The sequence below is a fragment of the Macaca mulatta genome, chromosome 19, assembly GCF_049350105.2.
Source record: "Macaca mulatta isolate MMU2019108-1 chromosome 19, T2T-MMU8v2.0, whole genome shotgun sequence".
Taxonomy (NCBI): Eukaryota; Metazoa; Chordata; class Mammalia; order Primates; family Cercopithecidae; genus Macaca; species Macaca mulatta.
This window is the reverse complement of record NC_133424.1, coordinates 53,891,499-53,963,587: the sequence shown is the minus strand read 5'-3', so window position 1 is coordinate 53,963,587 and position 72,089 is coordinate 53,891,499. Positions and strand designations below refer to the sequence as shown.

The window sequence follows — 72,089 nt, the reverse complement described above, 5'->3', positions numbered from 1 at the left end:
TAGCATTAGGAGATACACTTAATGTAAATGATGAGTTAACGGGTGCAGCACACCAATATGTATAAGTCATTATTCTGCCTCATGCAGGTCACTTTCATAAACATTACCCACAACAAAATATGTTTTGCCTTCCTACCATGTCTCACTTTTCTGTCTGCACAAACCACAGTGAAACATACTAGCTCTGCTCTGAAGGGCCAGGATGACCATAGGCCACTCCTTTGACCTCCCTCAGCCTCTTTCCTTATCTGCAGTGTAAGGTTGACTCTTACTGCATCAGAAAATGACAGTGGAAGAAAAAATTAACATGTGTAAGACATTAGTCACAGAGTCTGGTGCCTGAGGAGCCCTGGGTAAACATTCTTTTCAGTCCTTTCCTTTCACCATCCCATTTTTCTTGCCCTCAACCATCTTCTCCTTCAACTCCTTTCTCTTCAGTAACTTACTCAGTCTAACCTGCCAATTAAAGAAGCCACACTACCCATTCTCTCATGATTCTGATGGTGTGTTCTTGCGATAGAGTCTGCTATCTACTCAAGGCAATGGGTATTATTTATACGAAGAAGTCTGTTTGCAACAAGAAATCCTTCTTTTGTTCACACAAAACTGATACATGGTTTCTCTTAACTTACGCATACCAGTTTCAATTCTCCCCTGTTATTTCATACATGCACTTCATTATTTTATTCTTCAGTCTTTCTCCTTACACCTTAAAAATTAGGATAGCACAAAAACAAAAATAATGGCCTGGGCCAGAAGAGGATATTTCTTTAGCAAGATGAATGCTTTAATTTTTCAAGATGAATGCTATCTGCAAGCCAGCCCTTGTCTGGGTTTGGCTTACATCAAAGCCATTCCACTCTAGGACACATTTTTAGATTCCCAGGAGATAATGATTGTCACGGAAACCACACCCACTCTGAGCATTCCTACTGTTGGTTAAAGGAATGTTTACAGAATGTTGTGCATGAGTTACTCCTCCTAAATTCTTCTACTCCTGGGAGTTAAGTTTCCCCACTAACCAGCTTCATGTACAGCTGGCCTGACTAGACCGTGACTGGACAGTACCTCCCCACTCTGAATGGCCAGGGTGGCAGCTTTATCTATTGCCATGTTTATAATAGCTCACACAATGATGCAGCACTCACTATGCAACAGGCACATCCTAAGTGCTTTTCATGTAGCTACAGTCGTGACAAAAAATCCTAAGTGTCACCATCCCCATTTTTACAGATTAAGGAAAAAAGAACTGTGGCAGAGAAGTACGTGCCCACTGTCACCTAACTCCATAATTTAACCTCATCCTCCACCTCATCTGGTAAGAGGACATGCTAAGATTTACAAGGTCTCCTGAATGACATGCACCTTCAAAAATGATTTTTGTCCCATTTCCTTTCAGGATTTCACAGCCAGCATTTTGTTTTCTGTCTCTTCCCTCACTTATGCACCTGTTCCCTAACACTACACTCACAACTGCACAGCCCTGCATAAAAGTTGGCTTTAAGAAACTTCAATCTTTTTTGGAAAAAAGAAAGGCCAGGTTCCAAGTCTCACAAAAGATCATTTTTTATTCTATTGTCAACTATTTGCATGGCCATTCTCTGGACATAAGCAAGTGCACTAGAAACAGAAAGTGTAACGAGAAGAAAGTAGGAGGAGGGTGAGTTTCCAGATAGACACACAGGGAAAAGATTCCAAATCCAGAAAAATTCATAAAAGGTACCCAGGGAGTGTGGCTTTGAGCAATGACAGCCCCACCTGCCACGATCCACGGCTGTTGGCCTCTTACTTCCTTCTCAACCGGCCCTTCCTGGTTTTGCTTTCTTAGACCAGTACAAACAACCTGGGAGCTGGGGTCAGATCAGAGAGTGGTATGGTTGGGAAAGGCAGAAAAGGAAAAAGAGTGTTTGACTTATGAAGACATGACTCACCGAGGTACACATCACCTAGGCAGGCAATAGATTACTGAAGGGTTTTGCAGGACTCATGGTGGCTATCCAGAATGAAAGACTGAGGCAAGATTCTTGACCAATTGAGTTTTATTGAGCAAGAACTTGACGGTGCAACCTGGGAAAACATGAGTTTCAAAAAACCCCTGTGGCTTGTGTTCTCTCTGAAGAGGTTTCAGGAGGCTTAGTATTTATACATTTGATTAAAGGGGAGAAGGCAGGCAGGAAGAGATGGAGTGGGCAGAAAAACAATTGATCTAATCTTGTCTTTCTTCTGTGCCTCAGAAAATAAATATTATCAGAATGAGAGTTAAAATACTTCAGTTTTAGGAGCTAGATTTTGATTGCTCACCTAAAGTTACAATCAGCATGTCTTTCTTTTACAAAGAAATATACATCTTGAGAGGTTTTGAAGCCAAGAAAAAACAATTTGTTCAGGCAATCATCCGGAGATGCCTGAGATCTTTGGCTTTCCTGTTTACCCCATTCTTTTTCTCTTCTTTCTTTCTTTTTTTTTTAAGAGACACAATCTTGCTCTGTCACATAGACTAGAGTATACTCACTTAAGCCTTCAACTCCTGGGCTGAAGTGGTCCTCCCACCTTAGCCTTCCCAGTGTCTGAGACTACAGATATGCGCCACTGCACCTGGCTAATTTGATATATTTTGTTTAGTAAGGACGTAGTCGCCCTGTGTTGCTTAGGCTGGTCTTAAGCTCCTGGTTTCAAGTGATCCATCTGCCTTGGACTCTCAAAGCGCTGGGATTGCAGGCCTGTGCCAGCACACCTGGCCCCACAATTCTTCAAAAGTTCTCACAGAAAGCATTGTAGAAGACTTCTGAGGCTGTATGTTTCATCTGATCCTACATGACTAGGAAGGCTTATTCTTAAGAAGTCATGTCCCGTGGAAAATGGGATGAAGACAAATCAGAAAAGGGCAAAGGAAAGTCACAGCAACAAAGGGACAGTATAATCCTGGAACCTTATTAAAGTCACAAAAATTCTGCTTCAATTAGAACAATTTGTTTGGCAAACATTGCTCTAACACTTTCAGTTGTATGTTGGCTCACTTGTAATGTCTGGAGCAGTCTATAGACTAGGTTTTCTAGAGTTTCTGAAGCATCTCCCAATTGCAATGGCAATCTGACACAATTCTCTGAATTGCAGTCTGAATCCAGTGTTCATGTGTACCTTTTGTGTAGTCTACTCATCCGCAGGCACAAAGGGTGTTTATATATAAGTTGCTACGAATTCTCCAGAAGTTTACATAACTCATCTAGTTTCAGCTTGCAAGGTTTAATCTGCCCATCTGACAAAAGGCTAATATCCAGATTCTACAAGAAACTTAAACAAATTTACAAGAAAAAAAAAAACCGGCCGGGCGCGGTGGCTCAAGCCTGTAATCCCAGCACTTTGGGAGGCCGAGACGGGCGGATCACGAGGTCAGGAGATCGAGACCATCCTGGCTGACACGGTGAAACCCCGTCTCTACTAAAAAATACAAAAAACTAGCCGGGCGAGGTGGCGGGCGCCTGTAATCCCAGCTACTCGGGAGGCTGAGGGAGGAGAATGGCGTGAACCCGGGAGGCGGAGCTTGCAGTGAGCTGAGATCCGGCCACTGCACTCCAGCCTGGGCGGCAGAGCGAGACTCCGTCTCAAAAAAAAAAAAAAAAAAAAAAAAAAAACCATGAAAAAGTGGGTGAAGCACATGAACAGACATCTCTCAAAAGAAGACATTTATGTGACCAACAAACATGAAAAAAAGCTCATTATCACTGGTCATTAGGGACATGCAAATCAAAACCAAAATGTGAATCCATCGCATGGCAGTTAGAATGTTGATCATTAAAGGTGAGGAAAAAACAGTTGCTGGAGAGAATGTGGAGAAATAGCAATGCTTTTACACTGTTGGCAGGAGTGTAAATTAGTTCAACCATTGTGGAAGACAGTGTGGCGATTCCTCAAGGATCTAGAATAAGAAATAACATTTGACCCAGTAATCCCATTACTGGGTATATACCCAAAGGATTATAGATCATTCTACTATAAAGACACATGCACAGATATGTTTATTGTGGCACTATTCACAATAGCAAAGACTTGGAACCAACCCAAATGCCTATCAATGACAGACTACATAAAGAAAATGTGGTACACCTACACCATGGAATTCGATGCAGCCATAATAAAGGATGAGCTCATGTCCTTTTCAGGGACATGGATGAAGCTGTAAACCACCATTCTCAGCAAACTAACACAGGAACAGAAAACCAAACACTGCATGTTCTCACTCATAAGTGGGAGTTGGACAATGAGAACACATGGACACAGGGAGGAGAACATTGTACACTGGAGCCTATAGGGGGGTGGGGACTAGGGGAGGGATAGCATTAGGAGAAACACCTAATGTACATGATGGGTTAATGGGTGCAACAAAACACCATGGCACGTATACACCTATGTAACAAACCTGCAGGTTCTGCACATGTATCCCAGAACTTAAAAGTGTAATTTTAAAAAATGATACAAAATTGAAAAACACAGATTAAATTTATAATATGCCAAAATGGAGGAAAAATGGAAGAAAATTCTGAGAACATTAGTTTTGAAACTTCTGGCCAGGAAAAAATGTACGATTCAGTCCAAATTGTGGGTAAATAACAAAATTTTTTAAAAAATGAACACATCTAAAATTTAATAACTGTTGTTCTGTTGTTTTCCTCTGAAAAATAATTTTCCCCATCCTGTTCCCCATTTTATGAAATAGAAATCATTTGGAACCAATGTAATTCCAAACTAAGTTTTAGTCTTATACCTGGATTGTTTACATAAAGTGCAGCAAGAATGTAGATTCAAGGCCTCTATGAATACATATATATATATATATATATATATATATATATATATATATATATATATATATATGTTCTACCATGTAGAATGGCACTAAAGTATATTAATGGCCACAAATCTGTACAAGTCTGCAGCAGCCTCAATTCTTGTTTCTTCAGAAGAAAGAATTCAACTACGGGTCGTAAGACAGAAGAAGAGACTGAGGCAAGTTTTACAGCAAGATTGAAAGTTTATTTAATGGCTTTAGAGCAGAAATTAAAGAAAGTAAAGTACACTGAAAACACGACCAAACAGGCGATGAGATTTCAAGTGTGTGGTTTGACCTTTGACTTAGGCTTTTGTATGTTGGATAATTCTGGGGTCTGCATCTCTTCTCCCCTGATTCTTCCCTTAAAGTGGGCTGTCTGTATGTGCAGTGGACCACCAGCACTTAAGAAGGGAGACTCCATAGTGTGTTTCCTGGAGTACAGTTGGAAAATGCAGACCGGAATAAAAGTTATGTATGTAAATAAAATTGGTCTAGTTATAAAATCCTGTTATAAATTTCTATCATTTTTGTGTTACCTCGGCATCTATTTTTAATCTTCCCTGAACACACCCAAATTCCTTTTCTTTCTCTCTCTCTCTATCTCTCTCTCTCTGCTTTAAGACATAAATTTACTACCTACTTTCTCTAAAACTCAGCAAGGGCTTCCTCAGATAAATGCTAACTTTTTCTATTTTCAAAAGCACCATTTAAAACCAACTGTTTTTTTTAATAGTGAGTTTTATGGGTTCCATGCAGAAAGTTTTAAAATCAAAAATCTAAAGTATTTCTGTCTCCCTCTATCTTTATGTGCACATGTATATGTTCTGTGTGGTATCACATATATATATATATATATATATATATATGTCCATACCTATGTTTATATATTGTTTATACATGGTACCAAATTAATATAAAAATAAATGAGTACTCATCAATTAAGAAAATAATCTCAAATGCTTTCCAACACATGTGATATTAGTAATCTTCAATAATAGAAGAATGCCTCAAATGAGCATGCATGCCTATCTGCAGCCTCCTTAAAAATATTATCAGCCAAGAATTTTATATTCAGCAAAACTAAAGTTCATAAATAAAGGAATGATAACAGTCTTTTTCAGACAAACAAATGCTGAGAGGATTTGCCACTACCAAGCCAGCACTATAATAACTGCTAAAAGGAGCTCGAAACATTGAAACAAATCCTGGAAACACATCAACACAGAACCTCTTTAAGCACGAATCTCACAGAACCTATAAAACAAAAATACAATCAATAAATGAATGAAACCAAGGTATTCAGGCAGCAAATACCAGGATGAATGGAACAGGACCTCACATTTCAATACTAACATTGAATGTAAGTGGTCTAAATGCACCACTTAAAAGATACAGAATTGCAGAATTGATAAAAATGCACCAGGCAAGTATCTGTTGCCCTCAAGAGACTCCTGTAACCATAAAGTGTCATATAAACTTGAGGTAAAAGGGTAGAAGAAGATATCCCATGCAAATGGCCACAAAAGTGAGCAGGAGTAACTATTCTTCTAACAGAAAAAACTAACTTTAAAGCAACAGCAGTTAAAAAAGACAAAGAGGGACATTATATAACAATAAAAGCACTTTTCCAACAGAAAAATATCACAATCCTAAATACATATGCACCTAACACTGGAGATCCCAAATTTATATAACTATTACTACTAGACCTAAAAAATGAGATAGACAGTAACACAATAATACTGAGGGACTTCAGTACTCCACTGACAGCACTAGACAGGTCGTCAAGACAGAAACAATGGATTTAAACTATGCCCTAGAGCAAATCGACTTAAGAAATATTTACAGAATGTTCAACCCGACAACCCAGAATGTACATTCTATTCATCGGCACATGGAACTTTCTTCAAGATAGACCATATGATAGGCCACAAAACAAGTCTTAATAAATTTAAGAAAATTGAAATTATATGAAGTATTCTCTCAGACAACAATAGAATAAAACTGGAAATCAACTCCAAAAGGAACCTTAAAAACCATGAAAACACACAGAAATTAAATAACTTGCTCCTGAATGATCATTGGGTCAAATAAGAAATCAAGAAGGAAATTTAAAAATTCTGGGGGGGGGCGGAGCAAGATGGCCGAATAGGAACAGCTCCAGTCTCCAACTCCCAGCGCGAGCCACACAGAAGACCGGTGATTTCTGCATTTTCAACTGAGGTACTGGGTTCATCTCACTAGGGAGTGCCGGACAATCGGTGCTGGTCAGCTGCTGCAGCCCGACCAGTGAGAGCTGAAGCAGGGCGAGGCATCGCCTCACCTGGGAAGCGCAAGGGGAAAGGGAATCCCTTTTCCTAGCCAGGGTAACTGAGACACACAACACCTGGAAAATTGGGTAACTCCCACCCCAATACTGCGCTTTAAGCAAACAGGCACACCTGGAGATAATATCCCACACCTGGCCGGGAGGGTCCCACGTCCACGGAGCCTCCCTCATTGCTAGCACAGCAGTCTGCGATCTCGCCACAAGGCAGCAGGGAGGCTGGGGGAGGGGCGCCCACTATTGCTGAGGCTTAAGTAGGTAAACAAAGCCGCTGGGAAGCTCGAACTGGGTGGAGCTCACAGCAGCTCAAGGAAACCTGCCTGTCTCTGTAGACTCTACCTCTGGGGACAGGGCACAGATAACAACAAAAGCAGCAGAAACCTCTGCAGACGCAAACGACTGACAGCTTTGAAGAGAGCAGTGGATCTCCCAACACGGAGGTTGAGATCTGCGAAGGGACAGACTGCCTGCTCAAGTGGGTCCCTGACCCCTGAGTAGCCTAACTGGGAGACATCGCCCACTAGGGGCAGTCTGACACCCCACACCTCACAGGGTGGAGTACACCCCTGAGAGGAAGCCTCCAAAGCAAGAATCAGACAGGTACACTCGCTGTTCAGCAATATTCTATCTTCTGCAGCCTCTGCTGCTGACACCCAGGCAAACAGGGTCTGGAGTGGACCTCAAGCAATCTCCAACAGACCTACAGCTGAGGGTCCTGACTGTTAGAGGGAAAACTATCAAACAGGAAGGACACCCACACCAAAACCCCATCAGTACGTCACCATCATCAAAGACCAGAGGCAGATAAAACCACAAAGATGGGGAAAAAGCAGGGCAGAAAAGCTGGAAATTCAAAAAATAAGAACGCATCTCCCCCGGCAAAGGAGCGCAGCTCATCGCCAGCAACGGATCAAAGCTTGATGGAGAATGACTTTGACGAGATGAGAGAAGAAGGCTTCAGTCCATCAAACTTCTCAGAGCTAAAGGAGGAATTACGTACCCAGCGCAAAGAAACTAAAAATCTTGAAAAAAAAAGTGGAAGAATTGATGGCTAGAGTAATTAATGCAGAGAAGGTCCTAAACGAAATGAAAGAGATGAAAACCATGACACGAGAAATACGTGACAAATGCACAAGATTCAGTAACCGACTCGATCAACTGGAAGAAAGAGTATCAGCGATTGAGGATCAAATGAATGAAATGAAGCGAGAAGAGAAACCAAAAAAAAAAAAAAGAAAAAGAAATGAACAAAGCCTGCAAGAAGTATGGGATTATGTAAAAAACCAAATCTACGTCTGATTGGGGTGCCTGAAAGTGAGGGGGAAAATGGAACCAAGTTGGAAAACACTCTTCAGGATATCATCCAGGAGAACTTCCCCAACCTAGTAGGGCAGGCCAACATTCAAATCCAGGAAACACAGACAACGCCACAAAGATACTCCTCGAGAAGAGCAACTCCAAAACACATAAATGCCAGATTCACCAAAGTTGAAATGAAGGAAAAAATCTTAAGGGCAGCCAGAGAGAAAGGTCGGGTTACACACAAAGGGAAGCCCATCAGACTAACAGCAGATCTCTTGGCAGAAACTCTACAAGCCAGAAGAGAGTGGGGGCCAATATTCAACATTCTTAAAGAAAAGAATTTTAAACCCAGAATTTCATATCCAGCCAAACTAAGTTTCATCAGTGAAGGAGAAATAAAATCCTTTACAGATAAGCAAATGCTTAGAGATTTTGTCACCACTAGGCCTACCTTACAAGAGACCCTGAAGGAAGCACTAAACATGGAAAGGAACAACCGGTACCAGCCATTGCAAAAACATGCCAAAATGTAAAGACCATTTAGGCTAGGAAGAAACTGCATCAACTAAAGAGCAAAATAACCAGTTAATATCATAATGGCAGGATCGAGTTCACACATAACAATCTTAACCTTAAATGTAAATGGACTAAATGCTCCAATTAAAAGACATAGACTGGCAAACTGGATAAAGAGTCAAGACCCATCAGTCTGCTGTATTCAGGAGACCCATCTCACACGCAGAGACATACATAGGCTCAAAATAAAGGGATGGAGGAAGATTTACCAAGCAAATGGAGAACAAAAGAAAGCAGGGGTTGCAATACTAGTCTCTGATAAAATAGACTTTCAACCATCAAAGATCAAAAGAGACAAAGAAGGCCATTACATAATGGTAAAGGGATCAATTCAACAGGAAGAACTAACTATCCTAAATATATATGCACCCAATACAGGAGCACCCAGATTCATAAAGCAAGTCCTTAGAGACTTGCAAAGAGACTTAGACTCCCATACAATAATAATGGGAGATTTCAACACTCCACTGTCAACATTAGACAGATCAACGAGACAGAAAGTTAACAAGGATATCCAGGAATTGAACTCATCTCTGCAGCAAGCAGACCTAATAGACATCTATAGAACTCTCCACCCCAAATCAACAGAATATACATTCTTCTCAGCACCACATCGTACTTACTCCAAAATTGACCACATAATTGGAAGTAAAGCACTCCTCAGCAAATGTACAAGAACAGAAATTAAAACAAACTGTCTCTCAGACCACAGTGTAATCAAACTAGGACTCAGGACTAAGAAACTCAATCAAAACCGCTCAACTACATGGAAACTGAACAACCTGCTCCTGAATGACTACTGGGTACATAACGAAATGAAGGCAGAAATAAAGATGTTCTTTGAAACCAATGAGAACAAAGATACAACATACCAGAATCTCTGGGACACATTTAAAGCAGTGTGTAGAGGGAAATTTATAGCACTAAATGCCCACAAGAGAAAGCAGGAAAGATCTAAAATTGACATTCTAACATCACAGTTAAAAGAACTAGAGAAGCAAGAGCAAACACATTCCAAAGCTAGCAGAAGGCAAGAAATAACTAAGATCAGAGCAGAACTGGAGGAGATAGAGACACAAAAAACCCTCCAAAAAATCAATGAATCCAGGAGTTGGTTTTTTGAAAAGATCAACAAAATTGACAGACTGCTAGCAAGACTAATAAAGAAGAAAAGAGAGAAGAATCAAATAGATGCAATAAAAAATGATAAAGGGGATATCACCACTGACCCCACAGAAATACAAACTACCATCAGAGAATACTATAAACACCTCTACGCAAATAAACTGGAAAATCTAGAAGAAATGGATAATTTCCTGGACACTTACATTCTTCCAAGACTAAACCAGGAAGAAGTTGAATACCTTGATTAGACCAATAGCAGGCTCTGAAATTAAGGCAATAATTAATAGCCTACCAACCAAAAAAAGTCCAGGACCAGATGGATTCACAGCTGAATTCTACCAGAGGTACAAGGAGGAGCTGGTACCATTCCTTCTGAAACTATTCCAATAAATAGAAAAAGAGGGAATCCTCCCTAACTCATTTTATGAGGCCAACATCATCCTGATACCAAAGCCTGGCAGAGACACAACCAAAAAGGACAATTTTAGACCAATATCCCTGATGAACATCGATGCAAAAATCTTCAATAAAATACTGGCAAACCGGATTCAGCAACACATCAAAAAGCTTATCCACCATGATCAAGTGGGCTTCATCCCTGGGATACAAGGGTGGTTCAACATTCACAAATCAATAAACATAATCCAGCATATAAACAGAACCAAAGACAAGAACCACATGATTATCTCAACAGATGCAGAAAAGGCTTTTGACAAAATTCAACAGCCCTTCATGCTAAAAAAGCTCAATAAATTCGGTACTGATGCAACGTACCTCAAAATAATAAGAGCTATTTATGACAAACCCACAGCCAATATCATACTGAATGGGCAAAAACTGGAAAAATTCCCTTTGAAAACTGGCACAAGACAGGGATGCCCTCTCTCACCACTCCTATTCAACATAGTGTTGGAAGTTCTGGTCAGGGCAATCAGGCAAGAGAAAGAAATCAAGGGTATTCAGTTAGGAAAAGAAGAAGTCAAATTGTCCCTGTTTGCAGATGACATGATTGTATATTTAGAAAACCCCGTCATCTCAGTCCAAAATCTCCTTAAGCTGATAAGCAACTTCAGCAAAGTCTCAGGATACAAAATGAATGTGCAAAAATCACAAGCGTTCTTATACACCAGTAACAGACAAACAGAGAGCCAAATCAGGAATGAACTTCCATTCACAATTGCTTCAAAGAGAATAAAATACCTAGGAATACAACTTACAAGGGATGTAAAGGACCTCTTCAAGGAGAACTACAAACCACTGCTCAGTGAAATAAAAGAGGACACAAACAAATGGAAGAACATACCATGCTCATGGATAGGAAGAATCAATATCGTGAAAATGGCCATACTGCCCAAGGTTATTTATAGATTCAATGCCATCCCCATCAAGCTACCAATGAGTTTCTTCACAGAATTGGAAAAAACTGCTTTAAAGTTCATATGGAACCAAAAAAGAGCCCGCATCTCCAAGACAATCCTAAGTCAAAAGAACAAAGCTGGAGGCATCACACTACCTAACTTCAAACTATACTACAAGGCTACAGTAACCAAAACAGCATGGTACTGCTACCAAAACAGAGATATAGACGAATGCAACAGAACAGAGTCTTCAGAAATAATACCACACATGTACAGCCATCTGATCTTTGACAAACCTGAGAGAAACAAGAAATGGGGAAAGGATTCTCTATTTAATAAATGGTGCTGGGAAAACTGTCTAGCCATAAGTAGAAAGCTGAAACTGGATCCTTTCCTTACTCCTTATACGAAAATTAATTCAAGATGGATTAGAGACTTAAATGTTAGACCTAATACCATAAAAACCCTAGAGGAAAACCTAGGTAGTACCATTCAGGACATAGGCTTGGGCAAAGACTTCATGTCTAAAACACCAAAAGCAATGGCAGCAAAAGCCAAAATTGACAAATGGGACCTAATTAAACTAAAAAGCTTCTGCACAGCAAAAGAAACTACCATCAGAGTCAACAGGCAACCTACAGAATGGGAGAACATTTTTGCAATCTACTCATCTGACAAAGGGCTAATATCCAGAACCTACAAAGAACTCAAACAAATTTACAAGAAAAAAACAAACAACCCCATCAAAAAGTGGGCAAAGGATATGAACAGACATTTCTCAAAAGAAGACATTCATACAGCCAACAGACACATGAAAAAATGTTCAGCATCACTGGCCATCAGAGAAATGCAAATCAAAACCACAATGAGATACCATCTCACACCAGTTAGAATGGCAATCATTAAAAGGTCAGGAAACAACAGGTGCTAGAGAGGATGTGGAGAAATAGGAACACTTTTACACTGTTGGTGGGATTGTAAACTAGTTCAACCATTATGGAAAACAGTATGGCGATTCCTCAAGGATCTAGAACTAGATGTACCATATGACCCAGCCATCCCATTACTGGGGATATACCCAAAGGATTATAAATCATGCTGCTATAAAGACACATGCACACGTATGTTTATTGCGGCACTATTCACAATAGCAAAGACTTGGAATCAACCCAAATGTCCATCAGTGACAGACTGGATTAAGAAAATGTGGCACATATACACCATGGAATACTATGCAGCCATAAAAAAGGATGAGTTTGTGTCCTTTGTAGGGACATGGATGCAGCTGGAAACCATCATTCTTAGCAAACTATCACAAGAACAGAAAACCAAACACCGCATGTTCTCACTCATAGGTGGGAACTGAACAATGAGATCACTTGGACTCTGGAAGGGGGACATCACACACCGGGGCCTATTATGGGGAGGGGGGAGGGGGGAGGGATTGCATAGGATTTATACCTGATGTAAATGACGAGTTGATGGGTGCAGCACAGCAACATGGCACAAGTATACATATGTAACAAACGTGCACGTTATGCACATGTACCCTAGAACTTAAAGTATAATAAAAAAAAAATTCTTTGAACTGAACAATAATGATGCATTCTATCAAAACATCTGGAATTATGCAAAGACTGTGCTAAAAGTTCATAGCCTTAAATGCCTACATCAAAATGACTGAAAGAGCACAAATAGACAATCTAAGGTTACATTTCTAGAAATTCAAGAAACAAGAACACACTAAACCCAAACCCAACAGAAGAACGAAATTAACGAAGATCAGAGCAGAATCAAATGAAGTTGAAACAAAATAGTACCAAATATAAATTAAATGTAAAGCAGGCTTTTTTGAAAAATAAATAAAATTGATAGACCATTGGCAAGATTAACCAAGAAAAGAAGAGAGAAGGGCCAAATAAGCTCATTTAGAAATGAAATGGGAGCTATTACCACCAACGCCACAGAAATACAAAAGATCATTCAAAGGTACTGCAAACACATTTATGTGCATAAACTAGAAAACCTAGAGGGGATGAATACATTCCTGGAAATATAACCCCCTCCTAGATTAAATTAGAGAGAGTTAGAAACCCTGAACAGGCCAACAAAAAGCAGCAAGATTGAAAGGATAATTTAAAAATTAACAACAAAACAAAACAAATTCCAGGACTATTCCACATGCTAGAGAAAGATGGGATTCTCCCTAAATCATTCTATGAAGCCAGTATCACCCTAATACCAAACCCAGAAAAGGATATAACAAAGAAAACTACAGATCAATATCCCTGATGCACACAGACGCAGAAATTCTTTACAAAATACTAGCTAACTGAATCCAACAGCACATCAAAAACATAATCCACCATGATCAAGCAGGTTTCATAATAGGGATGCAGGAATGGTTCTACATACACAAGTCAATAAATCTGGTACACCACATAAACAGAATTTTAAAATCACAAGATCCTCTCAATAGACACTGAAAAGGTACTTGACAACATCCAGCATCGTTTATTATTAAAACTCTCAGCAAAATTGGCACACAAACCCACAGCCAACATAATACTGAATGAGAAAAAGTTGAAAGCATCACTCTCAGCAGGAGAACAAGAAGAGGATAGCCGCTCTCAACACTTTTATTCAACAGAGTACTGAAAGTCCTAGCCAAATCAATCAAACAAGGGAAGTAAAAAAAAGGGCATCCAAATTGGTAAAGAGGAGGTAAAACAGTCGTTCTTTGCTGATAATATAATCGTATACCTAGAAGACCCTAAAGATCCCTCCAAGTGACCAAGCAGAGAATCTAATCAATAATTGAACAACTTTTATGACAGCAGTTTTGAAGAATGCACCCCTTGCTCATCGATGAATAGAATCATTGTTGTGAAAATGACCACACTGACAAAAGCAATCTACAAATTCAATGCAATACCCATTAAAATGCCACCATCATCCTTCACAGAACTAGAGAAAACAATTCAAAAACTTGTATGGAACCAAATAAGACCCAGCATACCCAAAGCAAGACTAAGCAAAAGAACAAATCTGGTGGTGTCACATCACCTGACTTCAAACAATACTCTAAGTCCATAGTCACCAAAACAGCATGGTGCTGGTATAAAAATAGGCACATAGACCAACAGAACAGAATACAGATCCCAGAAATAAACCTAAATACTTACAGCCAACTTATCTTTGACAAAGCAAACAAAAATATAAATTGGGTAAAGAACACCTTATTCAACAAATGGTGCTGAAATAATTGGCAAGGGGAATGTAGGAGAATCAAACTAGATCCCCATTTTTCACCTTACACAAAAATCAACTCAAGATGAATCAAGGACTTAAATCTAAGACCTGAAACTATAAAAATTCTAGAAGATGACATTGGAACAATCCTTCTGGACTTTGGCTTATGCAAAATATTCATGACCAAGAGCCCAAAAGCAAATGCAACAAAAGCAAAAATAAATAGGTGAGACTAATTAAACTGAAAAGCTTCTGAACAACAAAGCAACAGTCAGCAGACTAAACATATAACCCACAGAGTGAAAGGAAATCTTCATAATCTATACATCTGAAAGATAACCAACATCCAGAAACTACAAGAAACTCAAAACAAATGGACAAGCAACAACCCCGATAAAAAGTGGGCTAAGTACATGAATAAACAATTCTCAAAACAAGATAAACAAATGGCTAACAAACATATGAAAAAATGCTCAATTTCACTAATGATCAGGGAAATGCAAATCAAAACCACAATGTGATACCATCTTACTCCTGCAAGAATGTTCACGTTCAAAAAATGAAAAAATAATACTTGTTGGCCAGGCACGATGGCTTACACTTGTAATCCCAACACTTTGGGAGGCCAAGATGGGCAAATCACTTAAGGTCAAGGGTGTGAAACCAGCGTGTAAAACATGGTGAAATTCTGTCTCTACTACAAATACAAAAAAATTACCTAGGTGAGGTGGCACATGCCTGTAATCCCAGCTACTCCAGAGGCTGAGGCAGAAGAATGGCTTGAACCTGGGAGGCAGAAGTTACAGTGAGCCAAGTTCATGCCACTGCACTCCAACCTGGGTGAAAGAGCAAGACTCTATCCATCTCAAAAATAAATAAATAAAAATAATAGATGTTGATGTGGAAGCAGTGAAAAGGAAAAACGTCTACCCTGCTGGTGGGAATGTAAACTATAAATGAGTGGATAAAGAAATTGTGGTATATATATGATTGAATACTACTCAGCCATAAAAGGAAGGAATTAATGGCATTCGCAGCAACCTGGAAGAAACTGGAGACTATTATTCTAAGTGAAGTAACCCAGGAATGAAAACAAAACACTGTATGTTCTCATTCATCAGTGGGAGTTAAGCTATGAGGATGCAAAGGCATAACAATGATACAATAGACTTAGGAAAAAGGGTGGGAAAGGGGTGAAGGATAAAAGACTACAAACTGAGTTCAGTGTATACGGCTCGGGTGATGGGTGCACCAAAATCTCACAAATCACCACAGAAGAACTTATGTAATTAAATATCAAATCCCCAAAAACCTATGGAAATAAAAGATTTAAAAATAAATCAAATAAAATGATAAGACTTTAAAAACATAGTTCCTGAAAAATTCTTCTAAAATGTAAAAAAAAATTAAAAAACAAAAGGTCCTGAACGTCATATACCAGAAACTCTATTATGTTGCCTCTTAATGCATATATTTGAACCCACTGGCTCAACTTCTGAGAACTTATCGGGAAGCTGCTGATCACCTTTTTCAGGTGTTTTCTATCTATTGTGAGACTATATCTCCCTGGCACTACCTGCAACCAATTATTTCTTTAGAGAGATATTAACAACCACCTGACTTGACCATGACCTGGTGATGACCACTAGACATTTCTAGTGTGGGGAGGTGTAAGGATCTCTCCTGCCCGGCTCATATCTGACCAGCTACCTACTTTAACACTTTTAGGTTTTCTTTTTTGTTGTTGTTTTTTTAGACAGAGTCTCCCAGGCTGGAGTGTAGTGGCGCGATCTCAGCTCACTGCAACATCCGCCTCCTGAGTTCACACCATTTTCCTGCCTCAGCTTCCAGAGTAGCCGGGACTACAGGGGCCCGCCACCACGCCTGGCTAATTTTTTGTATTTTTCGTAGAGTGGGGGTTTCACCGTGTTATCCCGGATGGTCTAGATCTCCTGATCCAGCCTGCACGGCCTTCCAAAGTGCTGAGATTACAGGCGTGAGCCACTGTGCCAGGCCTCAGATTTCTTATTGTCAGATTTTAGGTAGGACAAACAGCTGATGTTTCTGGCCTTTGATTTTTTTTTTTTTTAACCAAAAGTATCCTCCCAAATGAAACTATTTAGCATTAACCATAATTATGGCTTAGCTAAGCATGTATGAGACATCTCCAAAGAGGTGAAGGAGCAACTCAAAAATCACACAAATATCAAAACAAATAAGGCTGCTTCCCTCATCCGAAATGATATCGAGGATGCAGCAGTAAAAGCATAAAATTTTTAACTATTCAATGACAAGGTAAAGTGGCTTTTATTCTTATTTTCTCAGAGGATCTAAGGCAAGCAGTTTGAGCTTACAAAAAAAGTTTAACTTTGTTTTAGATCAGATTGTTGCTGTGTAATTTAGTCAAAAGAAATTTTAAGGCTAGCCATAACACTATTAGGTGTCTTTCCTTGACATTCAATCCTCTGATCAACCGTTTGGAATAAGAGAGCTCTAAAATATTTTTTAACTTAGAAGTCTCAATTTAAAGAATCCATCTTCTGGCCAAGGACTATTAGAATTTCCAGTGGTGTATTGATTCTAAGTGACTCAATCCAACAGCCTCTTCAGTGAAAAAACAATCCCAGTGATCTTTTCCTCCACCCCAACAAAATAAAATATGTACTCTCAGGAATAGGCTTACGAAAGCAAAAGACTCTTGTTGCCACAGCCCTATTCAAGCAACAAGACTTGGGATGACAAAAGTACATGATGGATGGGACTTCTTATGACAAGTCCTCCTGGGAGCTTCTGACTTGGTAACAAACCAATCCCTCAAGGATATGTGACAAGGTGAGATAAAACTTTGTCCAGTACCTCCCTTTATGAACAACACTGAAGGAAAGAGGTAAAGGAAAAGACTATTTCTGGGAGGAAATGGATTAAGCAATCAAAATATTCATACCCCAGCATCACTTAAAAGTACACCAGAATTACTACACCAAGACTAGACCAACACAAATCTTCTCCCATTAATCAAAATTTGGTGGAGGAAACAGTGATTTTTACCATCCAATTGGAAAGAATGCACAGAGAGAAGCCAGGAAACTTGAGACTAATACATTTTTATCCTTTAGCTGGCTGATTATTTTTCTGCATTTCTGTATGTCCAAAATGATGTTATGGCAGCAAAACAGGTTTTAGTGGTAATACAGGTCATGGGAGAAAGAAAGGAATTTCAGTTAGCAAAGCTGGTCTTGTGTCAGTGAAACCTTGCAGGTAGCAGCCCTCAGAGAAAATCAATGCTAAATTTTTTTACCTTTAAGGTATCAGATTCAGTCCATTTCTCCCAGATCCAGATAAGGGAAGACATGCCTGCATTAATAATGATTCTCTATTATGTAGATCTTTTTCCACAAAAGGCAACTGTGCAGGGCCATTTCTATTTGCTGGCCCTCTGGGAGACACAACAAAATTTGTCAAAGAAATATGTCGTGGGTTAAAAATATTTTTATTTTCTTCAACTAACAGGTGTTTCTAGAGGTGGAATTGGATGTTCTCCAGTTACAGAACTTTAGCCAATTTAAAGGCCTGTTTCACCAAAATGTAGAGCTCCTGATAGATTTGGATTTGACCAAGTGAAAGGGTTTTGGACATTAGACAGGGTGAAGAGTTGGTCAAATCCAAAGAAAGAATGATAAAACCCAAAACCACAAATAGCGATTGCACTATTTACATACTGTTAAACACTGTAAGCATAAGGAGAGGTTAGAATGAAGTAGTAAAAGCCTTATCCTGCAGCTAGCAAATTCTAAAACAAAACCCTAAACCAGCTCCTCAGTTGAGCAGGGAGCTAGCTGTAGTCTGATCTCCATTGTCACAGGAGCAGGAAACTCATGTTCCTTTTAGGAAGTGAACAAGGCTCCATAAGGAGAGGAGTTCCATGAAAAGACAAAACTCAGATCTCAAACAAAAAAAAATCTGAGAAAGCAGGGACCTCAAGAGAAAGTAGGATCCAATTCCCTGAAAGTCACACGATTGGTCAGAACTAAAGCTCTATAGTTGGTACTGAGCATGAACAATAGAAGAAGCCCTGCAGGTCAAAGGTTCTAAACTCCATTAAGAGGACCCCTTCATGGTTGGCAAAATGTAAATTAAATTGAGTGCCCAATTCAAGTTTCTGAATCAATTGAAGTTTATTGGACCAGAGCTTGAGGGCATACCCTGGAAAAACACAAGTTGTAGAAACCCTCTGTGGCTTGTTATGTCTTTGAGGAGGTTTTCAGGAGGCCTGGCATTTATACATGTTCTTAAAGCAGGGAAGACAGGTAGGAAGAGACAAGTAGGGGGAAGAATATTTGGTCTCATCTTGTCTTTATTCTGTATGTAGAAAGAAAAAGCATTATCAGTGTAAAATCTAACAGACTTTAGTTTTAGGAGCGAGACGGATTGCACACCTAAAGTTACAAAAGCTGGGACCTTGTTTTATGGAGAATATACATCTTAAGATGAAGATGAAAATGAAGAGGAAAAAACCTGCTATGCACCGGGAACCTTTATGTTTGCACTTCATATAATGCTCACAATGACCCTTTAATCACTTACTATTATCCCTCTATCCCAAAACATCAATGAACTTGTCCCTTATCTCACAGCCCATTAAAGGTGGAACCAGGACTCAGACTCACATATTTCTGAATCTAAAACTCATGCTTCCAGCAAAAGAAACAATCAACAGAGTGAATAGACAAGCTAAAAAGTGAGAGAGAATATTTAGAAACTATGTATTTAACAAAGGTCTGATATCCAGCATCTATATGAAACTTAAATAAATTAACAAGAAAAAAACAGTAAAAAGTGGGCAAAGGACATGGAGAGACACTTTTTAAAACAAGTTATACATGTGGCCAAGAGCACATAAAAAAGCTCAGTATCACTGATCATTAGAGAAACATAAATCAAAACCACAATAAGACACTATCTCACACCAATCAGAATGACTAGTATCAAAAAATAAAAGATAACATGCTGGCAAAGCTGCAGAGAAAAAGGAATGCTTATACACTGTTTGTGGCAGTGTCAATTCGTTCAACCATTGTGAAAAGCAGTGTGACAATTCCTCAGGGCTAAAAACAGAACTACCATTTGACCCAGCAATCTCATTATTGGTTATATACCCAGAGGAATATAAACCATTCTACCACAAAGACACATGCACACAAATTTTCATTGCAGCATTATTTGCTATAGAAAAGACATGGAATCAACCTAAATGCCAATCAATGGAACCTGAATTTTTTTAATGTGGTACATACATGCCTTGGAACACTATGCATCCATAAAAAAAAGAATGAGATCTTGTCTATTACAGGAACATAAATGAAGCTAGAGGATAACTTCCTTAGCAAACTAATGTAGACTAGAAAATGAAATATTGCATGTATAAGTGGGCACTAAATAATGAGAACACATGGACACGATGGGAGCAACACACACCAGGGCCTACTTTAGGGTGGAGGGTGGGAGGCAAAACAACAGAAGAAAAAAATAATTATTGAGTGTTAGGCTTAGTACCTAATTGATGATATAATCTGTGCATCAAACCCCCGTGACACGGGTTTACCTACATAACAGACCTACACCTGTACCCTGAAACTAAAATAAGCATTTTTTAAAGCCACAATGAATTTCAAACATCAACAGTTTAATCTCTAATCCTTCTCCAATCAAGATTTTAAGATTTGTTTTGAAAAGAAAACTTTTAATGAGCAGAATGAATTAGTTTCTTTTTTCTAAAAGAATAATAAACTAAAACTCATATTTCACTCTACACAATTGTACCTACCAGAATTCAAAGAAAGGAAAGTTGGCTGCCTCTAACAGAAATAACCATGCAGACATCAATGAAGAGACAGGGTCTGAAATGGGCCTTAGGACAAAAACAATTAAGGAGCTTGATTGTCTGAGTCCCACCGGCAGACCCTGACCCAGTGACGGAAAAACAAATATACTCAGACACAAATATCCAGTGAAAGAGCGGGCGGGGCTGCCAAGCCACTCACCAATACCAAGAAAGTTCAGGAAAATAGTTAGCAGCAGTGACCCCAATCAGCCAGCTAAGTTTGCATTTATTTAGTACAGATTAAATGACAAACATCTTGAGTAAACACCGCTAGAGGGTAATTGATATTACCAACCTCCCGAGTAGAGAGCAATCATGCACCTGCAGATAATCAAAGGTTGTTTTTAAGACCACCTGAGTAAACTCCTCTACAATCCTATGTAGCTACACCTTTGAAGAGAATTCACCTGCCTTCAGCCAAATATTTTACTGAAGCTATGCAAACCCACGCCTTCCAAGAAGGTTTGTGACTATTTCCTATAACTACCTTTATAATTTTTCCTCTAAAATCTTTCCCACCACCCTGACTGAACTCCCACATCGCCCCCTTTTCTGTTTTTTGTATCAGGCTTTGTTGATTGAAGAGCACAGGTGTGTGCAGCAATAGGTTTGTCAGTTGAGATGGTCATTGCTCTTATTCTGGCTTTGCATCCTAGAATTAGCAAATCACATGAGACAAACATAATTAGCAACATACTTTTCCAATCAAGGAGTGACCTGTAGTGTTACTTGGCACCTCAGTTCACTGTATGCCATTACTGAGAAACCCCCTTGGGGGTAAGCTTATCCTTTCTAACCAAACAGTGACATCCTTTGAGCCTGCGAAGGGAGTGTCTGCCCAGGTGACAGGGCGAAAGAAAGGCGGATCTAAGATATGAGCCCAATAGAGTGTAGCAGGTACAGGTTGCAGACAAAGCGAGAGCATAAAAACGATCAATACCCTACACGAGTTGCAATGTACAACAGAGAGCATAGCCAGGAACAAATAATCTGGAGTAAACGGTGTCTGTGTCCAGAGCAGGATTTATTCAGCCTCCTGAGTTGTCTTCTTCAGCATCCCCCAAGTAATGTCTGGGGCTTGTGTCCTCTGTGGACGTCATATCTTCCTCGGCTGCAGGTCCTGTAGGGTCTCTCCTAGGCTGGCTCAAGCTTTTCATCCTTTGATGAGGACGTAGTCTCCAGGCTGGTGCTGGTGTACTGGAAATTCTAGGCGTGGTGCCTGTGCTAAGAGATCCTTTATAATCTTTGTTAAAGAGCAGGTTAGTGCTTGAAGAAAAACCTGTTGTGCTTTATTTTAATGTCCAGTTTACAGAAAAACTGGAGGATATTTATTTAGCCAATATGTTTACACACAGAATTTCTTTTACAATTAATGTTTTAAAACTCATTTACACCTTCAAAATAAAAATTATACATTTCTTGCATAAATTCCTTTTTATAATATTTTTCATGGCTTTCACAATCTTTGACATGCCTTAACTTTCTTTGTTTTATAACCTTCCTTACTAAAGGTGCATTCTTATAACTTTCTTAATATTTCTTTCTCTTCTTCCTACTTTATCACTCTATGTCTTACTTTATGTGTCTCTTTCTCATCTGTCTCTTCTAGTCTTTCTCTTAATCATTCTTCCCCTTTTAGAGGCAAAACTGCTTCGAATTGCTTTTTACTTAAAGGAATCCTGATGATACAAGGATCATAACCTAACAACTGATTGCATCGTCTGTGGCCCAAATACATGACTTTACTTATTAACTGGATATAGGGAGATAGTGTTTTTGTCCTGGTATGTGAGTAAAAATTCATTTCTAGAAAGCACAGTCCCAGGGTCATCGGTCCTGTTAACCTTGTAGGGGAGTGTTTGGTGGGAAAAACAGACAACTGAACAGAACAGAGCAGAGCTATGCCATCTAGTTGCCTGTGAAAAATGGCTTGTTCTATTTCCTCAATCTCCCTTTTTGCTGCAGGGGTTAAATATCTGAGAGAATCTAAGGTTGTATTGCCCTTTAAGATAGAAAACAGGTTTTGCAACTGATAAGTCGTTATGCCCAAGACAGGGCAAAGTCAGTTTAAATCGCCCAGAAATTTCTGATAATCATTTGAGGTATGTAAGTTGCTAGTATTTAATTAAACGTTTTGAGGTCTTACTGACGGGGAAGTTAGTATGTACCTCAGATATTTCCAAGGAGAGGACATTTGTACTTCTTCAGGTGCTATGATTAAACCTCTTAACTGTTTTTTGTTTGTTTCTTTGTTTTTGTTTTTGAGACAGAGTCTTGCTCTCTCACCAGGCTGCAGTGCAGTGGTATGATCTTGGCTCACCGCAACCTCTGCCTCCCGGGTTCAAGTGATTCCCCTGCTTCAGCACGCCGAGTAGCTGAAACTAGAGGTGCATGCCATCATGCCCGGCTAATTTTTGTATTTTAGTAGAGGCAGGATTTCACCATGTTGGCCAGGATGGTCTCCATCTCCTGACCTCGTGATCCGCCTCAGCCTCCTAAAGTGCTGGAATTTCAGGCGTCAGCCACCGTGCCTGGCCAACTGTGTATTTTTTATGACGAAGGCATATAAACTTAAAAGTGCTGGCTCTCTTGGGGCTGCCAGTAATATATCATCCATAAAACAAATAATCTTGCAATTAGAAAATTATTTTCTACTGGGGAGCAAAGCCTGATCTATGTGTTACTAACACATGGTAGGACTATTCAGCATTCCCTGAGGAAGCACTTCCCAATGAAATCAGCAAGCTGACCTTTCATTATTAATAGCTGGTAATATAAACACAAATTTTTGTCTGTTCTGTTCTATGAGAGGAATAGTATAAAAACTGTCTTTTAAGTCAATCACAATTAGAGGCCAATCTTGAGGAATCGCCACGGGGGAAGGGGTCCCATAGGCTGTAGATTAACATTAATAGCACGGAAGTCATGCAAAAGTTTCCATTTGCCAGACTTTTGGGAATGACGAAATGGGTGAATTCCAAGGGCTGTTAGATGGTTCTATATAACCAGCTTTTAATTGTTCCCCAACTAATTCATGGGCTCTTTGTAATTTCTCTCCCTTCAGAGGTCACTGTTCTACCCAAATAAGATTTTGAGAGAGCCACATCAGGGGTAGTGGAGGAAAAACAGTGGCAATGACTATAATTTAAATATAACTTAAATTTTAACAGAGAATTATAATTTGGGATGTTCCTTGTATACAAGGAACACATGACATTTTACCATGGGCCGCCTGGGAGCAGCAGGGCAGCGAGGCAGGTCCTGGGCAGGGGTCTCACTGTGCTTACATAGGCAGCGTTTTTTGTCTGCACCCATCCCTCCTCCCACCGCTGGGCGGAGGCTGCCTGCCTGGATGGACCTTGTCAGCTTGGGCACTGCTGGTTTTTCTCCCACTGAGCCTTTTCTTACACTTGCCGCCTGGTTGGCTGCGCAGCTTCGGCTTCTAATGCCTTTTCTTATCTCTTTATAAACATACACCTGGTTGCCTTTTTGATTTTGCATCACTGGGCAGGCTAAAAGCTCCCCTTCCAATGCCGCTTGCTTAAGACAGGGTCCCATAGCTGTAGTGTATGCCTTGTCTTTTTTCTTATTTATTGGAGGAGGGGGCTCAGGCAAAACCTCCCTTTCGTGTTTGTTATTTTGACCAGGTAATAGTGGGCCTGAGGGACTCAGGGGTGGTAAAGTAGGTGATGGTTCTTTCTCCTTCCACTTTTTAGGCTCTTCTGTGTATAATGGGACCAGAGTCACCCTCACTAAAGCCCATAGCATTAAAGATTATACTGGGACCCGTTGCTCTTGCGCATGAGGTGAGGGGATCAAGACCATCCTGGCTAACATGGTGAAACCCCATCTCTACTGAAAATACAAAAAAATTAGCTAGGTGTGGTGGCAGGTGCCGGTAGTCCCAGCAACTCAGGGAGCTGAGGGAAGAGAATTGCGTGAACCCAGGAGACGGAGCTTGCAGTGAGCCGAGATCGCGCCACTGCACTCCAGCCTGGGTGACAGAGCGAGACTCTGTCTCAAAAAAAAGAAAAAAAAAAAGAAGGAAAGAAAGAAAACAACAACAACAACAAAAAGATTTCTTCCCACTTGATCCCAAAGCTCTAAGTCTAGCTTACCTTCTTTCAGGAACCATGGGTTAAGTGATACAATTTGCATTAGGTCCCTTAATTGAGCCTGCAAAACCGAGGCTCCAGTGGCTTTAAGCAGCTGTTTGAATACTTGTAGATACTGCTTCTGTTGTGCTGATAACTGTTGTCCTGAGATAAAAACCCTACCCTGAACAATTCCCTCGAACTTGGAGATCCCAAGCAGGCACCGATGACCTACTGACCTACTGACTTATCGACTTACTGGCTTACCAACCGCATAGTCTTCACCTTCATTTTCGAGGGTTCTGTCGTGATTATTTGCAGCTATACCTCAGACCTGGGCACCAACTTGCCAGGTCCTCACACGGGGCACCAACTGTCTGGGTCCGACTGGCAGACCCTGACCCAGCAATGGATGAACAAATACACTCAGACACAAATATCCAGTGAAAGAGCAGGCTAGGTGGCCGAGTCACTCCCCAATACCAAGAAGGGTCCAGTAAAGAGTTAACAGCAGCAGCCTTGATCAGCCAGTGAAGTTTGCATTTATTTAGTACAGATTAAGTGACAAAAATTTTGAGTAAACACAATAGAAGGTAATTGACATTGCTGACTTCCAGGAGAGTAGTTCCCCCAGCAGAATATTAAATGTTGGTTTTAGGACGGCCTGAGTAAACAAGCTATTTAGATAAACACCTCTACATTCCTGTATATCTATGCCCTAAGCTTTTAAGATAATTCAGCTACCTTCAGCCAAACATTTTACTGAAGCCATGCAAATCCCCAGACTTCCAGGAAGGTTTGTGATTATTTCCTATAACTATCTTTACAATTTTTCTTCTAAAATATTTCCCACAACCTTGACTGAAGTGCTACAGCTGAGAAGACAAGGAAGGGCATTATATAAGCAAGAAAAAATTAGAACAAATTTGGCCATAAGAAAGTAAAATGGCCCCGGAGCAAGATGGCCGAATAGGAACAGCTCCAGCCTCCAGCTCCCAGCACAAGTGACACAAAAGACAGGTGATTTCTGCATTTTCAACTGAGGTACTGGGTTCATCTCACTGGGGAGTTTCAGGCAATCGGTGCTGGTCAGCTGGTGCAGCCCGACCAGTGAGGGCTGAAGAAGTTCGAGGCATCACCTCACCTGGGAAGTGCTAGGGAGAAGGGAATCCCTTTAGAAACTGAGACACACAACACCTGAAAAATCAGGTAACTCCCACCCTAATACTGTATTTTACCAAGGGTCTTAGCAAACGGCACACCAGGAGATTATATCCCACCTGGTGGGAGGGTCCCACGCCCATGGGGCCTCCCTCATTGCTAGCACAAAAGTCTGAGATCTAACTGCAAGTCAGCAGCGACGCTGGGGGAGGAGCACCCGCCATTGCTGAAACTTAAGTAGGTAAACAAAGCCTCTGGGAAGCTTGAACTGGGTGGAGCCCACTGCAGCTCAAGGAGGCCTGCCTGTCTCTGTAGACTTCACCTCTGCAGACAGGGCATAGCTAAAGAAAAAGGCAGCAGAAACATCTGCAGATGTTAATGACCCTGTCTGACAGCTTTGAAGAGAGCAGTGGCTCTCCCAGCACAGAGGTTGAGATCTGAAAACGGACAAACTGCCTGCTCAAGTGGGTCCCTAACCCCAGAGTAGCCTCACTGGGGGACATCCCCCACTAGGTGCAGACCAACACCTCACAACTCACATGGCGGGATACAGCCCTGAGACAAAGCTTCCAGAGCAAGAATCAGACAGCAGCAATCGCTGTTCAGCAATATTCTATCTTCTGCAGCCTCCGCTGCTGATACCCAGGCAAACAGGGTCTGAATGGACCTCAAGCAAACTCCAGCAGATCTGCAGCTGAGGGTCCTGACTGTTAGAAGGAAAACTAACAAACAGAAAGGACACCCAAACCAAAACCCCATCAGTACCTCACCATCATCAAAGACCAAAGGCAGATAAAACCACAAAGATGGGGAAAAAGCAGTGCAGAAAAGCTGGAAATTCAAAAAATCAGAGTGCATCTCCCCCTCCAAAGGAATGCATCTCATTGCCAGCAATGGACAAAAGCTAGACGGAGAATGACTTTGACCAGTTGAGAGAAGAAGGCTTCAGTCGATCAAACTTCTCAGAGCTAAAGGAGGAACTACATAACCACCGCAACGAAACTAAAAACCTTGAAAAAAGAATGGATGAATGGATAACTAGAATAATCAATGCAGAAAAGACCTTAAAAGAACTGATAGAGATGAAAACCATAACACAAGAAATACATGACAAATGCACAAGCTTCAGTAACTGACTAGATCAACTGGAAGAAAGAATATCAGTGATTGGAGATCAAAGGAATGAAATGAAGTGAGAAGAGAAGAGTGGAGAAAAAAGAGTAAAAAGAAATGAACAAGCCTACAAGAAGTATGGGATTATGTGAAAAGACCAAATCTACGTCTGATTGGTGTGCCTGAAAGTGACGGGGAAAATGGAACCAAGGTGGAAAACACTGCAAGATATCATCCAGGAGAACTTCCCCAACCTAGTAAGGCAGGCCAACATTCAACTTCAGGAAATACAGAGAACGCCACAAAGATACTCCTCGAGAAGAGCAACTCCAAGACACATAATTGTCTGATTCCTCAAAGTTGAAATGAAGGAAAAAATGTTAAGGGAAGCCACAGAGAAAGGTCGGGTTATACACAAAGGGAAGTCTATCAGACTAACAGTGGATCTCTCAGCAGAAACTCTCTAAGTCAGAAGAGAGTGGGGCCAATATTCAACATTCTAAAAGAAAGGAATTTTCATTCCAGAATTTCATATCCAGCCAAACTATGTTTCATAAGTGTAGGAGAAATAAAATCCTTTACAGACAAGCAAATGCTTAGAGATTTTGTCACCACCAGGCCTGCCTTACAAGAGATCCTGAACGAAGCACTAAACATGGAAAGGAACAGCTGTTACCAGCCATTGCAAAAACATGCCAAAATGTAAAGACCATCGATGCTAGGAAGAAACTGCGTCAACTAAGGAGCAAAATAATCGGCTAATATCACAATGACAGGATCAAGTTCACACATAGCATTATTGACCTTAAATGTAAATGGACTAAATGGTCCAATTAAAAGACACAGACTGGCAAATTGGATAAAGAGTCAAGACCCATCAGTTTGCTGTATTCAGGAGACTCATATCACATGCAGAGACACAAATAGGCTCAAAATACAGGAATGGAGGAAGATCTACCAAGCAAATGGAGAACAAAAAAAAGCAGGATTGCAATCCTAGTCTCTGATAAAACAGACTTTAAACCATCAAAGATCAAAAGAGACAAAGAAGGCCATTACATAATGGCTTCCAATCAATAGAAAAAGAGGGAATCCCCCCCTAACTCATTTTATGAGGCCAACATCATCCTGATACCAAAACCTGGCAGAGACACAACAAAAAAAGAGAATATTAGACTAATATCCCTTATGAACATCGATGCAAAAATCCTCAATAAAATACTGGCAAACCGAATCCAGCAGCACATCAAAAAGCTTATCCACAATGATCAAGTGGGCTTCATCCCTGGGATGCAAGGCTGGTACAACATACACAAATCAATAAACGTAATCCAAATATAAACAGAACCAAAGACAAAAACCACATGATTATCTTAATAGATAATTAAGATAGAAAGGCAGAAAAGGCCTTTGACAAACTTCAACAGCCCTTCATGCTAAAAACTCCCAATAATTCAGTTTTGATGGAACGTATCTCAAAATGATAAGAGCTATTTATGACAAACCCACAGCCAATATCATACTGAATGGGCAAATACTGGAAGCATTCCCTTTGAAAACTGGTGCAAGACAGGGATACCCTCTCTCACCACTCCTATTCAACATAGTGTTGGAAGTTCTGGCTAGGGTAATCAGGCAAGAGAAAGAAATAAAGGGTATTCAGTTAGGAAAAGAAGAAGTCAAATTGTCCCTCTTTGCAGATGACATGATTGTATATTTACAAAATTCCATTATCTCAGCCCAAAATCTCCTTAAGCTGATAAGCAACTTTGGCAGTCTTAGGATACAAAATCAAAGTGCAAAAATCACAAGCATTCTTATACAACAGTAACAGACAAACAGAGAGCCAAATCAGGAATGAATTTCCATTCACAATTGCTTCAAAGAGAATAAAATACCTAGGAATCCAACTTACTAGGGATGTAAAGGACCTCTTCAAGGAGAACTACAAACCACTACTCAGTGAAATCAAAGAGGGTACAAGCAAATGGAAGAACATACCATGCTGACGGAAAGGAAGAATCAATATCATGAAAATAGCCATATTGCCCAAGGTAATTTATAGATTCAATGCCATCCCCATCAAGCTACCAATGACTTTCTTCACAGAATTGGAAAAAACTGCTTTAAAGTTCATATGGAACCAAAAAAGAGCCCGCATTGCCAAGACAATCCTAAGTCAAAAGAACAAAGCTGGAGGCATCACATGACCTGACTTCAAACTATACTACAAGGCTACAGTAACCAAAACAGCATGGTACTGGTACCAAAACAGAGATGTAGACCAATGGTACAGAACACAGCCCTCAGAAATAATACCACACATCTACAGCCATCTGATCTTCAACAAACCTGACAAAAACAAGAAGGGGGAAAGGATTCCTATTTAACAAATAGTGCTGGGAAAATTGGCTAGCCATAAGTAGAAAGCTGAAACTGGATCCTTTCCTTACTCCTTATATGAAAATTAATTCAAGATGGATTACAGACGTAAATGTTAGACCTAAAATCATAAAAACCCTAGAAGAAAACCTAGGTAATACCATTCAGGACATAGACATGGGCAAGGACTTCATGTCTAAAACACCAAAAGCAATGGCAACTAAAGCCTAAATTGACATATGGGATTTAATTAAACTAAAGAGCTTCTGCACAGCAAAAGAAACTACCATCAGAGTGAACAGGCAACCTACAGAATGGGAGAAAATTTTTGCAATCTACTCATCCGACAAAGGGCTAATATGCAGAACCTACAAAGAACTCAAAAATTTACGAGAAGAAAGCAAATAACCCCATCAAAAATTGGGCAAAGGATATGAACAGACACTTCTCAAAAGAAGACATGCATACAGCCAACAGGCACATGAAAAAATGCTCATCATCCGTGGCCATCAGAGAAATGCAAATTAAAACCACAGTGAGATACCATCCACACCAGTTAGAATGGCAATCATTAAAAAGTCAGGAAACAACAGGTGCTGGAGAGGATGTGGAGAAATAGGAACACTTTTACACTGTTGGTGGGATGGTAAACTGGTTCAACCATTGTGGAAAACAGTATGGCGATTCCTCAAGGATCTAGAACTAGAAATACCATATGACCCAGCCATCCCATTACTGGGTAAATACCCAAAGAATTATAAATCATGCTGCTATAAAGACACATTCACACATAAGTTTATTGCGGCACTATTCACAATAGTAAAGACTTGGAATCTACCCAAATGTCCATCAGTGACAGACTGGACTAAGAAAATGTGGCACATATACACCATGGAATACTATGCAGCCATAAAAAAGGATGAATTCATGTCCTTTGTAGGGACATGGATGCAGCTGGAAACCATCATTGTCAGCAAACTATCACAAGAACAGAAAACCAAACACCACATATTCTCACTCATAGGTGGAAATTGAACAATGAGATCATTTGGACTCTGGAAGGGGAACATCACACACTGGGGTCTATTATGGGAAGGGAGGAGGGATGGCATTGGGAGTTATAACTGATGTAAATGACAAGTTCATGGGTGCTGACGAGTTGATGGGTGCAGCCCACCAACATGGCACAAGTATACATATGTAACAAACCTGCACGTTGTGCACATGTACCCTAGAATTTAAAGTATAATTTTAAAAAAGAAGAAGAAAGAAAGAAAAAGAAGAAAGAAAGTAAAATGTTGGTCAGGTCTTTCAACACAGATCAAAATAAAAGGAGATTAGCGCCATGCTATGAGGACATTGAATGGCAGACCACATAATGGGAACATCATCCTACAGATAAGAGGAGTCACTGGAAAGCTTTGAGAAGGTCACAAACATGACAAACAGCATTTCCAGGAAGATTACTCTGACCAGTATTAGGCAAGATAAGTTGGGAAATGATCTTCAACTTTGGAAACTTAATAGAAATATCTAAATGGTCTATGTTTCTTTTCTTTACTTTTCATGTTTAATTTTGAAATAATTTCAGACTTTCAAAAATGTTCCAAAATTAGGCAAAGTCCTCATATGCTTTTCATTCAACTTCCCCAAATATTAACATTAAAGATATGCACCTAATAATCAAAATCAATAAATGATTATTAACACTATAAAATGAACGCCTGTACAGACCTTATCCAAATCCCCTCTATCTTCTGACTAATGTCCTTTTTCTGAACCAGGATTCAATCTAGTATCACGTATTGCTCTTCATTGTACTGTTCTCTCATCTCCTTTAATCTGGGAAAGTTAGGATTTACCTTTAAGAGTTTCACATATTTGAAGAGTATTGGTTACTTATTTTGTAGAATGACCCTCAGTTTGGACTTTTCTAATATTTTCTCATGATTAACCTCAGATTATACACTTTGTACAAGAATACCACAAGGATGGTGCTGCACCTTCTCCATCCATTATATTAGAATGGCCTAAGATGTTGTTATCTCTGATTACTGGGGATGTTAACATTGATCACTGGGCTAAAGTTCCTCCACTGCAAAATAACCCTTTTCCTTGAAAGCATTTTTAAACAAAAAATCCCTGGGCCATACCATACATCAGTCAAATCAGATATACTTGAGGGATGGTACAGGCATTGGTAGGCTTTAAATGCCCTAAAATTAACTCTAATCAGTATCCAGAATTGCAAAACTATGGCTTAGACAGTGAAGATTAGAATCCTGAAAATCAGCTAGGAGACCATTCCTAAGGCTTCTCTTTAAAATTTAAAAAAAAAAAATCTAATTCTAAACAAAAGCAAATACATCTAGATTTTGGCATGGACATATGGTAGAGAAATAGAGGAAAAATAGAAATCACCTGATGGGGAAAGAGATGAGTGAGTAGACTGCAGTCCAATTAAACAAACAAACAAACAAAAAAGGCAGAATCAGGTGTGATGACACTTGCTTGTAATTCCAGCATTTAGGGATTGAAAGTGGACAGATCACTTGAGCCCAAAAGTTTCAGACCAGCCTGGGATTTCACCAGCCTGGGTGAAATCCCATCGCTACAGAAAGAAACACAAAAACTTAGCTAGGCATGGTAGCACGTGCCTGTGATTCCAGCTACTCAGGAGGCTGAAGCAGGAGGATCGCTTGAGCTCACAAGGTTGAGGCTGCAGTCAATTATGATCTTGCCACTGCACTTCAGCCTGGGTATGAGAGTGAGACACTCTTTTTAAATTTAAAAAAAAAAAAAAAAAACAGTAAAAGAAATGTTCTAACGTCAGATCTAGTACAAAAACTGCATATCATTCTGTGATGTTTAGATGCTATAATTAAAATACAATCTGGAGGTGTTTCCATATGAATAGCTGAAAGATTCTATACCTTTTATGTAGCTGCATCATATTCTATTGTGTAGATATAAGGTAACCTCTTTAAATAGCATTGTGCTGGTGAAAGTCTAGGTTATTCCCCATATTTTGCTGTTAAACAAACAATACAGTGAATAACCCTGATTAGGTGTCATTTTTTATGACTGGGACTGTAATAAATTTTTCCCAGTAAAGTTTGGGAGGCAAAAAAATGTATTTTTTAAATTTTCACATGCATTAAGAAATTTTACTCTACAAGGTTTGTACATATTTTTATGTTCCAAAAAAAGTAGGGGAGGGTAATATCACCTCAGTTGCTCTCACACAAAGGTCCTGAGTGACAGGACCTTTAGGGACACAGGCACAGAGCCATATCTCTGGTGCCCACACAGGGCAGGGGCATCTGGATCCTGGGAAGCTCCTGGAAAGATGAGGGTGCCCTCTAGAGGACACGCTGCTAAGGATCAGAAAGGGGCCAAGGAAATCAAGAGATTACAGCAGGTCTTAAACTAAGGGCAAGTTCAAGAGGAGGGCATTAAGGTTCCAGGAGCAAGCTGAGGTGAGAAAGTGGTAGAGACTGAATAAAGGAGAAAGTAAAAACCTCCAGGGAAGCTAGGGGAGGCATATCAGGGCTCTCCACTGCTCCTCAGCATTGAACTTTGTAGTGGTCATGCTGGTGGGGCTCTGTGAGCTCTAGAATGTTCAGCACTCTCTGGGGACTCTACTCACTCAAGGCCAGAAGGACTCCCTCCCCCAGCTCTGACAACCAGCAATGTCTCCAGACTTTGCCAAATGCTTTTCCCAATGAAAAAATTGCCCCTGGCAGAAGCATTAATCTTCACTAATCTATAAAAGCAAATCACCACTAAAATCCATCACCTCTTGGTAGAAGAATTGCAAGTGTGAGAGGGGTAAAATGGAGGTCTTCAATATCTACTGAAATGACTTTCACTTATTCAGAAATTTGATGTCCCAGAAGGCATATTTAGAGGTGATGCCGCATGGCTGCCTGTACCTCACAGCAGAAAGGGTATGGGTTTTCCAAGGGTCTGTAACCGTGAACGGGAAAGGTCTGTAACTACGAAAGGGAATGACACCCACTGGGTTACATTAAAAAGTAGGATGTAGGGAATTCTGTAGATATTGGGAGGAAAAAATACACAACATAAACCCAAACCCCATTCTGATTCTCTCACTATCTTAGGGCTATCTTGGCTATCTATGAATGGTAGCATAGGGATTTTTGTATATTTTCAAAATTGTATACTGTTGGACCATTTTTAAAATAGGAATAAATCCCAAACTGGACCAAGTAACTGGAAATTGCTGGAGTCTCACTTTTGGCCAGGAGAGCTGACATCCTGCTCCCCCTGGCCTGGACACTGTCTGACTCAGGGACTTAAATGCTCTCTTATAATGGAGAAGGAGGATGTTTTGAATATTCTCACCATTCACACATTCACCTCTCACACCTGTCGACCTCTCAAACCTCTTGCCCACTCTTGGATTTCATTCTAAATTTACTGAGCTCTATTCATGTCCCTTGTGCATTCCAATATGTGGTGGGTCCAGGTGGTGGCTTCTGCCCACGATTTTATAAAAAAAAAAAAAAAAAAAGACTCTCGAAATGACTTTCCCTGACACCTCCTTGAACTGACCTCCACCTGCAGCCCCATGATCATACCAGCAGTATTTGGACACTTTTTCTGGTAATCAGATGCTTTCCATCTCTCATTAGGAAATGTGACTCTCTCCACCCTGCATAAAGATTTCCCAGTAGAAGTGAACACAGAGATACTGCCTGTGTGTTCCCAAAGAAAACGATTTCTCTAAGAACATGTGAAAGCCGCAATTATAGAAAAGACCACCTAAAACATACCTTACATAGATGATTCTCACCATTCCTTTAAGAGATACATTGTAAAACATGACATTAATAATTATTTGAGAAGAATAAAGCAAGCATACTGTTTTCTTAAATTAATTTTAATAAGGTGGTTCCTCCCATGTGCCCAGGCTGGGCCTCTGAACAAAATTCTCCATCTTCAGTGGCAATGCCTGAGAGGATGACATGGACTTAGGCCTGATATGCAGCCATTCCTGTCTACCCTGACCCTGATGCAGGACAGTATCAGTTCAGGGCCCAGATCTCCTGCTGAAGAGCTGAGAGAGAAAATGGAATATCCAAAGCCTCTAACCTTTTTCCAGTCCACTGCAATGGGTAACAGTGCAGTCCATTTGCCCCTGAGGACACTCACCTGCTGGTCTTTGGCTTCTAAGAGTCAGACCTCATTGGCTTCTCTGTGTCCTGGCTGCTTTCACTCTGCTGAGACCTGCTCTTTCCCATGGGGGTCACTCTCCTGTCAGGCATATCCTCCAGCTCCAGCTGACAGGTCAGCCAACCCAGAACCAAGAGAAGGAACAAAGATTTCAATATCTAGTATGTCCAGCAGAGATGTAACCTGTACAAAAAAATAAAGAAGTAGAGATGCACACAACTCCCTTGACAACATTTTGTCCCAAAGCAATGTCTTCTGTGCCCCTCATTAAGAAGCTCACTGTCCCTCACCACATGGGCAAGTGCTTCCAGGGTGTCTCAATTCCTAATGGGAGGCAACACACATTTTAACACAGTATCTCAGCAAAGGAAGTGGTGATAATTCACCTACTTTGATAAAGTTCCTGAAAAGATCTCTAGACTACAAAATTTTCCTCCGAAAGGAGACAGAAAACGCTTTCCCATTTGCAAAACATTGGCCTCCTCGATTTTCAAAAAAGTACCCTTGAAAGAGTCAAAGCAATTTTGCCAAAATAAATTGCAGAAATTGAACTTTCTTTTTTGAAATCTCACAAAACATTACAACTATTAAAAACAGAAGCTGCTGGCATAAGAATACAAATAGGGACCAAAGGGATAGAATTGAGAGTCCAGAAATAAACCCTCACCCTCATAGTTCATTGCTCTTGCATAAGGGTGTTAAGATAATTTAATGGAGGAACAATCCTCCTCTCAAATATCGGTGCAGAAAAAATAGATAACCATATGCAAAACAATAAACTTACAGAACTATACTTCCAACCATATCAAGCAATTATCTAAAAATGGATCAGTGAGTTAATTATAAGTTCTATAACCATAAAAAATCTTAGGAAAAGATATAGCGGTAAAACTTAATGACCTCAAATGTGCCATGGATTCTCAGGTATGACTCAAATGCATGAGAAACAAAAAGGAAAAATAGATAAATTGGGCTAAAGATGTAAGCCTTTTATGCATCAAAAGTATTATCAAGAAAATAAAAAAAGCAAACACAGAATGGGACATAATAGTTGCAAATCACTCAGACAATGGTTTCATGCCCAGAATATATAAAGAACGGCTACAACTCAATAACACAAAGACAAACCACCCCATTTATATAAATGGGCAAAGGACTCGAATAGACATTTCTACAAAGAAGATACGCAAATCATCAAGAGGGACATGAAAAGAAACTCAACATCACTAGTTATTAGGAAAATACAAATTCAATGCCACAATGAGATACCACACTACACCTACAAGTATGGCTACCATTATTTTAAAATGTTAAATAACAAGTGAAAGCATTATGTAGAATTTGGAATCCTCATACATTGCTGGTGAGGTTATAAGAAGGTACAGCCACCAGGAGAAACAGTTGTGCTGTTCCTCAAGAAGCTAATCATAGAATTCTCATGTGAAACAACATCTATTCCTGGATATGTACCCAAAGACTCAAACAGGTACTTACATAGGAATGCTGATTGCAGCATTACTCACAAAAGATAAAATATGAAAACAATCCAAGTGTTCATCAACACATGAATAAACAGATGTGGTCACACATACAACTGAATGTTAATCTGCCATAAAGAGGAATGAAGCTCTGACATCCGCTGGAACATGCATGGACTTTGGAAATCTTATGCTAAGTGAAATATGTCAGAAACAAAATAACATATATGTATAATTCCATTTATATGAAACATCAAGAATAGGCAAATTCATAGAGACAGAGTACAGGTGATCAAGGTCTAGGGTGGAAAATACAGGGAGTTATTATTTTTTTAAAAGATACAAAGTTTCAGTTTAAAATGATAACAATTTTCTAGGAAAAATAGTGGTGATGGTAACTGAACACTCTGCATGTAGTTAATTCCACTTGAGTGCACATTTTAAAGTGATTAAAATAGCAAATTATTCGCAGAACTGTGAAAAATCAATTTCTATTATTTAATTCACCCAGGCTAAGGTGTTTGTTATGGCAGCTGAAGCCCATGAATACATCATCTGACCCAGTGTTTTCCATGAATCGTATCAGTTTTTCAATCAAGTTAACTGGAAGCTGTGGGGAAAAGAAAGATCAGACTGTTACTGTGTCTATATAGAAAGAAGTAGACATAAGAGACTCCACTTTGTTCTGTATTTGAGATGCTGTTAATCTGTGACCCTATCTCCAACCTTGTCCTTGCAAGAGACATGTGCTATGGTGACTCAAGGTTTAAGGGATTTGGGGCTATGCAGGATGTGCTTTGTTAAACAAGTGCCTGAAGGCAGTATGCTGGTTAAAAGTCATCACCATTCTCTTAATCTCAAGTACCCAGGGACACGTACACTGCCAAAGGTTGCAGGAACGTCTGCCTAGGAAAGCTAGATATTGTCCAAGGTTTCTCCCCATGTGATAGTCTGAAATATGGCTTCGTGGGAAGAGAAAGACCTGATCGTCTCCCAGCTTGACACCCGTGAAGGGTCTGTGCTGAGGAAGACTAGTGTTAAGAGGGAAGAAGGCCTCTTGGCGGTTGTTGGCGCTTGAGATAGAGAAAAGCATCTGTCTTCTGCCCATCCCTGGGCAATGGAACATCTCGGCGTAAAACCCGATTGTATGTTCTGTTTACTGAGAAAGGAGAAAACGGCCTTAGGGCAAAAGGGGGGCCTTGCTAGCGCAATGCTGCTCTTTGTGCACTAAAAAGGTTTATGGAGATGTTTACATATGCATATCAAGGCACAGAACTTTTCCTTAAACTTATGTCACAGAGATCTTTATTCACACGTCTTACTGCTGACCCTCTCCCCACAATGATCCTATTATCCTGCTACATCCCTTTCTCTAAGATGGTAAAGATAATAATCAATAAATACTAAGGGAACTCAGAGACCAGTGCCACCGTGGGTCCTCTGTATGCTGAGTGCCAGTCCCCTGGGCCCACTTTTTCTTTCGCTATACTTCATCTCTGTGTCTCATTTCTTTTCTCAAGTCTCTCGTTCCACCTAACGAGAAACGCCCACAGGTGTGGAGGGGCAGGCCACCCCTTCAAAAGCTCCTGTGCCCAGCAGAACCAGAGGTCCCAAAACAAGAGCTCCAGCAGGGGCTCAACCAGCACAGGTCCCATAGGGCAGCCTCGATGTCAGGCTATGGATGGCATGTGAGGCTACAGTGATACAACCACAACATGAAACTGTAAGTCCCTGCACCCCTTCCATTGATCCTCCTGCCCTGCTGCTCCCTCTTCTGCTCCAAAGCCCATGTGCAGTGCTCAGCCCCAGACATCACTGCCCCCAGGGCATACACGGGGCCGCCTAGAAACACAAACTCACAGAAGGTGACGAAAATCTGCCTTTGGGACATCCCATTGTGAAAGCGGGAAAACAGTGAACGTAGAGTCACAGATACTGGGACTCACGGAGCTGGAATGTGATGGAGCTGTAAAATAACATATGGGTGACCTCATGTGAAATGTGCAGATCCTTGTGGAATAAAACACGCAGCCTGGCCTGGGACTTCGGCCACCCACACTTCCCTTCCAGTCCACCAGAGGGCGGCAGAGTCCCTTCCAGCCTGGGGCCTTCCCAGGGGATGCCGACCTCCCTCAGCAGAACCCAAAGCGGAGAAGGGTCCACCCTCACCAGGGTCACCTAGGCCCAAGTCCTCAGGGCCCTCCATGCTCCCAACACGGACTTTGTCAGCTCCTCCCTGACCTGGTGGCCGCCAACCTAACACCACTCCCTCTGCAGGCAGCTCCTGCCCCACACACCTGTTCCTTCCCTGGGATCAGCTAAAAAGACATCTCCCATTGCAGCGCTGGTGCACAGGACGCCACACTGGGCTCTTTCCCCTTGTGACCTCCCTCCATCCTCATCAACTCTTTCTGTCACTGCTCCCTAAACACCCGCCCGTGCTCCACCTGTCCTGTTCTCTGGGGCATCCCAGGCCAACCCTAGCGCTGATACAGAACAGCGGCTGCCTGAGGACCCACAGCCTCCCTGGGAATCAGTCAGGCACCCTGTGACCTGTCTACCCGCTGCACCCCGTGGGGCGCAGAGCGCGTGTGATGGTCACGCACAGGCACCATCCAGGATGTGGCCTCCTACCCCCGGCTGTCCCTTGGGAAGACAGACCTCTCCTGTGTCCCTGCTGGGAGAAGGAGGTATTATTGTTCTTTGCTCCCAGTACACAACTCACACCCAGCCACCCTCTCAGGGGTGAGCAATGTCCCTCCAAACAGGATCTCTGGCGACTGCCTGTTGCTTCTTTACAGAGAGCAGCTTGGCTATGTCAAAACCCTCAGGACAGACCCCTGGGTATGTCAGCACATGGAGGGCTGAGCCCATCATGACCACGGAGTAAGTTGGGATGAATCTCTCCAGCTCTGAACCCCTGTTCTGTCCCAGGCTCCCCTTCCTGCGTCTCAATGAGCCATGTTCCACGGGGTTCCTGGGTAACTCCCCACTTCCTCCTGCACCACCATGTGGAAGGTGTGGTAATTACAGGACACTCAGATGGGCAGAGACGAGACGACACCAAAAATGGTCAGGAAGAAATGAGAAACCCTGAGCCCCAGCTCAGCCACCAGTCTCCAGGGAGCAATAGAGTGACTAAAACTGTCCTTTGACCATGGAACTCACAGCCCCCACTGAGCAACCAGCACAGGCCTCTCCTCCCAAGAGACATGAGAGATTCACCCTGCACGCCTCCAGGAAGGACACTTTCCTCTGGGACACCCAGGTCCTGAATGTTCATCCTTGGAAGCTGCAGCCAAGCTAGACACAATTAGAGAAAGGAAGGGTTCCTGTCATCAGCCAACACACAACTCACCCACAGCACAATGGGGTGTCCCTGTGACAGGGACCTGGTGCAGCTCCAGCCTCCTGCACTGAAGGGGAGAGCCAGATGGGGAGGAAAGAAGGCAAAGGGCGTGAATGTGCACCCCAAGCCAGACCCATGGGGACAGCAGGAGGCTGAGGCCCAGGACTGTGCTTGCCCAACCTACAGGGTATGTGTGTGACTGTGTGTCTCTTTTGTGTGTGTGTGTGTGTGTGTTTCTGCACATAGTGTGTGTTGAGGTTTGGTGACAGACTGCTGAAACAGACAGATGCCTCCACAATTCCCAGGGACCTGACACACAGACAAAAGGTAAAAGAGAAGGAGGGACAAGGAGGCAGGACTGAGAGGGGAAGGGAAAGAGAAGTGTCCTGGGCACAGACCCCGCCCATGAGCCTGAGAAGTGCTCCTGCCCCAGGAAGAGGCTCAGCACAGAAGGAGGAAGGACAGCACAGCTGACAGCCGTGCTCAGAAAGTTTCTGGATCTCAGGCTCATCTCCAGAGAGAACACGCAGGCGGCACAAGCCATGGGGCCCCTCTCAGCCCCTCGCTGCACACTGCACATCACCTGGAAGGAGCTCCTGCTCACAGGTGAGGAGAGAACTTCCTGGGAGAGGACAGGAGGAGGAAGCAGAATGATTGGATGGGGTTTCCTGGAGACGATGGGGTTCTAAGAAATAAAAGAAGCCAGCACTTTGGGAGGCTGAGGTGGGCGGATCATGACGTCAGGAGTTCAAGACCAGTCTGGTCAACACAGTGAAGCCCTGTCTCTATGAAAAATACAAAAAATTAACAAGCTGTGGTGGTGTACTCCTGTAATCCTAGCTACTCGGAAGGCTTAGGCAAGAGATTTGCATGAACCTGGGAGGCAGAGGTTGCAGTGAGCCAAGATCTCGATACTTCATGCCAGCCTGGGTGACAGTACAAGATTCCATCTCAAAAAAAAAAAAAAAAGAAGAGAGAAAAACAAAAAAACAGAAAAGAAGGCTGTTTTGGAGCCTGGATAGGGGAAAATACACCAGAGAGGGACATGGGTCAAAACAGGAAAATCACATTGAACCGGAATTGGTAAGAGGTAGGAAAATCTCAAGTGTTCTGTTTTCCTGGTTAATCATCACTGGACACCACATTTTGAAAAATGACAATAATAACTATTATCAGATGACACTTCAAATGAAAATATAAGTGGGGCATGAAACACTGTCCTCAGCAAAAAACCTCAACAATTGGGGAAAGAATAAAAGAAACAACCCAGGCATGGAGGGCCCTGGGAACCTTCACATCTACAGAAGTCTGCAGCCTATCTCAGACACTGGGGTACAACCAAGATCACAAAAGTCCCTGTCCTCATGGAGCTCACTCTGTCATGGGAAGGAAGACAAATATGCAAAGAGATCTAGAATGTGAGGTCAAGTGTTGACAAGAGCTCCAGAGGGAGTAGAGCAGGGAAATGTCAGAAAGGGAAGACCCAGGGTCTCTGAAGGAGGTGTCAGGAAAGAAGTCTAAGGATGCCCTGATGTGAGCAGGAACTGAGGGTGGTGTGCAGGGAGCCGTGAAGACCCCTGGGGAAGAGGATTCCAAACAGAAAACTGCCAAGGTCAGAAGGGTTGAAGGAACGGGGATCATGCTGCTGACCTTCACCCAGTAGGACAGTAGGACACACACACACACACAAACACACACACACACAAAAGGCGTGTATGTGTGTGTCCTACTGTCCTACTGGGGTGTGTGTGTGTGTTTGTATGTGTGTGTGTGTATCTTCAAGGCTGATGATTGAAGAGATCTTCTCAGGACCCAGGGCCCAATGTTTTCACCCCCATACATAGGTCTCAATATTGACTGATGCTCTCTCCACCTCCTAGCATCACTTTTAATCTTCTGGAACCCGCCCACCACTGCTCAAGTCACAATTGAAGCCCAGCCAACCAAAGTTTCCGAGGGGAAAGATGTTCTTCTACTTGTCCACAATTTGCCCCAGAATCTTACTGGCTACATCTGGTACAAAGGGCAAAAAACGGACCTCCACCTTTACGTTACATCATATGTAAAAGATACTGAAACAGTTATAGCTGGGCCTGCATACAGTGGACGAGAAACAGTATATTCCAATGCATCCCTACTGATCCAGAATGTCACCCAGAAGGACACAGGATCCTATACCATACAAATCACAAAGCGAGGTGATAGGACTGAAGGAGAAACTGCACATTTCACCTTATATCGTGAGTGATTCCACATGATCCCTGGGTGTTGGGGGGCGGGGTCACTTCTACTTTGCACACACAGGATTGTCAGGCCTGGACTGTGCCTTTGTCCCTCTCTGCATTATGTCCCATATTGGGGTTTTGGTATTTAGTGCAGGACACACACAGAGGAGACAAACTTCAACAGATCAGAATTCCTTTCCTGCCTCCAGACCCTGCAGACACTTGTCGCACAAGAAGGACAGTCTGATGGGGGGTGCTCAGCACGAGGAGATCAGTCTCAGCCAAGCACCTCATGCCCTCTTCATAAACCTTACCCTGAGAAACACCCTGGAGAACTCAGTAGGGCTTTGCCTAAGGGGCAAAGATACTCTCAAAGAAGCTCAGCTCTAGAAGCTTCAACCCCAGACCCCTGTCCCTTAATCCTTACTCCAGATAAAGCTGAGGAGCCTGTGCCAGGGCTCGGTTGTGGCAGGGCTTACTGGGACCAAGGATTCACCAGCTGTCTGAGGACTGTGTCTCCTGGAGCTGCTCACTGCCAGGGCTCAGCTCTCAGAGGCTCATCTAGGCAAGGACAGAGCTTTCTTCACCTGACACTCAGAGTGGAGAGGACAGAAAGACAAGCTTTGTAGGCCATCAGCCAACTGTCTTGCAAGGCTTAGGACACTCCAGAGAAACTCTAATGTCCCTGGAAGCAGAAACAGAAGAGAGAAAATGTACCTGGCAGCAGCTTGTCCACAGGGATCTGACCTAAAGGTGCTCCCTCATGGAAGTGAATAATAATAAATGCTGTTTGTGTGAACACCTCCACTGTGCCAAGCATTAGGTCAGGTGACTGTGAAGAATTTACAATTTATTCACAGATAGCATGAAAAGCCACAGTCCATTTGCCATTTAGCTTATTTGACTGAGAGAAAACTGAGGCACAGGAAGGCACAGTCACTGAACAAGAGTCACACAAACACAAAAGGCAGATCAGGGTCACATGAGGTCTGTCTGCAGCCACAGGTCCATCCTCTCCTCCACCAGAAGTGAGGGCTTATTGGGTTCCAAGGACCCCATAGTCAATTATTGTCTCAAATCGTCTCTTCTTAGGCATCCAAACCTCAGAGGAGTGAGAGCAAATGGTCAGCTGATTAGTCTGTTCTCCAGAATTAAATCACCTGTCTCAACTGTCAGAGTCAGTGCAAAAAATGTCCAGGCCTCCCCCTCAGATCTTCAGCCTTATCACTGAACCTGAAATCCTGTTTCCCAAAGTGTCCATGTCACTGGCATGACAGGATAAAGGAGAGAATCTTGTTTTCTTTCCCCACTCACACCCCGCACCAGCACAGGCCCAGTGAGAGACACACACTCAGGAGCTCTCGCATAACAAATGAAGGAATTGAATGAAGAAATGAATGGTCCATAACTGCTTTACAGAGTGGACCTCAGACGCAGCATCCTAGGAGGTCTAGCCACACCTGTTTCTTGTCCTTCAGAGGCTGTCACCCATATTTCATCCTCCCACTACCTCTTGCCCCTAAAGACACCCCATCTCATGTAACTCTGAAGCTCTTTGGGCACGGGAGGGTTTTCAGGGCTCCCTGGTCCTGGACTTTTGAACTGGGGTCACCTGGTCCCTGGGGCCTCTGAAGTCACTGTAGCCCCCATTGCTCACTGCCAGGCTGTCTCTGCCTCTCTCTGCTTCTCTGTGTCCCTCATCTTCCTCCCACTTCATTCTAACTGGCAAGCCCTGCCCTGCACAGCTTCTTCCTCCACCCCTAGGCCTTCCCCAGACACTCCCTCTAACTAGGCTGACTGTTCTATTATTACTCAAATCAGCCTCCCTAGTGGATCAGGGGTTAGAGATGTTCAAGGATAGTTTCAGGGGCACAGGACTAAAAAATGGGTACTGCTGATTGTTTGGGGATGGAATCATGGGGGTGGAGGGAAATGATCTGTTTGTGCTTGAATTCACCTCTAGGTGGGGACCACGTGACTGGCTGAACCATTAGTAATGGGTATGAATGAGGTCAGCCTGTTGCCAGAATGCAAAGAATGAGAAACATCTCAAAAGACCAATCTCAGGTTCTACAATAGTGATGTTATCTATAGGAGCAATTAGTTACAAGTTTTGTAAACTCTGGCCAAATGACATTTGAGGAGTAAGGGATTATAGAATCTATGCCTACATTTTAGCAGAATTCAGTTTCCTCCTGTAATCTTACTCTCATGGTCTTTCACCAGTTTTACAAAGGCAATCCCTGGGCAAAAGAAGGGTATTAGTGTTATGGAGGAATGATTATCATTCTTGCTTCAAAGTTAAACCATAAACTACATTCCACCCATGGTTAGCCTGGCCTATGTCCAGGAATGAGTGAGGACAGCCAGCCTGAGACTACATGCCAGATGGAGTCAGCCATGCTAGTTTGCTATCACTGTTGTAATCTTTGCACTGACTCACCAGGGTGTCAGAGGCTGGACAGGTGTGCAGTCTCCAAAGCCCATGGACTGATTTCACCCATTTCACTCGTGACTCCATCCTCAACCTACTGTGGAGCTCACATTCTCCAGTCACTTCCTAGAGACTTCTGGTTTCCCGTCAGGCATATAACAAACTTGAAATTTGTCACTCGATTCTAACAGTAAGTAAAAAGCTGAACAAACTCAAAAGTCAACAACTCATTAAAATCCCTCAGAGATGGCCAGTCACAGTGGCTCACGCCTGTAATCCCAGCACTTTGGAAGGCCGAGGTGGGTGGATCACAAGGTCAGGAGATTGAGACCATCCTGGCTAACATGGTGAAACCCCGTCTCTACTAAAAATACAAACAAATTAGCCAGGCGTGGTGACGGGCACCTGTAGTCCCAGCTACTCGGGAGACTGAGGAAGGAGAATGGAGCGAACCCAGGAGGCAGAGCTTGCTTGAGCCACGATCGTGCCACTGCACTCCAGCCTGGGCAACAGAACGAGACTCCGTCTCAGATAAAAAAAGAAAAAAGGGGCTGTTAGAGAAATGTAGAATGCTTTAGATGATTACTGGTGGATTGCACACAGCTGAGGAAAGAATCTTTTAGCTTGAGGATGTGTCAATAGAAACTTCCAAAAATGAAACAGGAAAGTTCAAAAAGAGTGTGGGAAAAAAAAGTTGAACAACAAATTCAACTTCATATTTAACATTCTTTATTGACAATAGCAATTTTTAAATTTTGTAGTTGCGGGACAACTACCAAGGCTGTAACATACACACAATGGGAATACTGGTGGTTTCGGGGACCTGTTGAAGTTGGCCAGGTGTGTGCTATCTGATGATTTTACTGCCTGTGCCACATACGATTGTTTCCTCATGATGATGCCATTTTCACAAGTTGGGATTCTTCGTGTGGGCGACACATGAACCGTTGGCATCTCACTTAGACTCTTCCTAATTCACACAAACTGAAACTCTAGTTGTATTTCCTGAGATTGGGAGAAAATGAAGAAAGAATTTCACATATCTGTTTTGGGCTCCTCCCCATTTTTCCAAACTGCACAGAAATTAGAAACAGGGAGCTCTTTTTATATTTACTAACATAACACTCATCACTTCTTTTAATTCGGCATCATTCCTCCCTTTATGTAATAGACACACTGGCCAGTTCTGTCCTTTTAACGGGACTCTCTCTACTTAAGGACTTGCTAATTTCAAATCACGTTTGGCATCTTTTTTGAGCATAATGTGATCCTGCTGGAATTCACCCCACACCTAAACCTGAACTGGGTGTCAAGAGAAATACTACTACCAGCAATTGATCTTAGATGTTTGGACCATCAGTAAAAATTTCCACTTACGACAACATTTTAATGTTTCCTCCAAACTTTTTAATGTTTTGTTACTAGAGTCAAAACATAACATGAGGTCTAAACTCCTGACATTTTATGGGAAAATTACAGTATCACAAATTGAGCATGCAGAAATCCAAAATCTGAAATGCTCCAAAATCCAACACTTCTGATGACTGATGTGGTGCTAAAAAGAAATGCTCACTGGAGCATTTTGGATTTTAAATTTTTCAGATGTGGGATGCTAAACCATTACATCTACTGCAAATATTCCAAAATAAAAAGAAAGTTAGAAATCCAAAACACTTGGTTTTAAGCTTTCTGCATAAGGAACACTTTATCTGCATGAACTATAGGCATGAAGCTGTACAGGAGATCTCTAGAACCTCCTCATCCTGCATAACTGAAACTGCACACCCACAGAGCAATGCCCTATTCCCCCGACCCTAGCTCCTGGAAACTACTATTCTACTCTCTTACTCACTCTGGAATCCACTGCTATTTGGTACATAGAGTAGTCAAACTCATATAATCAGGGAGTAGAATGTCTAATGAGAGAAAGTATCTGCAAGACTTCTTCCCAAATATTGGTCTAATTCCCAAACACATAGGGTCCATGAGGGCCAGACTTCCATCATCAGTTCATGCTCGCCCTTCCCATCAGTCAGTTCTGCATTTGCAAACATCCACATGTATTTCTAGAAAGATCCACATGGTCCTCACCTGCCCTCTACAGGGGGAAGGGAACATCATGGACCCAGAACAGGGAACATAGCCTTGGTCCAAAGTTATCAGCTCTTGCCTGTCCCCTTCACTCTTTGTAGGTCATTCCTTGGACTCTGCTCTATCTTTAGAGGTCACTGGCTAAAGTCAGCCACTATGAGACAGCTGGGAAAACTGCCCCACCTTGTGGCTCCACTGCCTGATGACTGAACTGACATCCAAGCTTGACTCTGGTCTCCCCAGTGTTATTTCTACTGAAGTATGCAGTCCCAGGCCAGGCTTCACAGTACTCAAAGGGCTTAAGGACAATGGGAAGTTCCATCATCTATATCTAGGATGTCCTTGGAAAGGGAAGCTGCAGAGAAAACATACCTTGGGGGGCAAAGTAAGACTGAAACTAAGACGATTCCAGCACCACATGCTCCAGGTGAGGACCACAGGGTGGGTCAGGCAGGCAGTTGGAGAGGGAGGGACTCAGAGTCACCAGGGGCTGTGACTGCTGGTCCTGTGTCTTGCCATGACCCAATGCTGCTGCTCAATACACATTTGAGAAAGTCTGTGCTTCTCACACATAAAGCAGGTAGCCTCACAATCTCTGAGCCCTCAGATTGCCATGCATCTGTCTTGTAACACACACACACACCTGCCATGGGCTTTTAAGGAGTGGGGTGCGCTGAGAGGTGGGAAATGCCATCTCTGATTGAAAAATGTCTTTGGACGAATCAAAGGTGCCACACAGGGCAATCTTCTCTCTGTTATCTGCATAGTGGAGACTCCCAAGCCCTACATCTCCAGCAGCAACTTAAGCCCCAGGGAGGCCGTGGAGACTGTCATCTTATCCTGTGATCCTCATACTCGGGATGTAAGATACCTGTGGTGGATAAGTGGTCAGAGCCTCCCTATCAGTCACAAGTTGAAGCTGTCCAAAAACAACAGGACCCTCATTATATCTGGTGTTACAAACGATACTGCAGGACCCTATGAATGTGAAATGAAGAACCCAGTGAGTTCCAGCCGCAGTGACCCAGTCACCCTGAATCTCCTCCGTGAGTATTTTCTGTTCCTCTGTGTGTCAGGCTGCCATCCCAAATACACATGGCCAGAGGCCAGGCCTCTCAGTCCCTCTCAGGTCCAAGTACAGAGACCTTTACCCCTGGACATCAAAGCTGGCCATGACTACTAAGAGTAGGCTTAGGTTTGATCAACAATGGGAGAGAAGAGGCTGCTCCTGTCATGGGAGACTCAGGATCCACAGCTTATGATGGGAGAAACAGGGGAATGTCTCAGGCTCCAGATCAGTGAACACAGCAGGGATTTGACTGGGACCTCAGTGTTGTGACTTAGCTCATAGGGTCACTGTGGCCCTTCCATAGACCAGGATTTTCCCTTCCCTCTGACAACATCAGCTGTGCCTTTATTCTCTTTGCTCCAGATGGCCTGGATGCCCCCACCTTTTCTTATTCATACACCTATTACCATACAGGGGAACTTTTCAAGCTCTCCTGTCTCACAGACTCTCTGGCAGAGCATTCTTGGCTAATTGATGGGAAGTTCCAGCAATCAGCACAAGTGTTCTTTATCCCCCAAATCACTAAAACATATACAGGGGTCTATGTCTGTTTCATCCATAACTCAGTCACTGGTGGAACAAATCTCATAATCAAGAGGATCATAGTCCCTGGTAAGTGGATCCCTGGAGCACTGGCAATATGTTTTCCAGTGAAGTCTATCTGGTTATTCTGGCTGTCAGAAAAGAGCCATCTTCCCTCTGCAAAGGGAGAGGGAAAATCAAAAACCCAGGACAGGGAATATGTTTCTGCTCCAAAACCACCAGCTCTTGCCTGTCGCTTTCCTCTTTCTAGATCATTCTTTAGACTACATACTAACAATGAACAATGTGAAAGGAAATTAAGAAAAGAATTTCAATTTACATTAACATCAAAAGGAATAAAATATTTTGGAATAAGTTTAACCCAAAAGTCAAAGGGTTATACCCTGAAAACTCCAAAACATTACTGAAAGAAAGATGACATCAATATATGGAAATACATTTCATTTTCACGGATTGGAAGAATCAATATTGTTAGGAAGACAATACTACCCAAAGTGATCTGCACATTCAATGCAACCCCTACCAGAATCCCAGTAACAGTTTTTGCAGAATTGCAAAAATCTGTCCTAAATCTCACCTGACAGGCTCTTATTAATGACTGCCATGACAGAGACACTGAGAAAAAGATGCAACCATGAAAAGGTGGAAAGATTTGATGACGTAGAAAATAGCAATCAACCTTTCTCACATCCCAAAGCCTTCAAAAATATACTAGTGCAGCATGGCCAGTATGGAATTGACCAAAAACTAATCACCAAGCTAGAAATGTGGTGTGAGAAAAAAAAAAGGGCAAGAATATATTTGGCTTATCACCTACCACTTTTGCGTACTAATCTGATGCTGAAAAGAAATGCTCACTGGAGCATTTTAGATTTTGAATCCTTCAGATTTGGGATGCTCAACTAGTAAGTATATGATAAATATTTCAGAATCAAAAAAATCACTTTTTGTCCTAAGTCTTATGCATAAGAAATACTCAATCTGTGTGAACTGTAGGCATCAAACTGTACAGCAGATCTCTAGAACCTCCCCGTCTTGCATAACTGAAACTGCATACACATGAACAACTTCTAATTCTCCCCACTCCCAGTTTCTGAAAACCAGCAGTCTCTTCTCAGATTCCCTCTGGAATCCACTTCCATGAAGTCCCTAGAGTAGTCAAACTCATGGAATCAGAGAGTAGAGTGTCCAATGGAAGAAAATATTTGCAAAACTTCTCCCCAAATTTGTCTCATAACCATCAAACACACATGGTCCATGAGGACCAGATTTCCAGCAGTTCATTGCCACCCTTTCCACCAGTCAGTTCTGCATTTGCAAATATCCACATGTATTTCTGGAAAGATCCACATAGTCCTCACCTGCCCTCTGCAGAAGGAGAGGAAACTTAAAGAACCCAGAACAGGGAATATGGTTCTGTTCCAAAGCCACCAGCTCTTGCCTGTCCCCTTCACTCTTTCTAGATCATTCCTTGCACTCTGCTCCATCTTTGGAGGTCACTGGCTCAAGTAAGTCATCATGAAACACCTGTAGAAAACTGCCCCACCTTGTGCCTCCACTGCCTGATGACTGAACTGACCTCCAGGCTTGACTCTGGTCTCCCCTGTCTTATTTCTGCTGAAACATCCAGTCCCAGGCCAGGCTGCTCAGTATCTTCAGGGTTTCGGGACAATGGGAAGTCCCATTATTACTCATCTCTAGAATGTCCTTGGAAATGGAAGCTGCAGAGAAATCACATCTAGCGGGGCAAAGTAGGATGGAATTTGGAAGAGATCCAGCAGTTACACATTCCAGGTAAGGAACCCAAGGTGAGCCAGCGAGTCAGTTGATTAGAGAGGGACTGGGAGGGGTACCAGGGGCTGTGACTCCCCCTGATATGTCTGTCCATGACCCAACACTACTGCTCAATTCACACTTGAGAAAGTCTGTGCTTCCCTAAGACAGAGCAGGTGGCCTCACAGTCTTTGAGCCCTTAGGTCATCATGCATCTGTCTCCTGACACACGCGCCAGCTGTTGACTTTCAAGGACTCAGGAGGGCTGAGAGGTGGGAGATGCCAACTCTGATTGAAGGATGTCTGTGGAGGAATCAAAGGTGCCACACAGGACAATCTTCTCTCTGTTATCCACACAGCGGAGCTGCCCAAGCCCTACATCACCAGCAACAACTTCAACCCCATGGAGAATAAGAATGTTGTAGCCTTAACCTGTGAACCTAAGACTCAGAACTACACCTACGTTTGGTGGGTAAACGGTCAGAGCCTCCCGGTCAGTTCCAGGCTAAAGCAACCCGGTGAAAACAGGATCCTCATTCTAGCCAATGTCACAAGAAATGACACAGGACCCTATGAATGTGAAATACGGGACCGATTTGGTAGCATCTTCAGTGACCCTGTCACCCTGGATGTTCTCTGTGAGTACCTTCGGTTCCTCTGTGGCCAGGTCACGAGCTTAAATACAAACGACCAGAGGCCAGGCATCTCAGTCTCTCTCAGGTCCAAGTACAGACACTTTTATTTCTGGACACCTGAGCTGGCCATGACTCCCTGCCCTGGGAAAACTTGGGTAGGCACAGCCTTAACCAAGAATATAAGGGGAGGGGATGCTCCTGTCATGGGAGACTTGGGGTCTACAGCCTGTGATGGGTCTAAGCCTGAGAACCTTAGGCCTCATCTCAGTGAACAGAGAGGGGGTATGGCTGGGACTTGAGGGTGTGTCTTGGCTCAGAGGGACACTGTATCCCTTTAAGAGACCAGGAGCATCCCCTTCCCTCGGATGACATCACCAGTGGCTTTATTCTCTTTACTCCAGATGGTCCAGACTTCCCCAGCATTTTCCCTCCATTCACCTATTTCCATTCAGGAAAAAACCTCTACTTGTACTGCTTTGCGGACTCTAACCCACCGGCAGAGTATTCTTGGACGATTGATGGGAAGTTTCAGCAATCAGGACATAAGCTCTCTATCCTCCAAATTACTACAGAGCATAGCGGGCTCTATGGTTGCTCTGCTCGTAACTCAGCCACTGGCAGGGAAATTTCCACATTCAAGAAAATCAACGTCTCTGGTAAGTGGATCCTGCATCATTGGCAATAGGGTTTTAGGTGGAGTCTATCTGGCTTTCAGAGAAGAGTCAGGAAAACATTTTTATTCCCAGCCTGTGTCCCATGGGCAGAAGCAAATCCTAAATTCTCCTCCTGAACCCTCCCAATTTGTCTCTACAGACTATCTTCTCCTTGTTTTACTGTTTTCTCATGGTTGACCTTGTGTCCAGCCTGAGAAAGGTTGGGAGGGGGCTTTGTCAGCCCTGAGCCCTACGTGGTGGAAGAGGCTTCACAGAGGGACAAGAAGGAGAGTCCTCAAGATCAAGTTGCTTCTCGCTGTCACCGACACATCCCTTTCTGCCACATCTTTGTTTTCTTTTACCTACTCCCTGAGCTAAAAGGAACATCTGAGGCTTTGAAACAAGCTCACATTTTTCCTCCAAATGAGAGGAGGAAGACCCTTGCATGAGGGAGGAGCAACTCAGACTGCTCCCTGCTTTGCTCCGGGCTCCTCTGGTGACGCCCTGCCTGACTCCACCTGGGGTGGGACCAGCATGATGGAGAAAGAGCCCTGGTGGCCTGTCCTGAATTCGGCTAAATCGAGCTGCCAGTTGAAGTGAAGCCTAGGCTGCAGGGAAATAAGAACAGAGGGAGCCTTGGGGCAGACTCTTGAGCTGTGTCCTGGCTTTGAAATCACCGGCTGTACGAGGTTGTGGGCATAGCACGTGGGACACAGCACAGAGGACAGTGAGTGATGCACACTTGGAGAAATAGGGAGATTCACCTCTGGGGCTCTGCATGGCAGGAAAGGGGCATGCCAAAAAGTGTATATTTATAGAGAGGGTAAAACTACTGAACACTTCATATGTATCTAATATAAGACTTATCATTAACTATTTCTAAGCATGCAATTTAGTGTTGTGTAACCATCACACTATCCATTTCCAGAACTTTTTCCTTTTACCATATTAAACCTCTGTACCCAATAAACAGTAACTCTCACTCCTTCTCCCCATAACCCTTAGAACCCAGCATTCTACTTTCTGTCTCTATGTAACTGGCTATTCTATCTTTTATAAATGGAATTATATATTTATTATCCTTTTGTGTCTGACTTATTTCAGTTAGCATAATATCTTGAAGGTTCATCCTTTTGGAACGATGTATTGGAATTTTATTCCTTTTTATGGTTGAATATTTCGATGTATAGACATACCTCATTTGCTTACCCACTTATCTTTCAATGGACTTTTCCTTTGTTTCCATTTTTTGGCTACTGTGGGTAATGCTTCTCTGAACATCAATGTGCAAATATTTGTTCAAATTTCCTTCAATTCTATACGGAGCATGTCCAGAAGTGGAATTGCTGGATCAAATGGTAATTTATTGTTTAATTTTTTGAGAAACAGCCACACCATCTTTTACAGTGGCTATAACATTTCCCATTCCCACCAGCAATGCACTAGAGCTCCAATTTTTCCACCTATTTGAAAACACTTGTTGCTTTGTGTTGCTGTCATTGTTGTTTATCAAAGCCATCCTAAAATGTGTGAGGTGGTGTCACATAGTGGTTTTGATTTGCATATCTCTAAGTATTCGTGATGCTGAGGAACTTTGCATGGACTTATTATATATTTGTATATCCTCGTTGGAGAAAACTATTTTAATCCTTTTTTCATTTTTTAATTGGGTTATTGAATGTTTGTTGTTTTTGACTTGTAGTTTTCATGTATTCTGGAAATTAATTTCTTATCACACTTATAATTTGCAAATATTTTTCTCATTTCATGGGTTGCCTTTTTGCTCTCTTGATGTTATTCGGTATATAAAAGGTTTTGATTTTTATGAAATCCAATTTATCCATTTTATTTGTTGCCTATGCTTTTGTTGTTACAACCAAGAAATCATTGTGAAATCCAATATCATGAAGATTTTCTCCTATGTTTTCTTCTAAGAGTTGTAGAGTTTTTGCTCTTACATTTAGATCTTTGATCTATTGTGGGTTAATTTTTGTATATGGTGTTAGGTAAAGGTTCCACTCATTCTTGCCCTTGGATATACAGCTTGCCCAATATCATTTCGTCAGAACACTGTCCTTTCCCCCATTGAATGATCTTGGCACACTCGATGAAAATCATTCGGCCATATATGCAAGTATTTCTTTCTGGGCTCTCTGTTCTATTTCATTAATTTCTATGTCCTCCTCTATGCCAGTACCACACTGTATTCGTTACTGGGGCTTTGTAGTAAATGCTGAAATTCGGAAGTGTGAGTCCTCCAGCTTCATTCTTCCTCTTCAAAGTTGTTTGTCTATTTAGAGTCATGAGATTGAATATAAATTTTAGGACAGATTTTTCTTTCACTGCAAAAATGACACTGAGATTCTGATAGGTATTCTATTGAATCTGCAGCTCACTTTGGGTAGCATTGTCCTCCTGAAAATAAAATATTGAGTCTTCTAATTCATGAAAATAAAATGTCTTTCAATTTACTGATGTCATCTTTAATTTCTTTCAGTAATATTTTGTGGATTTCAGGTATAATCATTTCACCTCTTTGGTTAAACTTATTCCTAAATATTTTATTCTTTTTGATATTAATAGAAATTAAATTTTTTTCTTAATTTCCCTTCAGATTGTTCATGGTTAGTGTATTGAAATATGACTTATGTTTGAATGTTGATTTTGTATTGTGCAACATTACTGAATTCATTTATTAATTCTAATAGGTTTGTTCCACCTTTAGGATTTTCTACATATAAGTTCAAGTTATCTGCGAACAGAAATAATTTAACTCCTTTCTTCCAAATTGAATATCTTTTTTTAAATACTTGTCTAATTTTTCTGACTAGACCTTTCAATACTACATTGAATAGAAGTGTCAAAAGCAGCATCCTTGTCTTGTTCCTGCTCATACAGGGAAACCTTTCAGTCTTTCTCCGTTGCATATGATGTTAGCATTGGGTTTTTCACATATTGTCTTTATGTTGTGGTGGTTTCCTTCTATTCTTAGTTAGAATGTTTTTATTATGAAAAAATACTGAATTTCATCAAATGCTTTTATTGATTCAATCTCATTACTGATTATAGTTCTATTCATATTTTTGTGTTTTTCTAGGAATTTGTCTATTTTATCGAGGTTATCCAATTTATTAGCATACAATTACTTATAGTACTTTCATAATCATTATTTTATTAGAATTGGTAGTAATTGCTTCATTTTCCTTTTGTTTTTTGTTTTTTGTTTTTGTTTTTTGGAACAGAGGCTCTCACTCTGTAGGCCAGTTCAGGCTGAAATACAGTGGTGTGATTATGGCTCACTGCAGCCTCAACCTCCTGGCTCAAGCAATTCTCCTCCTTCTTAAGCCTCCCAAGATACTAGGACTACAGATGCATGCCACCATGCCCAGCTCGTTGGTTTTTTTTTTTTTTTTTTTTTTTTTTTTTTTTTTTTTTTTGAGACAGGGTCTCCCCAGGTTACCTATGCTGGTCCAAACACCTGGCCTCAAGAAATCCTCCCATTGTGACCTCCCAAAGTGCTAGGATTAAAGCATGATGCACCATGGTCAGACTGCATTTTCATGTCTGATTTTAGTAATTTTAATCTTCTCTCTTTTTTTCTTAGTCAGTCTAGTTAATGGTCGTCAGTTTTGTTGATTTCATTTTGAAGAATCAACTTTTGGTTTCATTAATTTCCTCTATTCTTTTTCCATTCTCCATTTTATTTTTGTCCACTCTAATCCTTATTGTTTCCTTCATTCACTGTGCTTGGGTTTAGTTTGTTTTTCTTTCATATCCTGAAGTATTAATGTAGGTTGTTGATCTGATATCTTTCTTCTTTTTTAATGTAAGAGTTTACAGTTATAAATTTCTTGCACAAGACTCTTAACTTCTCTGAATCTCTGATTCCTCACCTGAAAATTGCAATGAGAGAGCTTGCTTCATACCATTCTTTTAAATGTTTAAGGCAGTCAGTGAAACAAGATGACACACACAGACAAACCAATGTCAGCTGCTATATTACTTCCATCATCATTAGCCTTGAGGTCAAATAGTCCTAGAATCAAATGTCAGATCCACCTATTACTAGCCATATGACACCAGGAAAGTTTTCACACTACTCTAAGCTTCTGTCTTTTCATTGGCAAAATGGAAATAATGTCTACCTAACAGGATTATTGTGTGAAATAAATGAGGTACAAGTAAAGTATTTAGCACACGGCCTGGCACACAGGACATGCCCCTCAACAGTAGCTAACTGTTTCCATATATATATAGAAAAAGAGGTAACACATAAAACACTAGGACATGGTGACTGACTGCTTGTGGGAAAGAAAGGAAAAAAGCTAAGTGCAAAGAATCAAGCCTGCTATGTTAGTTTTTACCAACTGACATGAATCCAGGATGGGATTAGACATACAAGATAATTTATCAGGGAAGGCACTTGTGAGGGAATGTGGGGCAGGCATGAAGGTAGTGTGGGAGAACCCACAGACAGCTATGCAAAGCTGACTACTCTGAAAAAGAAACAGAAAGAAATTTTAGGTTACAATGCAGTTCTAAGAGACTTTTTGCAAGGCTGATAGGGAGTCCTCCAACCAGCCACTCATTAGAGTTAAAGAGAGCCTCAGAGAACTAGGCTTGCTTTCACACTCTTGCTGGGAGCCTGTGGGAAGGAAGATTTCTGTACAAAGGAGGTGGTGAATTTGAAATGCACTGACCTGGGCCTTCTGTCAATCAGGTCCCTTTCATCCATATAGATATAAAACTCTTAGTTCCAATGAATGAGACCTGGCAGGGTCTCATTCATGGCTGCCACAACAGAGACTCTGAGAAAAAGATGCAACCATGAAAAGGTGGAAAGGCAGAAAGTTCTAATGACACAGAAAGTAGCAATCAGCCTTCCTCACATCTGAAAGTTTTCTGAACTATCTGAGTGCAGTAGAGAATTGGCAGAGGACTGATCACCAACCTAGAAACATGGTGAGAGGGGGAAAAAAACTGCAAGAACATAATCATCTCCCATCAACTTTCCAACAGAAATGATGTATTCCTTTAAGAAACAATTATAGAGTACCTCATGTTACATCCTTGTTCCTGAGGCTCCCCCCTGTAAAATAACATCACCTCCATTCCATCTTCTCTTTTCTTTCCATGACAGCTCCTTCGGGAATAGGAGATCTATCCTGGGCTTAATCCGATATAGCAGCCATGATGTCATTTCTGTATTTCAGGAAGACTGGTAGGTATGATGGCCTTTCTCTTGTCCTTTTTTGTGCAGGGCCGACTGCCTGCTCCCTGTACCCTGCTGTCTTTTAGACATAGTTATCTCCAGCCTCTGCTCGTTTGTTTCTCAGATTCAAATGAGAAACACAGTATCACATTGTGAAACCCTCTTCATTATTTTTCACATCTCTCAATAGTGTAATTCTCTCCATTCCCACAAAGCTCAAACACTTCTCAAAGTATTGCTTGACTTCTTGTCTCCAGACTTTGAAACATTCCTTGCAAATGACTGCCTCATTATCTTTCTAAAATCTAGTTAATTCACTTAATCAAGAATCTCCAGGAGTCTACTCTAGCCTATTTGGTAACTTCACATTTCTTCTATTTACTAATCCTTCTCACTTCCTTTACCTCTATTTCCTAGTATAATTCCTCCATCCTAATTAGAACTGTCTTCCTACACCACCCTACCCTTTCACCCATATAGATATAAAACTCTTAGTTCCAATGCTACGCCTAAAAACAGGGTGAACTCCCCTCCACCATCTGCACTACAGACTTAACCACTCCCTTCATCACAAGCAATCTCTGACCTCGTGGAGAACAAAGAAATTAGGATTAACCTGTGAACCCGAGACTCACAGCACAACCTATGTGTGGTTGACAGCTTTTCCTGATGACCAATTCATGTGTTCCAAAAAGATACAGAAATGAAGAAGGCAAGGTCCCTACCCCAGGGGACATAAAGCCTAGGACAGGAAATGAGACCTGAAAATAATCATGATACCAAAAAGAAAAAAGTGAAGGCCACAAGAAATCAGAGAAATATGATGGGAAATAAAACCACACGTTGGAATCACTGGAAAACATTTTAAAAGTGGATACTCAACCCCCACCCATGAGTTCCAGTTTAAAGGTCTAGAGAGGGACCCAGGCATTGGTAATTTTTAAGTCTTCCCTGACACTACAAACATGTAAAGAGGATGGAGAATTCTTGTTGTAATAGGTAGAACTTAAAGCTAAATCAATGATTTTCAGCTAGAAGTACTGGAATTACCTAAGGACCTTTTCCAACATACATAAGACTATACCTTTTTGGCCCTAAGTATTAATGGGCTACACCAAGAACTCAGTAATCCAGTTGGGAAACAGAAGCTAAATGGAAAAGCCACCTTATTTGATATGTTAAAATATATATAAAGCATTTTCAAATGAGTGATAAGTGATGCTAAACCTTCTCTAAATAATATTTATGGGAATGTTAATACTATGAGTATTCTACGCTGGGCGAGGTGGCTCACACCTGTAATCCCAGCACTTTGGGAGGCCAAGGCGGGTAGATCATGAAGTCAGGAGATCAAGACTATCCCGGCTAACAAGGTGAAACCCTATCTCTACTACAAATATAAAAACAAAATTAGCCGGGCGTGGTGGCAGGCGCCTATAGTCCCAGCTACGCTTCAGGCTGAGGCAGGATAATGGCATGAACCCGGGAGTCGGAGCGTGCAGTGAGCTGAGATCGTGCCACTGCACTCCAGGCTAGGCGACAGAGCAAGGTTCCGTCTCAAAAGCAAAAATAAAATATAATAACAAAAATAAAAATAAATTTTAAAATGAGTATTCTAAAAAAACTATATGAAATTTCTGGAAATCTAGTATGTTATCAGTCATAGTGTCATATGCACAGAAGTAACTAGATTACTAGATTTCTATGTGAGCTGTGTCTTTACCATAATAAACCTAATAAAAATCTCATTAGATTTTTTACCATAGTCATTTTAAATCTTTGTCATTCCAGGACAGCTGCTTTGATTCTTCTTTGAAGTATTTACAATCAGCTACAGTCCAAAATTGTTTTTTCTTCCAGAAGATATATGGAAAAGACTCTGATGACAACTCTTGAATACAAGTTTCTGATAACTTCAAGATCATACCACTGGACTCTCTGAGAACTTTCAAAATTTTAATGAACAGGCTGATACCTTCATGAAATTCAAGACAAAGAAGAAAAAAAACCTCAATTTTATTGGACTGAATCATCAAAAGGATAATGTTTTCATAATTTTTTATTTGAAAATGCACTGATTCTTTGAATGTTTTATTCTCCAGATTTATGAAATTTCTCTTTGAAGCTATTTATAATTTACAGCAATTTGGTAAAGTATACTTTTGTAAACAAAAATTGAAACATTTGCTTTTGCTCCCTATCTGAGTGCCCCAGAATTGGGAACCTATGCATGAATATTCATATGCTTATGGTAATAAAGCTATTTGCACAAGTTCAGTAAGAATCTACCCTCTTTATAACAGGACACATATGAAAACATTGGTTGTATTACCAAGGCTTTGACTGGGAAGTTCTATTTGACAATACACATAGAATAAACCCATAGGGAATGCAGGCAAAGTCTAAAGTTGGCCTTGGTTTGGCTTCCTAGCCTCAAGAGGTTTTTAAAAGTTTGATCTGAGATTCTTATAAAACTTCTACCAAGCAAACTTTAAAAAGAGCCTCTATGGTCCATTACTACTCTTGCTGCACTTAGGTAAATAATCTAGGCAAGTTTGGTGAGACTCAACCTATTTGCAAACAAATTCATCCTACTGGAATTATCTTTGGTAAAATAGACTCCTATATAGAGAAAAATTATGTTGAAAAGAAAAACTGTAGTACACCTGTTACGATATTGAATCACTGTTCATTATCTTTGAGTATTTATAATCCACTGGTAGAATGGACTGGACCTTGAATTCTTTTAGTTCTTCCAATTCAATTTTCTCCAATGAAATCATTAAGAACAAGAACAGCTCTACTCTTGAAGCCATATAAGTTGGAGGTGGACAACTCAATGTCAATTTCATGGGAAAATGCTCCTGACAGAGGTGTGGGCCATTCAGAGCTCACCAAATATTCAACGCCATGACTTAGAGACACTTAAACTGCAAACCACGACAACAAGTTGATGACTTTACACTGTGGATAGCTTTCCTCAAGATGTCAGAACAAGACTCAATCATGATGAGACTCTTACCTCTCTTAATTTGTCCTTGCTTATGCCTGTCTCCTTTGCTTCCTAGAATAATGCTGTACTTAGGATTTCATAAGAAGTAGTTTTTGAGAGTAAGTTAATAGCGTCAGATATATCACATCAACCACACTTTTTTTTTTAAAGATGCAGTTTCTCTCTTGTTTCCCATGCTGGAGTGCAATGGCACAATCTTGGCTCACCACAACCTCCGTCTCCTGGGTTCAAGTGATTCTCTTGCTTCAGCCTCCCTAGTAGTTGGGATTACAGGCATGCGCCACCACACCCGGATAATTTTGTATTTTTAGTAGAGACAGGGTTTCTACATGTTGGACAGGCTGGTCTCGAACTCCCAACCTCAGGTGATCCACACACCTTGGCTTCCCCAAGTGCTGGGATTACAGGCATGAGCCACCACAACTGGCCCACACATTTTTACATAACAAGAGATCCTTTAGTCCACCCAAAGGCTGACATTAGCTGCATCTTTAACACAACATTTTCTTCAAATGTATGGAGTTTTTTTTAGGCTTCCACTTCTATACTTGCCTATTCTTCTCACACCCTGTTTTAATTTAACATAGGCATGCAATGCTAGAAAATAGAATTGCTCTCTACCAGCTTAACGGGGGAGCCTGTACAGTTTCTGACACTTCTTGTTGCACATGGATAAATACATCGGGTATTATAGATACTCAGTTGTAAAAATCAACAAATGTGTTGCCTGGTTAAAATGACTAGACTCTTCTGGCTTCTTCTTTGATCTATTCTATTGTAGTTGGTTTGTATCTTGCCTAAGGTGCATATTCCAAACTCTTGATATTTTCATCCTGACAGTCATACTGGTAGTCTCTCTCATGTGGTGCAATCTACGAACATTTTTATTTGTGGGCAAATATTTGTGTGCAGCCATTCTTCAAGTATCAAATTCTTTCTCTTGGGCTGCAATTCAAAAACTCAAACAAATGTGTCGTTTATGAGCCGGGGGCAGTGGCTCACATCTGTAATCCCAGGAATTTGGGGGGCAAAGGCGGGCGGATCACAAGGTTAGGAGTTCGAGATCGGCCTGGTCCATATGGTGAAACCCTGTCCTACTAAAAATATAAAAATTAGCCAGGAGTGGTGGCGCCCACCTGCAGTCCTGTAGGGAGACCCCCTGAAACCATTGCTATGGAATAAAAGATGAAATGCTCCTGATTATTGTAAATACAAAATTGCATGCAGGATTGTGTAAAGACAATGCCAGGTTGGGCTGCCACAATGAGCGAACAGCGCGTGATGTGCTTCCCCCTGCAGAGAGCCTATAAATGGACCTGTAGTCAGGAAGGTTTCACATCACCAAGATTCCTATCCCAGAAAAGCAGATGTTCATAGCTCTGGGAATGGAAGGCAACCCTTGTGGAGACCCTATAAATGGACACATGAGGGGCGCCTGTTCATACGGATAAGATAAGGTTATAAACACCCTTATCTTGCCATGGCTCTTATAGGTCTCTTTAGGGTTAAGGCATACTCCCTTCTGAGAATTTTTTGGTGTAACCATTTCTCTAGCTTCACTTCCTGTTTCTATTGATTGTTTGCAACCAGCTTTTCCTGCAACTGTTACTGCTGATTAGTATCTTGCTAATCATATGATATGGATAGACTGTGTTTCTGTTTTAAGGCTCTGTTATAAATTGCTGATGCACATACTATGTTGCAAATTCTTATCTCTGTATTCTGTACTTCTGCATACTGATGTTATGCTAAAGAATTACTTCATCCCCATGTGACCATCTCACCTCAGAATCAAACGACCCTAAATCCCTCACTAACCTACCCCCGCCCTCACTAAACTTAATAATAAATGCTGGTATATCCAGTGCATTGGCGGCATCACAGGACCATAAGGCAATGACACCGCTGGACCCAGCTTTCACTATCTCTGTGCGTCTTTTATTTCTTGACCTGCCAATCTGCCTGGGAACAAAGAAAGAGCCCTGTTGCATTGTGGGTTGCTGGCCAGATCCCACAATACAATCCCAGCGACTTGGGATGCTGAGGCGGGAGAATCACTTGAACCCAGAAGGTGGAGGCTGTGGTGAGCCGAGAGCATGCCACTGAACTCCAGTCTGGGCCACAGAGCAAGACTCCATCTTAAAAAATAAAAAAGGAGGGGGTATGGCACCAAGATGGCCGAGTAGGAACACCACCAGCCTCCATATTCCAGCATGAGCAACACAGCATACAGGTGATTTCTGCATTTCCAACTGAGGTACGGGGATCATCTCACTGGGGCATGTCAGACAGTAGGTACAGGACAGTGAGTGCAGCCCAGCAAGTGAGAGCTGAAGCAGGGCGAGGCATCACCTCACCCAGGAAGCACAAGGAGTAAGGGAATTCCCATTCCTAGCCTAGGGAAACAGTGGCACACAACACCTGGAAAATCAAGTCACTCTCACCATAATACTGCACTTTACCAGGAGTCTTAGCAAATAGCACACCAGGAGATTGTATCCCGCCCCTGGCTCAGAGTATCCCAGGCCCACAGAGCCTCCCTCATTGCTAGGACAGCAGTCTGAGATCTAACTGCAAGGCAGCAGTGAGACTAGGGGAGGGGTGCCTGCAATTGCTGAGGCTTAAGTAGGTAAACAAAGCAGCCAGGAAGCTTGAAGTGGGTGGAGCCCACCACAGCTCAAGGAGGCCTGCCTGCCTCTGTAGACTCTACCTCTGGGGACAGGGAATAGCCAAACAAAAGGCAGCAGAAACCTCTGCCAATGTAAATGTCCCTGTCTGACAGCTTTGAAGAGAGTAGGGGTTCTCCCAGCATGGAGTTTGGGATCTGAGAACGGACACACTGCCTGCTCAAGTGGGTCCCTGACCCCTGAGTAGCTAAACTGGGAGACATACAAACTAGGGGCAGACTGACACCTCACACCTCACACAGCTGGGTACACCTCTGAGATGAAGTTTCCAGAGGAATGATCAGATAGCAACATTGGCTGTTCAGCAATATTCACTCTTCTGCAGTCTCTGCTGCTGATATCCAGGGAAAAAGGGTCTGGAGTGGACCTCAGGCAAACTCCAACAGACCTGCAGCTGAGGGTCCCGACTGTTAGAAGGAAAGCTAACAAACAGAAAGGACCAAAACCAAACCCCTCTGTATGTCACCATCATCAAAGATCAAAGGTACATAAAACCACAAAGACGGGGAAAGAGCAGTGCAGAAAAGTTAAAAATTCTAAAAATCAGAGTGCCTCTCCCCCTCCAAAGGAACACAGCTCCTCGCCAGCAACGGAACAAAACTGGACAGAGAATGACTTTGACAAGTTGAGAGAAGAAGGCTTCAGACAATCAAACTTCCCTGAGCTAAAGGAGGAAGTACGAACCCAGCGCAAAGAAACTAAAAACCTTGAAAAAAGATTTGACGAATGACTAACTAGAATAACCAATGTAGAGAAGTCCTTAAACGACCTGATAGAAATGAAAACTATGAAAAGAGAACTACGTGATAAATGAACAAGCTTCAGTAACCAACTCGATCAACTGGAAGAAAGGGTATCAGCGATTGAAGATCAAATGAATGAAATGAAGTGAGAAGAGAAGTTTAGAGAAAAAAGAGTAAAAAGAAATGAACAAAGCCTCCAAAAAACATGGGAGTATGTGAAACGACTAAATCTACATCTGATTTGTGTACCTGAAAGTGATGGGGAGAATGGAACCAAGTGGGAAAACACTCCGCAGGATATTATCCAGGAGAACATCCTAGCAAGACAAGCCTAGCAAGGCAGAACAACCTAGCAAGGCAGGCCAACATTCGAATTCACGAAATACAGAGAATGCCACAAAGATACTCCTCGAGAAGAGCAACTACAAGACACATAATTGTCAGATTCACCAAAGTTGAAATGAAGGAAAAAATGTTAAGGGCAGCCAGATAGAAAGATCGGCTTACCCATGAAGGGAAGCCATCAGACTAACAGTGGATCTGTAGGCAGAAAATCTACAAGCCAGAAGAGACTGGGGGCCAATATTCAACACTCTTAAAGAAAAGAATTTTCATCCCAGAATTTCATATCTAGCCAAACTAAGCTTCAAAAGTGAAGGAGAAATAATCCTTTACAGACAAGCAAATGCTGAGAGATTTTGTCACCACCAGGCCTGCCCTACAAGAGATCCTGAAGGAAGCACTAAACATGGAAAGGAAAAACTGGTACCAGCCACTGCAAAAACATGCCAAAATGTAAAGACCATCGATGCTAGCAAGAAACTGGAACAACTGAGCAAAATAACCAGCTAGCATCATAATGACAGGATCAAGTTCACACATAACAATATTAACCTTAAATGGAAATAGGCTAAATGCTCCCATTAAAAGACACAGACTGACAAATTGGATAAAGAGTCAAGACCCATCAGCGTGCTATATTCAGGAGACCCATCTCACATACAGAGACACACATAGGCTCAAAATAAAGGGAAGGAGGAAGATCTACCAAGCAAATGGAAAGCAAAAAAAAAGCAGGGGTTGCAATCCTAGTCTCTGATAAAACAGACTTTAAACCAACAAAGATCAAAAGAGACAAAGAAGGCCATTACATAATGGTAAAGAGATCAATTCAACAAGAAGAGCTAACTATCCTAAATATATATGCACCCAATACAGGAGCACCCAGATTCATAAAGCACGCCCTTAGAGACTTGCAAAGAGACTTAGACTCCCACACAATAATAATGAGAGATTTTATCACCCCACTGTCAACATTAGACAGATCAATGAGACAGAAAGTTAACAAGGATATCTAGGAATTGAACTCAACTCTGCACCAAGTGGACTTAATAGACATCGACAGAACTCTCCACCCCAAATCAACAGAATATACACTCTTCTCAGCACCACATCACACTCATTTGAAAATTGACCACATAGTTGGAAGTAAAGCATTCCTCAGCACATGTAAAAGAACAGAAATTATAACAAACTGTCTCTCAGACCACAGTGCAATCACACTAGAACTCAGGATTAAGAAACTCACTCAAAACCACAAAACTACATGGAAACTGAATAATCTGCTCCTGAATGACTACTGGGTACATAACGAAATGAAGGCAGAAATAAAGATGTTCTTGGAAACCAATGAGAACAAAGATACCATATACCAGAATCTCTGGGACACATTTAAAGCAGTGTGAGAGGGAAATTTATAGCACTAAATGCCCATAAGAGAAAGCAGGAAAGATCCAAAATTTATGCCCTAACATCACATCACAATTAAAAGAACTAGAGAAACAAGAGCAAACTCATTCAAAGCTAGCAGAAGGCAAGAAATAACTAAGATCAGAACAGAACTGAAGGAGATAGAGACACAAAAAATCCCTTCAAAAAATCAATGAATCCAGGAGTTGGTTTTATGAAAAGATCAACAAAATTGATTGACTGCTAGCAAGACTAATAAAGGAGAAAAGAGAAGAATCAAATAGACACAATAAAAAATGATAAGGGGGATATCACCACCAATCCCACAGAAATACAAATGACCATCAGAGAATACAATAAACACCTCTATGCAAATAAACTAGAAAAACAAGAAGAAATGGATAAATTCCTGGACACATACACTCTCCCAAGAGTAAACCATGAAGAAGTTGAATCCCTGAATAGACCAATAACAGGCTCTGAAATTGAGGCAATAATTCGTAGCCTACTAACAAAACAAGTACAGGACCAGACGAATTCACAGCTGAATTCTACCAGAGGTACAAGGAGGAGCTGGTACCATTACTTCCGAAACTATTCTAATCAATAGAAAAAGAGGGAATCCTCCCCAACTCAATTTATGAGGCCAACATCATCCTGATACCAAAGCCTGGCAGAGACACAACAAAAAAGAGAATTTTTGAGCAATATTCCTGATGAACATTGATGCAAAAATCCTCAATAAAATACTGGCAAACCAAATCCAGCAGCACATCAAAAACCTTATCCACCATGATCAAGTGGGCTTCATCGCTGGGATGCAAGGCTGGTTCAACAGATGCAAATCAATAAATGTAATCCAGCATATAAACGGAACCAAAGACAAAAACCACATGATTATCTCAAGAGATGCAAAAAGGCCTTTGACAAAATTCAACAGCCCATCATGCTAAAAACTCTCAATAAATTCGGTATTGATGGAACGTATCTCAACATAATAAGAGATATTTATGACAAACCAACAGCCAATATCATATTGAATGGGCAGAAACTGGAAGCATTCCCCTTGAAAACTGGAACAAGACAGGGATGCCCTCTCTCACCACTCCTATTCAACATAGGGTTGGAAGTTCTGGTCAGGGCAATCAGGCAAGAGAAAGAAATAAAGGGTATTCAATTTGGAGAAGAGGAAGTCAAATTGTCCCTCTTTGCAGATGACATGATTGTATATTTAGAAAACCCCATCGTCTCAGCCCAAAATCTCCTTAAGCTGATAAGCAATTTCAGCAGATTCTCAGGTTACAAAATCAATGTGCCAAAATCACAAGCATTCTTATACACCAATAACAGACAAACAGAGAGCCAAATCATGAATGAACAACCACTCACAATTGATTCAAAGAGAATAAAATACCTAGGAATTCAACTTACAACGGACGTGAAGGACCTCTTCAAGGAGAACTACAAACCACGACTCAATGAAATAAAAGAGGACACAAACAAATGGAAGAACATTGCATGCTCACGGATTGGAAGAATCAATACCATGATAATGGCCATACTTCCCAAGGTAATTTATAGATTCAATGCCATCCCCATTAAGAATATCAATGACTTTCTTCACAGAATTGGGAAAAAAAAAAAAAACTACTTTAAAGTTCATATGGAACCAAAAAAGAGCCTGCATTGCAAAGACTATCCTAAGGCAAAAGAACAAAGCTGGAGTCATCACGCTACCTGACTTCAAACTATACCACAAGGCTACAGTAACCAAAACAGCACAATAGCAAATACGTGGAACTAACCCAAATGTCTATCAATGACAGACTGGATTAAGAAAATGTGGCCCATATACACCATGGAATACTATGCAGCCATAAAAAAGGATGAGTTAATGTGTTTGTAGGGACATGGATGCAGCTGGAAACCATCATTCTCAGCAAACTATCGCAAGAAAAGAAAATCAAACACTGCATGTTCTCACTCATAGGTGGAAACTGAACAATGAGAACACTTGGACACAGGAAGGGGAACATCACACACTAGGGTCTATTGTGGGGTGGGGGAAGGGGGGAGGGATAACATTAGGAGATATACCTAAAGTAAATGACGAGTTAACGAATGCAGCACACCAACATGGCACATGTATACATATGTACAAAACCTACACGTTGTGCACATGTACCCTAGAACATAAAGTATAAAAAAAAATTTTTAAAGACAAAGGAAATTTAAAAAAAAAGAAATGATGGAAGCCCAAAATTACGGTTATTGAGACTAATGCTCATTCATTAAGTATTGATCATATTCTCACCTAAGTGAGAGTACAGACACTCCAAAATAGAGCCACACAGGCTGGATGCTGTATACTCCCACTGAAATTTTAACAAAGCAGATAGCTCTCAAAACAAATCATATTTTTCTGTAGAAAGAAGATTCTAGTCTACCTGAGTGAGCATAATAAAGAAGTCCCCTCTGCTTTAACTTTTACCAAAAAAAGTGACCTGAAGCACTCTGATGTTAACCAATCAATTTATTTCTACGGCTTTGTTTACTGATCCGCATTAGACAAAACCCACTGTTTTGTTATTGCATTGCCCAGGGGGAGTCATCACTGTATCTGTAGAGGGAGAGCTGCACCAAATCATAAATCACAGATAAAACCCAATTACATCTATAACTAAATTAGTTGTAATTTTGTCTTGTCACACATGTTCACAGCAAGCAATGGCCAGAGGAGTCTCTCAGGCTGCATCATTCTCACCCTGACCCTCCTGCCTCTCTCTTTCACTTACAAGGACCTCTAGGATGAAACTGGGAGCCACCCAGATAATCCAGAATAAGCTTTCCATCTCAAGATACTCAACTTCACCACTGTTCAACAGTGTTTTTGCCAAGAAAAGTAAATGTATGTGTTCAAAGAGTTAGGATGTGGATTTTTTTTCTTTTTTCTTTTTTTTTTTTTTTTTTTTTTTTGTGACAGAATTTCACTTATGTTACCCTGACTGGAATGCAGTGGGGTGGTCTCAGTTCACTGCAACCTCCACATCCCAGGTTCAAATGATTCTCCTGCCTCAGCCTCCCAAGTAGCTGGGACTACAGGTGCCCGCCACCACGCCCAGCTAATTTTTGCATTATTAGTAGAAACAGGGTTTCACCATATTGGCAAGGCTGGTCTTGAACTCCTGACCTCGTGTTTGCCGGTCTCCACCTCCCAAAGTGCTGGGATTACAGGCGTGAGCCACCGCACCCAACCCGGATTTTTAAGAGGCCATTATTCTGTGTCATACAGGTCACTTTCATAAACAGTACCCACAACAAAAATACGTTTTGCCTTCCTTACATGTCTCACTTTTCTGTCTGCACAAACCACAGTGAAACATACTAGCTCTGCTATGAAGTGGCTGGATGACCCTAGGAAACTCATTTGACCTCCCTCAGGCTCTTTCCTCATCTGCAGTGTAAGGCTGACTCTTACTGCATCAGAAAATGACAGTGGAAGAGTAAATTAACATGTGTAAGACATTAGTCACAGAGCCTGGTCCCTGATGAGCCCTCAGTAAACATTCCTTTCCATCTTTTCCTTTCACCATCCCATTTTTCTTGCTCTCACCCATCTTCTCCTTCAACTCCCTTCTCTTCAGGAACTTTCTCAGTCTAACCTGCCAATTAAAGAAGCCACAATAACCATTCTCTCATGACTCTGATGGTGTGTTCTTGTGATAGAGTCTGCTATTCACTCAAGGCAATGGGTATTATTTATATGGAGAGGTCTGTTTGCAACAACAAATCATTTTTATGTTCACACAAAATTTATACACGATTTCTCTTAACTTACACATACCAGTCTCAACTCTACCCTGTTATTTCATACATGTACTTCATTATTTTATTTTTCAGTCTTTCTCCTTACACCTTAAAAATTAGGAGAGTACAAAAACAGAAAAAATTGGCCTGGGCCGGAAGAGGGTATTCTTTAGCAAGATGAATGCTTTCTTTTTCAAGATCAATGCTATCTGCAAGACAGTCCTGAAGCCCATTTCTGGGTTTGGCTTACGTCAAAGCCATTCCACTCTAGGACACATTCTTAGATTCCCAGGAGATAATGATTGCCACAGAAGCCACACTCACTCTGAGAATTCCTACTGTTGGGTAAGGGAATGTTTACAGAATGTTGTGCATCAGTTACTTCTCCTAAATTCTTCTACTCCTGGAATTTAAGCTTCCCCACTAACCGGCTTCATCTCCAGCTGGCCTGAATGGACTCTGACTGGAAAGTACCTCCCCACTCTGGATGGCTAGGGTGGCACTTTTGCCTATTCCCATAATGATAATAGCTTACACACTGAAGCAGCACTCACTATGCACCAGGCACTATCCTAAGAGCTTTTCATGTAGCTACAGTCCTGACAAAAAAATCCTAAGTGCCACCATCACCATTTTTACAGATAAAAAAAAAAAAAAAAAAAAACTGTGGCTGAGAAGTATATGCCCACTGTCACCTAACTCCATAATTTAACCTCATCCTCCACTTCATCTGCTAAGATGACACTCTAAAATTAACAAGGTCTGCTGAATGACATCCACCTTCAAAAATGATTTTTGTCACATTTCCTTTCAGGATTTCACAGCCAGCATTTCATTTTCTGTCTCATGCTTCACCTATGCTCCTGTTCCCTAACACTACACTCACAACTGCAAAGCCCTGCATAAAAGCTAGCTTTTAGAAACTTCAATCTTTTTTGGAAAAAAGAAAGGCCAGGTTCCAAGTCTCACAAAAGTCATACTTTATTCTATTGTCAGCTATTTGCATGGCCATTCTCTGGCCATAAACAAGTGCACTAGAAACAGAAAGTGTAATGAGAAGAAAGTAGGAGGAGGGTGAGTTTCTAGATAGACACACAGGGAAAAGATTCCAAATCCAGAAAAATTCATAAAATGCACCCAGGGAGTGTGACTTTGAGCAATGACAGCCCCACCTGCCATGTTCCACAGCTGTAGGCCTCTTACTTCCTTGTCAATCTGCCCTTCCTGGTCTTGCTTTCTTAGACCAGTACAAACAACCTGAGAGCTGGGGTCAGATGAGAGCACACAGCACTGAGTGGTAGGGTTGGGAAAGGCAGAAAAGGAAGAAGAGTGTTTGACTCATGAAGAACTCACTCACCTAGGTACATATCACCTAGGCAGGCAATAGATTCCTGAAGGGCTTTGCAGGACTCATGGTGGTTATCCAGAGTGACTGACTGAGGCAAGGGTCTTGACCAATTGAGTATTATAGAGCCAGAGGTTGAAGGTGCACCCAGGGAAAACATGAGTTGCAAAAAACCTCAGTGGCTTGTGTTCTCTCTGAAGAGGTTTCAGGAGGCTTAGTATTTATACATTTGATTAAAGGGGAGAAGGCAGGTAGGAAGAGATGGAGTGGGCAGAAAAACAATTGATCTAATCTTGTCTTTCTTCTGTGCCTCAGAAAATAAATATTATCAGAATGAGAGTTAAAATACTTCAGTTTTAGGAGCTAGATTTTGATTGCTCTCCTAAAGTTACAATCAGCATGTCTTTCTTTTATGAAGAAATATACATCTTGAAAGGTTTTGAAGCCAAGAAAAAACAATCTGTTCAAGCAATCATCCAGAGATGCCTGAGATCTTTGGCTTTCCTGTTTACCCCATTCTTTTTCTTTTCTTTCTGTCTTAAGAGAAACAACCTTGCTCTGTCACCTAGACTAGAGAGTACTCACTGCAGCCTTGAACTCCTGGACTGAAGCTGTCCTCCCACCTTAGCCTCCCAAGTATCTGAGACCATAGGCATGTACCACTGCACCTGGCTAATTTGATTTATGTTTTTAGTAAGGATGTGATCTCCGTTTGTTGCTTAGGCTGGTCTTAAACTCCTGGTTTCAAGTGATCCTCCTGCCTTGGACTCTCAAAGTGCTGGGATTACAGGCCTGTTCCAGCACACCTGGCCCCCAATTCTTCAAAAGCTCTCAGAGAAAGCATTGTAGAAGACCCCTGTGGCTGTATGTTTCATCTGATCTTACATGACTAGGAAGGCTCATTCTTAAGAAGTCACATCCCATGGAAAAAGGGGATGAAGACAATCAGAAAAGAGGAAAGGGAAGTCACAGCAGCAAAGGGACAGTATAATCCTGGAACCTTATTAAAGTCACACAACTGCTTCAATTAGAGGAATTTGTTTGTCAAATATCGCTCTAACACTTTCAGTTGTATGTTGGCTCACTTGTAATGTCTGGAGCAGTCTATAGACTAGGTTTTCTAGAGTTTCTGAAGCATCTTCCAATTGCAATGTCAATCTGACACAATTCTCTGAATTACAGTCTGAATCCCGTGTTCATGTGCACCTTTTGTGTAGTCTACACATCAGCAGGCATAAAAATTGTTTATATAAAAGTTGCTATGATTTCTCCAGAAGTTTCCTTAAGTCATCTAGTTTCAGCTTGCAAATCTTTTTAATCTATCCATCTTTTAATCTATCCATCTGACAAAAGGCTAATCTCCAAAATCTACAAGAAACTTAAACAAATTTACGAGAAAAAAAAATGAACAACCTCATCAAAACGTGGGTGAAGCACATGAACAGACACTTCTCAAAATAAGACATTTATGTGACCAATAAACATATGAAAAAAAGCTCAACATTATTGGTCATTAGAGACATGCAAATCAAAACCACAATGAAATACCATCTCACGCCAGTTAGAATGGTAATCACTAAAAGGTCAGGAAACAACAGAGGCTGGAGAGGATGTGGGGAAATAGGAACACTTTTACACTGTTGGTGGGCGTGTAAATTAGTTCAACCATTTTGGAAGACAGTGTGGCGATTCCTCAAGGATCTAGAACAAAAAATACCATTTGACCCAGTAATCCCATTACTGGGTATATACCTAAAGGATTATAGATCATTCTACTATAAAGACACATGCACACATATGTTTATTGCGGCACTATTCACAATAGCAAAGACTTGGAACTAACCAAAGCGCCTATCAATGATAGAATGGATAAAGAAAATGTGGTACATATACACCATGGAATTTGATGCAGCCATAATAAAGGACAAGTTCATGTCCTTTTCAGGGACATGGATGAAGCTGGAAACCACCATTCTAAACAAACTAACACAAGAACAGAAAACCAAACACTGTATGTTCTCACTCATAATTGGGAGTTGAACAATGAGAACACATGGACACAGGGAGGGGAACATCATACACTGGGGTCTGTTGGGGGGTGGGGGCCTAGGGGAGGGATAGCATTAGGAGAAATACCTAATGTAGATGATGGGTTAGTGGGTGCAGCAAAACACCATGGCACATGTATACCTATGTAAAAAACCTGCAGGTTCTGCACATGTATCCCAGAACTTAAAAGTGTAATTTTAAAAAATGATACAAATTATAAAAGCACAGTTTTTATTTATAATATACCAAAATGGAATTAAAATGGAAGAAAATTCTGAAACCCTTAGTTTTGAAACTTGTAGACAGGAAAAAGTTTAGCATTTAGTCCAAATTGAAGGTGAATAAAAAATTCAAAAAAATGAACACATCTAAAATTTAATAACTGTTGTTCTGTTGTTCTCTTCTGAAAAATAATTTTCCCCCTCCTGTTTCCTATTTTTATGAAATAGAAATCATATGGGATCAGTGTATTCCCAAAATAAGTTTGAGTCTTATACCTGGATTGTTTACATAAAGTGCAGCAAGAATGTAGATTCAAGGCCGCTATGAATACATATATGTGTTTCATATATATATATATATATATAGATAGATAAATGTAAGAAAATATATATATTCTATCATGTAGAATGGCACT

At 41.3% G+C, this 72,089-nt stretch overlaps 1 protein-coding gene across 2 annotated transcripts; it reads left to right on the top strand.

Annotated features, from left to right (window-relative positions):
- Positions 1 to 39,881: 39,881 nt before the first annotated feature.
- Positions 39,882 to 58,336, top strand: LOC144337519 (pregnancy-specific beta-1-glycoprotein 7-like). Of its 2 annotated transcripts, none has more exons than XM_077983056.1 (7): positions 39,882 to 40,030; positions 41,305 to 41,664; positions 46,942 to 47,220; positions 49,919 to 50,197; positions 50,596 to 50,850; positions 55,988 to 56,072; positions 57,851 to 58,336. In XM_077983056.1, exons 1-6 carry the CDS (start codon positions 39,967 to 39,969, stop codon positions 56,020 to 56,022), a joined length of 1,272 nt encoding a protein of 423 aa, XP_077839182.1. In that variant the 5' UTR covers positions 39,882 to 39,966; the 3' UTR covers positions 56,023 to 56,072; positions 57,851 to 58,336. The 2 variants fall into 2 exon arrangements, with proteins under 2 accessions (XP_077839182.1, XP_077839183.1); XM_077983057.1 differs by lacking the exons at positions 55,988 to 56,072; positions 57,851 to 58,336 and adding exons at positions 52,183 to 52,184; positions 54,288 to 54,805.
- Positions 58,337 to 72,089: the final 13,753 nt, after the last annotated feature.

Excerpts from the sequence above, each read along its gene's own strand:
- LOC144337519 (XM_077983057.1), top strand. The coding sequence starts at position 39,967 with ATGGGGCCCCTCTCAGCCCCTCGCTGCACACTGCACATCACCTGGAAG. Across the intron at positions 40,031-41,304 it reads GAAGGAGCTCCTGCTCACAG|CATCACTTTTAATCTTCTGG; the intron begins GTGAGGAGAGAA and ends TCCACCTCCTAG. Across the intron at positions 47,221-49,918 it reads AGTCACCCTGAATCTCCTCC|CGGAGCTGCCCAAGCCCTAC; the intron begins GTGAGTATTTTC and ends TTATCCACACAG.